Source organism: Uloborus diversus, chromosome 3 (assembly GCF_026930045.1).
Source record: "Uloborus diversus isolate 005 chromosome 3, Udiv.v.3.1, whole genome shotgun sequence".
Classification (NCBI taxonomy): Eukaryota; Metazoa; Arthropoda; class Arachnida; order Araneae; family Uloboridae; genus Uloborus; species Uloborus diversus.
Window position 1 is genome coordinate 58,684,689 of NC_072733.1, and position 72,089 is coordinate 58,756,777.

Consider the following 72,089-nt stretch of genomic DNA (forward strand, 5'->3'; position numbering starts at 1 on the left):
CTAACCAGAAAATCCACCGCAATCACATCGATTTGTCGAAAATGTCAGCCAGTATTTTCTGCGTATTCTTTTAAAAACGTGCAGTCTGAACTATTTAGAATAGTATATTCTAAGTGAACGTTGTTGTATAATGAAGCGAGCAAAACCGATAACAAGCTTTTTAACCCCCCCCCCCCAAAAAAAAAAATGTAAATGACGAATATGGTTGCTCTAAAAAGAGAAAGATAACGTCCTCTGAAGAAAACAAAGTACAGTCTGCTGAAGCAGCATTAATTCCATCGAACCCTTCTGAAGGAAATTTTATTTTAATTAAAAAGAAAAACTGCATAGCATTACATGAATAAAATGTTTAAAAACGAAATGAATCTAGACTGTTCTGTACTATTTCTGTTAGTTTGGTTCGCATTAAAAATTAGAAAATAAACAAGACTTCTGTTTATAACACTCGAAAATTGTTGTTGCTCTCTCAAATAGATATTTATGTAAATTCTAAAGCAGGTAATAAAATTAAAAATAAAAACTTGAAAGGAGAACAGATGGTATGCAGTTTTGTGCAAATAACTTTCTACCGCCTATATTTCTTCCCTCTTTTTTAATTCAAATTTTATTAACTGCTTTAGAACTAGCATAAATGTAAATACATATAAAAAGCAACATATAAATATAACGATATGAAAAAGTCATTTCATTTTTTGCAGGTTATAATCAAGAAGTCTTTTTTTATTTTATTTCATGCTTTTAGTGCGAACCAAGTTAGTAAAAATAGTCTGACCACCGATGAGATTGAAAGTCAAGCATCCAGTTCACAGGCGGAAATGGATCCATCTATTAGCTTTCAGGGATGCCAGCTTTTGTAGATGTGTGTTAAACTCTAAATTAAGCAGTCACACTGAAATGAACGGAACACGCTCATCAGATATTTGATTTTCCCCCTGATTTGGATAGACTGGTTTTGACTAGACCTGTTGCTAGAAAGTTTCACTTTAAATTAAATGGAGGAAAAGGAAAAAAAATTAAATTTTCCAAAACATTACAAAAAATAAATAAATAAAAAAAATTCTTTGATTTTGTTTTGTTTGACACAAGTATCGTACTTGGGGCACCCCATTCCAAAGTATGTAAAAGTTCACACACACACACACACACACACACATATATATATATATATATATATATATATATATATAAAATAAAAGAAGTAACCCCCCCCCCCCCCCGCCCCGAAAGTCGAGTCTAGCTACGCCTCTGGCCAGAGCCATTGATTTTAAAGCGCATTACTATTCCTAGGAAGAGATAACAAGTATAGTATTATATACATGTAGGGATGTTTGTGACCCCTCCCCTATCTCCCCAAATTCCGGCTGCACTAGTGGATAGAATGTTGTTTTACAGCTTCTTCAGAAACAAGCCTTTTTATCTGTTAACTACACTGCATATTGCAAAAGGTATTAAAAATTTCGCACAAATATTTTTTTTTACATGCTGTGTACCAAAAAATATTCCCATTGGATGTTTTGTATTGTCAGTCTATTCAGTGGTTCTTTTGCAACTGGTTTTCTAAAATATAATTTCAGTTGGTGAAGAGTGGGCACTCGTAAATTGCTGAAAAAAAATCAAAGAAAATGACTTAAAAAAGGAGCACTGACATAAACATTAACACTATAACTAAGTTAAATATCATTTTCTTCATATTGCTTTTATCATTATTCTCCCCCAATGGGAGGGGTTTAACCCCTAAAACCCTCCCCTTGGACACGGCCCTGGTTAGGGCCTGTTTTGTTCATTGTTTTTATGAACGATATTCACAATAATATGTCTGGGAACATGAATTATTTTGCTGATGATGTCAAAGTTATGGGGACTGTAGAAAATGAAGAACAAGCAAAACAGCTGCAAGAGGATCTAGATCATATTACAGAGTGGTCTGATAAATAGGGTATGGCTGTTAATGTTGGGAAATGTCAAGTGCTATATTTAGGGCATGGAAATAAGTGTACAAGTTATTATTTGCAAGGTTCAGTCATTAGTCAGGCAGACAAAGTTACTGATCTGGGGATCTTAATAAGTCAGGATGTAAAGTTTAGCCAACAGTGCAGCATTGCAAGTAACAAGGCCAATAAGATGCTTGGGTTTATCAATAGATCTATTTCAAACAAATCTAAAGAAGTTCTTCTGCCCTTATATAGAAGTTTGGTAAGACCTCATTTGGAATATGCTGTTCAGTTTTGGTCTCCTTATCTCAAGAAAGACATTAATGTATTGGAAAGGGTTCAAAGGCGAGCTACAAGGCTAATAAATGGACTTTCTCACTTGGGCAGTTCTCAAAAGGTGGGAACAAAAAAGTTAACTTTGAGCAATTTCAAAAATTTTCGAATTTGACATCAATTTTGATTTTATTCTATAGTATGCATACCTAGAACACAATATATGAACATGAAAAGACAGCAGGTATTTGTAAAAATTGTTAATTAGCAAATTAAATCAGCAATCTGTAGGTAACAGATTTTGGACATTGCTTTCCTGTAGGTAACGGATTTTGGACATCATCATAACGTAAGTTTCATCATTTTTGACAATTGTTAATCTGATTTTTAACTTTTCCAATGAAAATTTTATTTATTACTTTTTAAATTTTGCAATTTAATAATAAAGAGGATATTAATGAAATACTTGAATGGCTATACATGCTGCTCCTTACATTTAATAAAGTTTTGGAATGATTTTGAAGAAATTGATGCAAAGTTTAAAAAAAGCTTCAAATTAAAAATAATACAATTGTAAAAAGTGACATCAGTTTTAATAATGAATATTTTTTCTAATGTCATAAGAATTAAAATGATGTCTAAAAAAATTATTGAAGAAAGAAATTCGTATTTCTATTTGGAGATCATTAAATTATGTTTCCAAAAGAAAGAAGAGAAAAAGAATTCTAAAATAATAAAAGCGGAAAAAAAAAAAAAAATTGCTAGCGCAGGTGATAAAGTCGCCAAAAGTGGTACAGCTGACGATAAACTACATTTGTCAGACTGGAATTCCCCTCTGGTAACCTTTAGCGTATCGTATACTGTGTTGTCGCCAATGTCGCCAGCGGAAGTTTGCTTGGCGATGTTAGCGCAAAATGGCTTTTGTTCGATCATAGAAAGCCATGTTACTACTGTAATTTATGCATTGTTCAATGTGTAACGTATTAATTATGCAAAATACCAATGGATTAAAAAAGATAACATTATAATAACCTTTTTTATTGAGGTTAGAAGACAGTGGATCATCAAAAATTATGAATAAACGGACAGAATTATCGGCATCAAGATCGTAACGCCATTTGGACATCTCGCATGTATGTTTAAGAAAAATCATTTTTCTTCTAAGATACTGCATAAAAGCTTATGAAAACACTTTTAAACAATTAAAATTGATTCTGAGGATCGATAAATACCTTTAAAACAAAAACATCATATACTTAGTTCTCAAATAATAGCATTTTAAAGATCGCAACTTTTGGACATACATCAAATTTCAAAGTTACGTTTTTTTTAAATCGTTTACAAAGTAAATAATCTATCTTTATTTTTGTTATCTGTGTAAAATATTAACAAAAAGTTATTCAGTGTAAGATTCATACCTTTAATTTTTTTTTGAAACGTATGGAAATAATTAAAAAAAAAATTTTTTTTAATGGTACATTTGCTCAGTTAACGTTTTGGTATGTCCAAAATTGTGCCTTTTAGCAAAGAAAATATTTTTTTAAGGGCATTTGAAGAGCATTTTTTCCATAATTTATGTCAATTCTTGTCTCTATACAGTATTATAGTTTAACTCAAAAATTTTTGAGTTAATTAAAATGAAAGTTATTTGGTGTTGAAGCTTCAAAGTTGAGGTCTGTGTTTGTTCCCACCTTTTGAGAACTGCCCACTTAGACTATGATTCCAGGCTTAGAAGGCTAAAAATGTACAGTCTTGAGCAAAGAAGAGACCGAGGGGCCATGATTCAGTTGTTTAAATTTATTAAAATGAAAGATGTTACAGGGCTGAAGTTTAGCACTGAAAACAGGACAAGGGGTCATTGTTTTAAGCTATTTAAATCTCAGGCTAACATGGATATAAGGAAAAATTATTATTTTAGCAGGGTAGTGGAACCTTGGAACAGTTTACCGGAAGAGGTGGTAATGAGCAAAGGAGTAGATAGTTTTAAGAGGGCCATTGATCTTCACTGGGGATTGTAAATTGACTAGGACCAGTCTAGTTGGGCCCAGAGCCTGTTGCTGGTCGTCACTTTTGTATTTGTATTTGTAATGTACTGATTTATTTTCCTAAGAACAGGCACATGATTGCAGTTGCAATAATTTTGGAGACAATGTTTTCAAAAAGTATCTGGTTAAGCTAAGGAGTTCTTGGAAAAAGATTTCTTTTCATGAAGTGTCCAAGAAGTTTCAGAAGCTGGTATAAATCCAGAGTTTCTCTCAGCTGTTTAAAATTGAACAATTACAGCTATTCAAATTAAAAATAAAGCATCAGAATAAGGTGTCACAGTGCAGATCTTTTGTGCAAAGGATCTTTGAATTTGATTATTCTTTGGAAATTTGTTAGGAGAATCACATGCAAACTGCAAATATTTCTCATGTCATATGTCTATTTTTAAAATTTTTAAGTAATTTGGTTCGATAAATTTATTTTTTCGTCAAATGTTCTCATTCAGCTATAAAGCTGTTCCTGAAACTCTGTATAACTTGCTAGTGCATTATTGGAACCAAATAATGCATCAATCTCACTTCTGATAGCTGACTTCAGATCCTCAAGTGAATCAGAGGTTTGCCAATAGATTCTTTCATTGATGTAATCCCATAAGAAGAAGTCGCACGGATTTAGGTGCTGACTGTATGAGGTAGTTGCGTACTTAGCACTCACGTGGTGCGGGGGGGGGGGGGGGGGGGGGGGGGGGGGGGGGGGGCAAAAGGTGAACAATAGGATTCAGTCTGTAGACAGTTCAAGCATCTTAGCAAATGTTGAACATCACCATAGTTGGAAGTCAGACTTTAAATGTGATGGAATTAGCACAAGTGGCAAAAAAATCTCATATTTTTTTGTGGATGAGGGCGGTAAAATAAATCAAAAAGTGTAACAGAGGGACATTTTAGAAGCTATTGTACTTCTGTGGGCCTAAGAGCACTTTGACAATGTAGACTGGACCTTTCATCATGCAGAATCACCAGTTCATACGGCCAAAAAAAAGACGTACAGCAAGGCGCAATTTCCTGACATGAAATCATCTGTAGAGTGGAAGCTCTGCTCGATAGACCTCAATCCCATGGATTATACTGTGTGGCCTATTTTAGTGGCTAAAATCTACCCCAAACTAAAAAAAAGTTTGGACTCACTAAAGCAATTGCTTTAGAAAGAATAAGATTGATTAAAGTTAAGAGACCTGCTGCAGTTGGCTAAAACTTTCAATATGCCATTGCACCTCTGTATCACTGCAAAAGGTGGCCAATTTGAAACTAATTAAATTTATTCATTGCTAAAGGTCTACTCATATCATTATGTTTCGTATTTCGCTAATTTATTTTTGATAAAGTAACATGGAAAATTGTTTCTCTGATTTTTTTTTTGCCATGCCCTGTATGTAAACAGTATTTTCAAATACAAAAGAGATTTTCCCCAAAAGCAAGTAGTTATTGACAAATAAGAAATAACAAGAAAGAACTGCTACAGTAATTGTTTTCTTTTAAAAATGGGCACGTAGGAAAACTAAGTACATTTCTATTAGCTGTTTACTCTTTGCTATCCCAAATGGTTGGGGAAAGCTATCGATTGATTGAATTCATTTAATGCAGAAAGAATGCAAGGAATGAATTGTATTTGTACATTTTAAAAAAAAAATATGAAAAAGGTTTGTACAATGCTTTTTTAGGCCCTCTCAAAGCACCATCCTAGAACTTAATGTTCTTAAAGGGCCTCTCATCTTTTACAGGAGAAAATGTCCAAGTAAAAACAAAAAACTGTTGTGGATTATTGAGGTGTTATTGAAAATTAGTAGCTTAAGCATTTCAATGCTACAAATACTTTCAATAAGAAAGTCAAAACAGCTGAAGTAATTAAAGAAAATTATTTGTTACTCCTTCAAGTGTATTCTTTAAACTTAAAGTAATCGACTAAATTTAGTTATAAAGAACTGTCTAACTTTGTGTTAAAAACCAACATCAAATTTTTTGGGCAGCTTCATCAATCTCCGATTGCCAGTGCCAGACTTTCAATTTTCCCGAGCTGGTGCAAATCTTGAAACTGCCGCCCGTAGCCTTGAAGTTTTTATAATGAGTTCAAATGAAAAAACCCCACAAATTAATGGTGGATTTGCCACCTTAGGCGCCTTCAAAGTGCTTTGGCTTGCTCTCCCTAGATTCTTCACTGTTGGTTTTACCCCTGCTTGTCCTGTAAAATAATCTGAATACCAATCTACTTGTATAAATCTGAGTTTTTCACGAAAAGAGTTTTAACTCCTAACCCGCACTCCCTGTTTCTACAACACTAGTCTGATGTTGAACACTAATAAAAAAAATTTGTAACTGGCAATTAAATTCAAAAATTTATTGACTACTATTATATGATTAAATATCACTGGAGTTTTACTCAAATTAACTGTTTTGTTACTTTCAATGAACAAAGAAAAGCAAAACTAATTTCAAAGTTGTTTTTACATTAACACATACTGTTCATTAAAAAATGTAGAGAAGGTTATATATATTACCTTAAAAAAGAATATATATTATTTTCTTCACCCCTCAAAAATAAAGAGATAAATAAATTAGGATGTGACATCAAACAAAATTTCTTACATTGGTTGATAAAAATGAATAAGGAAGGTATTTTATTAAAAAAAGGAAAATTTCGAAGTCAGAAAAATGGAGATTCGACCTATAATTTCAATCCAAGATTACGATAAAGAAATTCATATAAAATCCAACATTTTGCATTTTGATTCAAAAAAATTTAGCATATTCAATAAACCAAGATTCTTACAAAAATAAGAGTCGTGTTCTGGTCAAAATCATTAACAACTATCAATAATATTAAGTACTCATTCAAATGTCAAATTGAAACATTCGTTCACTTACCCATATTGAAATTAATAAATCCAAAATCTTTACAAGTAGGTTTCAAGAATGTATTAAAGGTAAACTTCTTGATCACAAGTTATCTCTTTCTGGAAATCAAGCAAAAGTGTTAAAATTAGTTCGATTTCTTACACCTGAAATAAAGCACCGGGTTACATTCACCGCTTATTTTGCAACTCACGAACTCCTTCTCCTACTCTCTCACAAACTACCAAACAAAATCCGTCGGGAAACAGACGATAAATTTCTGAATTCACTTCACACAAAGGTTGCGTTCGACGAGCTCGACCGAGAGCGACCGGTTAGTTAATCACGTGACAGCTAATGATCACGTGCTCCAATCAACCAATCAACTGCTTAGAATGGTAACCGCCGTGGTGATCGGTTGATCATAGAACGATTCGGTTAGTAACCAGTTACTTATCGGTCGACCGGTGAGTTTCGTCAAACACAACCATTATGTCAAACGGAGAGAGAGCCCATGGGCTTTGTTAGAAGAGAGCAACCGGTTCCAGCTGATTGAATGACGTCAGTAGTTAGTACGTTTCCATACGTTCGGTTAGGGACCGAAAAATTCTGAAAGCGTCAGGGTGAAATAGTGCAATATCTTCGCTTTTCTACTTGGTTGCAAAGCCCTCTTAATAAAGGTTGTCTTCTTTTTTTTTCGTATTCATTTATTCTTTATAATTAGCCAAAATATAAATATTTTAAGAATTAAAAAGGTTACATTTAGCGTTTATGGTGGAAAAAAATGAAAAATAGACTTTTTCATTTACATACATAATTATTTACTTTAGTGCAATCTTATAAAGAAAAGAGAAGAAGAATGTATTATTTTTGGTTACACTTGGTGTAAATGGGTGAATAAATAGATTTTCAAATTTAGTAATATATAAACATGATAAAATTCAAATTGCCTATTCGGAACTCCAGCGCTCGAATACGCTACCTTGCGGTGATTTACAAAACTGCCGATGAAACTAAGACATTGCCACGTTGCGTTCCACGTGTGTCTGTTGACGTAAACACAGGCAGTTTGTTCTGAGTATTTATTAACGCAATCGGTGAGTCTTAGTTTGCTTTCAGCTACAGAAATTAATTCGTCCTTTAGTAGTATTCTCGAGCTTCTCAAAATAATGTTAGTTTTCCTTATTTCCTTCTAAAATATGAGTTGATTGAAAATGGTGAAAGCGAAAACTGGATTAACAAACTTGGATAACGTTATACAAGGTAAAAAATTTTATTGTTTTGTATGAATTTGTAAGAATATGAGTTTTTTTAATCTTAAATTAATTTAACTAACCATCTTTTACAGCAGCATTTAGTTGGAATGGACGGTATGCAAAATATTTTCTTGAATATATTATCGTAGAACAAAATGAAAAATGTTTCACCGAGAAAGAATTTACTTTATTCCTTTTATTCTCAGCTGAAAGGTTTCGCCAAATTTGTTTAGGGTTATAGTTTTAGTATTGTGCGAGCAAAGTAGCCTTGGTGAAATTTCGCGTTTTTAGTTAAACCATTTTTAATTTTTATCATGGGTGGAATAAAATGGTAGTAAGATTACAGAATTCGATAAGTAAAAAGAAATAATGGTCAATCAACTGAAAAGAAAACTACCACCATATATCCGTAAGAATTCTGTAGATGATTTGCATAACTTGACATAATTAAATCGTAACTCAGAAATTAGAAAAATCGAAACAGAAAAATTTTAAATTAACCGATTCGGGAATTCGAGAGAAATAAATCAGCAACAAATGCAAAACAATAAGCGCTAGTCAAGCAAGGCAAAGAAGTATCATCTTTCGATAATAATTTGTAATGTCATATTGAATTTTCTAGCATTAATTGTTGTTCTTGTCAGGCCACAATTATTATTTAGTTTTATCAAGAATTGATAAATATCGAATTCAACATCGTGGAAATAGCTGCTTAGAACTACGAACTACGTATATTCAGTAAATTACCGCCCTTTAGCCAGGGCTAAAGCAGAAATACATGAAATACACCGCCAGCTCAGTCATTTCCAGCCGAGGACTGCATTTTCGTGATTATTAGCACTCATCAGCCCGGCATAGGAAAGTGACTGAGCTGGAGAGGCTGGAAATGACTGAGCTGGCGGTGTATTTCATGTACGAACTACGTAGTTTGCATTAATCTTTGACGTTTAGAAATTCTTCTTGAATTCTCATTTCTTTCTACATGGGCCAGAATATCCACAGGACTTTGAAAATTAATTTAAAAAGAATAAAGCGGAAAATATCATACATATGAACAAAAATCACAAGACTTTTAACATTTTCTTCGTTACCACATGCGTTTGTTTTAGTTTTTAAGTCGGCCATTAGACAGTGACTGCAGTGCCCCCTATAGTTCGTTGGAGTTGCGAATAATTGTTAGTAATAATAAAATTATTCAAAGAGACTGGAATAAAGTAGCATTATTAAACGTTTTTTCATTTGGGTTATTCTGAATAAATACATTGCGCATTTGCATGAAATAGACGTAGGATATGTAAGAGCTACGATTCATAAAAAGAGTAATTAAAAATTGGACGACAAACCTTGGACGTTCTTGGGAATTGGCATTTGTTGCATTTGGAGGATGTAAAATTAATTCTCTGAACAAAAAAAATAATGTAACCTCAACTCATGAAAGTACTCAATAAACTTCGGTAAAAAATATTTTAGAACTGAATAAAAAAAAAGTTTTGATGGAATTATTTTCTTCCTATTCATTTACTTTTTACAATTAGTATTCATCATTAATTAATGCCAGGTGAAAAATAATTATCTACAATAGAATAAAAGTTATTAAACTAGTTTGTTGATAATCATATCTTTAAAAAGTGAAAAAGGTGCTGAAAAAATGTCAGTTAATTAAAAGTGAGCAACGAAAATTTTTAATTGGAAAAAAAATCAAATTCGTTTACAACAAATTTCATATGATGAACATATCAGTTAAAAATATGAGTTTCAGTTTTACATCAAATACAAAAAAAAAAAGCAATCAAACATTTTAGTCTGCAAGACGCTCATATGTGAAACACATTTTAAACGTTAAAATTATATATGAAAATAGTTTTATTGTAATAATGACAAAGGTTATTAGAAATGACTACGTGACATCATTTAACATTTTTTAATTTTCTTTTTGAATCAAAAAACTCGGATTTTTTCATTCAGATTTTTTTAAACCTTGAAACATTCGTATATTAGGGTTGGTTGGGGGTAGTGGGTCACCCCCCTAAAACTGAAATAGGGATGAACAACTCTCTTCAAACTCTCTTCAACTCTTTCAAACTCTTTTCCACAGATCATGTTAAATTTCATCACAGTAATTGGTTTAACATATATTTGGGATTCGTGAAATTAGTCATAGCACAGTAAAGCATAGTAAAAAAAAAAAAAAAAAAAATCTGATTTTTTTTTTTTTTTTTTTGAGTTTAAGCAACATTTTTCAAAGAAGTGTTTCCAGGTTAGTTTTTATTATTTTTTATGATAATTAATTTTTCACCTATGGTAGAACTTAAAGTTCATACAGCAACAAGAATTTTTGAATAAAATATTATTAATAAGTGTTTAAGAGGAGGGGTCCCACTTACCCCGTACATTTTTGCTATACGTGGTAAGTGGGTATTATACCCATCTACTAAGTAAGTGGGTATTATACCTACCCCCTCACAATGGAGTAATTGGGCTCCCCTATAATAATTAGGATTTCAAAATAAAGAGCAACTCTGATTAAGTATTTGTATTGGCGAAATACAAGACAACTCTGACGAGTTAGTATAGGAATTGATAGTAAAGCTAAAAACTGCTAAAGCTGGTGATTATGTATTTGTGAAACGGACATGACAGAAAATCCTTTCGATTTAAGTAGGTCTAATGTCCGAAAGTTGATGATACAAATTTATAAAAAAGTGTTGTATTTTCAAGAACGAATAGAAATAGTGACACTTTTTATTGGCATTGTGCAGATGATGTTGGGATAATTACTGAGGATGAAACGATGATGGTTCTTTTTTTTCTTAGCCAACTTTACAAAGACGCAGTCACTTAGTGTTTCCAATTTTTTTATTTAACATATAGTTTTGGCAAATTTACTCAAATTGATCTTAATCAACTGTATTCCGTTCATAAACACACTTTTATTTGTAAAAGTAAAATGTATGTCCCTATAGACTTTCAATAGAATTCACAAATGAAATTGCTTTGTTTTTCGTTTTAAAATTTTCCGTGATACAGATTTAAAAGACAGTAAATATCTTATATAAATGGAGGCATTAAAAAAAAGATTCACACTAAAAATGTACATACTTTATCATGTAAGACCGCATTACCGCATTTTTAGATATGCTTTATTTAAATTTAAATTAAAGGGGGGGACCCATTTACCCCATACTCACGCCCGGCTCCTGGGGTAGGCGGCCGCCTAGGGTGGCAGATTTTAGGGGCAGCAAATTTCGAAGTATGAAAATCTGTTTCAGCGCCATAAGATTCACTGCTTCAAGGCTAAAAGTACAAATAATTTAGAGTGTGTATCAGTGATTGGACATGCAAAGCATAGTTCGGAATATAACTAAAAATTCAATTTAGTTTTAGGGGCGGCAAATTGCGTGGTTTAAAAGTCTTTTGAAAATATTAACATCCGTTTCAATGATATAAGATGCACTACTTTATTAATGAAAAAGACAACTTAAAAAGTGTACCACAGCTTGTATAGGTAAAACTCATGTTATTATTTTATATTATGATTATTATTATTCAATGGGGGTGATTGGGGTGCGGCACTAGTCAATATCGCCTAGGGCGGCAGAACTACTAGAGCCGGCCCTGCCCTTACTATGGGGTAAGTGGGAGCCCCATCCGATTTTTTAAAATATATAATCGTTAAAAATATTTAAAGCATTATTTTAGAAAATAATGAAGAATTTTTGTTTATTAATAATATGTAAGATAAAATAAGACAATAAGTTTAAAATTTTTTGCTTCAAAACTTTATGCATAAGATTTCAAAAACGAACTATTCTCAAAAGGAATCCCACTTACCCCAACCAACCATACTTTACATTTAAAAACATAATATATTTCCCACATAATGGGTGAAACAGCAACTTTTTAGCTATTTTCATTTCGAGGCAGTAGCTATGTTTGAATAATAGGTATAAGTAGACTAGTTTTAACACAAATAATGTATGATTCAAAATAAATTTAGCGTTTAAAATTTTAAAAAAAGGTTCATAGAATTTTAATTTTGATCTTTTGGTGCAAGTCCAGAGGCATAGACCATAATAAATTTTGATCATAAAATGTCTGTACATGTACATTGTGCATAGTAATCTACAATTTTTCCACCAGTCTCTTCTCCCCTTTTTTCAAGCAGTTTTCAAGAAAAAATTTCTCTTTTTTTTAAACTGAAAACTGTCACACATGATGATAGCAGTTTTACAATGACAATTAGAAATCCTTCAGAACAAATTTTGATTATCAACCACTAGGTTTCAACTCTAGCTGCTCTGCCCCCCCCCCCTTCCCCCAGCTACTACCACCAATTCTACAACTATACTTCTAGGAAACAGTGGTGCCACTATTTCCTATTATTATATGTTTCATACCTTTTAGAAGATAAAAATCTTAAAATTTGGCAGTTTTCTATGTTTATCAGCTTAGAGTCGACAAAAGTTCTGAAATAGATTTAATTGGGATGAGTAAGGCTATTTTTAAAACTTGATTATAAAGCAGTCTGAACAGATGAACCTTTCAGCTTACTCTTAACATTAGCATTAGTTCTCAAAATATTCAATGAATTCTGAAGATTCATAAAAACGTTATAACGTTTAGACAAGATGCGATTTTGTTTTACGCTTTGCTTAATCAGGGGTGCCCCTCATCCTAAAGGGAAAGAGCACACACACCCTAAATGTCACGAAGTCCCCCCCCCTGATTAGGAGCTCCCCGAAATTGAGAAAAATACTCCTAAAAACACCCCCCCCCCCCTAAAATTTTCAATGGATCAGTCTGTGGCATGACCCCTTCCCCTCCCTTGGTGGGCACCCCTGGCTAAATGATAAGGTTTTCATCATTTTGTACATTTTTAGTGTAAAATAATGTGTTAAACAATTACTTTACTTAATAAGTTTACGTAATTACTTTACTTAAAGTCATGGTGTTATAAGAAAAAAAGCAATTTTTTATATATACTTTTTTCCGAAGTGTAATTTTGGAATAAAAGCAATATTGCAAGAGTAATCTATGTAGTTTAGCAAGCTGAAGTTAATATTGTATAATGCATGCACATTGAGAGCAATACATTCTAAAAATTCAAATTTAATTAATAAACATAAAATCAACTGATTTTAATCAATGATTTTGTTAAAAAAAAATTTTTCTTGATTTAAATCAACGGGTTTTTTTTTTCTAAATTACTTAATTTAAATCATGATTTTAATCATAACTTAAATCAAACTGATTTAAATCAACGAACACTGCTCAACATTAAGTAAGATTGTCAAGCAGTTAACAATAAGTATTAACAAAATTGAAAGCGTGTACGATTCCAAATTATGAACACATTGAGTATTAAAAAATGATAACATTAGGATTAAAAAAAATGGTGCTCATATTTTAATATCTTGTTGTCAGTCAAGAACTTTTTTTTAAAACGTTTTCTTAAATTAGTCAAGTGCATGCTTGCCAAAGTGACATAGTTCAATTCGCTTACTTATTCAATCATTTTAAGTATTAATTTATTAATTAATTAACAATTGCCTTATTCACCCCCAATTGATTTTATTTCAGAACTTGAGTTAACTCTGAGCCGATAAACATAGAAAATTGTCAAATTTTAGGAATTTATCTTAAAAAAAGTACAAAAGTTATCATTCTAGGAAATATAGTAGTACCAATGTTTCCTAGAAGTACAGTTGAATGATTGGTGGTAGTAGCTGGGGAAAGGGGGGGGGGGGATCCAGCTAGAGTTGAAACCCAGTGGCGACGAAATTTGTTCGCAAGGATTTCTAATTGTCATTGTAAAACTTCTATTACCATGTGTGACAGTTTTCTTTTAATAAAAAGAGAAAATTCTGTTTGAAAACTGCGTGGAAAAGGGGAGAGAAGGGACGGGGGGGAAAATTCTAGATTGCTATGCACAATGTACAAACATTTTATGATAAAAGTTTGCTATGAACTATGCCTCTGAACTTGCACTGAAAGTTCAATAATGATAATAGATATCTACAAATGTTTCAAGACTTAAAAAAAAATTGAATAAAAAAATTCGAATTTTTTGACTAAAAAAAATTAAAAAATCACATTCTCTGATGTTAAGTAGTCATTTCTAACCTTTATCATTTTTCAATAAAACTATTTTCATATAGAATCTTAACATAGGAAATGTGTTTATCATATGAGAGTCTTGCAGAGTAAAATATTTGAGGGTTTTTGTCTGTAGTTGATGTAAAACTCAAACTCATATTTTTAACTGATATGATCATCATTAAATTTGTTGTAAACGAATTTGAGTTTTTTTTTTTTTTTTTTTTTGAGCAATCACGATTGCTTATTGCTTTTATTTGACTGTTTTTTTGGCGTTCCTGTGATTTTATTTTCCCACCAGCACCCTCTGCAGCACCACCGTCGACCGGCCGCCTCACAATGCTGCTCCTATAGCGAAAACCGTCTCCAGGTTGCGTCAATATCCTGCACTTACACGCATGCATACACGCACGTACACACACAAACATATACACACAACACACACACATACACCTACACACACATACACACACTCAAGCACATACACACATGCTTACACACACATACCCCCCCCCCCACATACACATAAACATACACGCCTACATACACACACACACTCGTCATTGCAAAAAACATAATTTGAATTCAAGAGGTCAAAATTCAAATTAATTTTATTTTTATTTATTTTTTTTTTCATTCAAAAATTTTCGTTGTTCACTTTTAAATAACAGACATTTTTCAGCACCATTTTCATTTTTTTTAAATATGATTATCAACAAACTAGTTTAATAACTTTTATTGTATTGTAAGTAGTTATTTTTCACCTGGCATTAATTCGTATGAATGCTAATTGTAAAAAGTAAATGAATAGAAAGAAAATAATTCTATTTTAATGCTTTTTTTTTCCATTTCTAAAATACTTTTTTGCGAAGTTGACTGAATACTTTCATCAGTTTAGGTTACATGAACTTTTTTGTTCAGAGGATTAATTTTACATCCTCCAAATGTAACAAATACCGTAATTCCCAAGAACGTTCAATGTTTGTAATTTTTTCGTCCAACTTTAAATTACTGTTTTCATGAATCGTAGCTGTTAAATATATTAAGTTTCATGTGAATGCGCAATGTACTTATTCAGAATAACACAAATGAAAAAAACCTTTAGTAATGCTACCTTATTCTTGTCTATTTGAATATTTTTACTATTACTAACAATTACAGGCAATTTGAATTTTATCATGTTAAAATATTACTGAATTTGAAAATTTATTTATTCAACCATTCATACCAAGAGTAGCCAAAAATAATGCATTCTTCTTCTCTTTCCTTTATAAGATTGCAGTATCTAATTTAAATAATCATGCACGTAAATGAAAAAGTATTTTTTCATTTTTTTAAACCGTAAACAAAATTATTAGCCATTTTAATTATTCGAATATTTATTTTTTTGCTAATTATGAAGAACAAATGAATACTAAAAAAAAGAAAGAAGGAGAACCTCCATTAATAGGGCTTTACAACCTTATTCATATTATAATAATTTTTTATCGATACTCGTACATTTATTCACTAGATGGCAGCATAGTGGGTTAAGCGAAATCGTTGCCAAAGATAACTCACTAAACTTCTTAACCTGGGTTAACTTGTCAGTGCGAACAGGGTTTACGGTTTTAAACCGCCACTCCCTTGAATGGACTAAAATCCGCCCCTGCGTAGCACGGCAGTATTTATAAAATAACACACAATTATAAGCAACATTGCAGACAAAACTAACAACAAACAAACTTCCCGCAAATTTTAAAACATTTATTGATTTCCTATTTCTATTCCTATTCAGAGTCACAACTGACTACAACTGTATTTATGTCGGGGACTGCATACTAAGTGCCTTGCCTCCATTATTTTATATACCGATAGATGGCAGCACCATCACCGGTGGCCGCCATATGTGTACACCGCCCCCCCCCCCCCCTAGATTTTTGACCTATACCCAAACAGCACAAATCGTCCAAAAATCGTAGAAGTAATGTAACATCAACGTGATCACATGTACCGAAATCCTCTTAAATTCGTAGAGAACTGGTTGATAAAACAGCAAAATGTCGGCCCAGCACAGCGATTTTACGTGAAATCGGTGTAGATATGATATGACTTTCAACATTTTTGAGAGCAATTATCAACGTTTTTTGGATGCTTACAAAATATCAACGATATTTCTATTTTGGTTATATTGCACTCTGGAGGAGTTTTCAACGGATTTTAGACTTTAAATGGATTTATCTACTGATATTAGATGAACTATCAACCTGTTTCAGAGGATTTATCAATGATTTTCTCATGTGTTTGTGTGACGAAATATCTGCATAAATTGCATCTTGGTAACGGCCGTATTCTCAATACCGTCACAGAACGGAGATGAAACTCGGCTCCCCAAAACCGAGAAGTAAGGGAAAACTAGTTTCGAACGCGGTGCGTATTCTTCAAGTCATTTCAAGCACGATTTAGGGGAGCCGAGTTTTAACTGAAGGAGAAATGAAACGGCTGTTACCATTGGGTAGAGTGACTCACGTGACATTTTCTACATGACTGCATTCCACGTGGTAGTAAATTCGCGCGCAGAAGAATGATTAACATATAATAAGAATTGGGAGTAGCAAAATGGATCTAGTTCATGCAATTTTTTTTTATTAGACTCAATTTGCAATTTAAAGACATCAATGCATTTTTTTAATGTTTCTGTATAGAAACTTAAAAAGTTTTTTATCTTGTTATTAATTAAATGTTTTTTTTTCATCTTGTTATTAATCAAGATAAAATAAAAACTAATTCAATAATATAGTCACATTCTTGGCAAGCGTTTCATCTGGGCCGGGCTGTAATTTACGAATCCCCCCCCCCCCCATCTTTCCAAAAGATGTTTTATGTAAATATTAAGTTCGTGCTATTTTTTAGAAACAACTTATTTTTATTTTGGCGTTGTAACTATTAAGAAAACGAGTTTAATAATTACGAATAAATTTTATGTAAAATTTGCCCTAGACGCATATGTAACGAGCTCCGTCCAAGCGCAATATTGTGCTTTGTTTTCGTTGACATTTAATGAATTAAATATGATTTAAGAAAAAAAGGGAAAACTTCAGAGAATTAATTAAAATTTATTTATTTTACTAACTTTGAAATCCACTTTGGATGCAATTCCGGGGCAGACTGTTGTTCCCCCCAATCTAGATACGCTACTGATTAATATATTAATCTCTTTCTAATATTGAAAATCTGTCAGTCATAAATGTTTTTTTTTCTTGTGTGTGAAGTAAACATTTTTGAATAATATAGAAGCTTAATATTTTCTACTATGTTGTAAATGCATTTGAAAGAAAGAAAGAAAAGAATTAAAAACATAGAAAAGAAAAATAATCTATAATATTATTAAAAACTTGTTACAACGCTTTAGAACCCGATCCCTCCCCCCTCCATCTGTTCCATTTCATGAAACATTTGTTAACATTTATTGTCTTTAAAATCCATAAACTTATTGATATAAACGACACAGGGCAAATTCATAAACTGAATTTTGCCCTGCATTCGTTTTCCATGTGAAGAACTTATTTTTCCCAACAATATAGTCCTTTCTAAAATTTGAAAAAATAATTTTATATTTTTATCATCCAAAAATTCAAGGGCACCCATATGGGGAGGGGGGCAAGTGGGGACTCAAGCCCCCCCCCACCTCTTTAGAAATTACAACTTCCTTGCTTTAGTATTTTTTTCTTTGCTAAAATGTAAAAACATTTCTTTTCCAGCCATTATTGAATAAGTAAAAATGTCAAATTTTATTCGCTCTAAAATCTGTACTGAAATCGGTTTCCGCGGGAAAATATCCTGCTAAAACATATGGAAAATACCTGAGTCCCTCCCCCCCCCCCTCCTCTTAAAATTTTGCATATGGACGCCCATGTAAAAATTCCTTGTTATCATTCACACCTTAATTTTTACAATCACTTGTTTTTCAAAGCTCTTTCTCATCCCCTGTCTTGTAATTACATGCGTGTTTGTATGCAAAAATAAAGTCACATTCTAATTGCTTCTATATTTACATTCCCTAGCATAAAATCAAATGTTATTTCATCCATTGAGAATATTTTTCCACATTAATGTGTTCATGAAGCTAGTAATAGTAATTTCTTCTGCAGTTAAAAATCTCCTGAACCGTTTTATTTATAATTATTTGAAACAAAGAGAATTTTAAATTCGTTCAGGTATTATTGTGTTGCGCATTGAAATTTTGTGGAACATTCAACTTCATTCTGTCATTTTCTGTCTTGGAATGATTTATGTAATTCAGAGTCTCTCAATTGGACAAGATACCTTGTTAGAGTAAAAAAGTTGCAACAGGTACTACTGTTTAAGAAAGTAATTGATTTTTCCAGGGGTGCCCCCGCCCTCCCTAAGAGCAAGGGCACCCCCCTCCCTCCCGAACACTTCAAAGACCCCTCAAATTGGATGACCCCTCTAAAAAAAGAAGAAATTATTCCTTGAACAGCCCCCCCCCCCCCGAAAAATTTCATGGCATATTCTGCGCCATGACGCCTCCCCCCTCCTCCCACAGTCGAGGTGAGCACTCCTGATTATTTTGCTTCAGACCATTTTTTCATTTTCCCCAAACTCATAAAAATAATGGCAAGTGCTATTCTGCCACATTTTTCACAAATTTAAAACAAAACTTTAGCAATCATAAAAGCTCCGTTGTGACGTTATATGACTGTAATTCAGGGAAGAATTTGTTTAAAAAACTATTAGCGGTTTAAAAATTGTTTGACCTGCATTTTAAAATTGGAGCAATGCTGCATTAAAAAAAATAATAAGTTTTCGTGTTCCAGAAATTATTTGATAAAGGATAGTTTGTAAGGGACGAAAGTGTTCTAAGATATTCTCTCAGAAGTGGCATCTAATCCCTCCCCCCCCCCCCCAAATAGTTATTTTTTCATGCAGTATTCTTTTGTAACGTTTTTGTTGTTAATTGAGGCGAAAGTTTAAAATACGAAGAAACGGTGCGGCAGAAATAAATCAGATTTCCAAAAAAAAAAAAAAAAAATGCTTACCAATCGCAACTTTTCCGCACTACAGTGGCGTGGAAATAAAAAAAAAAAATGATTTTTTTCGCACCATTCTGTTGATTATTGCATTAATGTTTTCGGCCGTACTTTTTGATAACACCTATAACGAATGTTAATTCTGATTAAATTTTGTAATTAATCTTTGTTTCTCTGACGTCAAGTTAGCGAATGTTTATCAATAGTTTCTAGCATTTGCAAATCACTCAAAATAATCCAAACAGCCGTCGTCCATTTTGTTTGCTCACAAAGGAATGATGGGAAGGAAATCTAGTTTTAAACCGTCGAAGTAGCGGTTACAAGCCGAGCTCTGGAAGTGGGCGTTCCGTGACCGAGTTTAACGCCAAACCGGGATGGAGAATAGAGTAGTTTTTCAACTTCGAGGTTTAAGCCTCGGTCCGAGTTTTAACCGGAGTGGAGAATACCGGTGTAAATTAATTACCAATAATTTATAGACTGTTTCACTGTTTCACACTTTTTGAAAGTCTTAAAAACTTTTTTACCCTCAAACTTTTTAAAACAGTAATATATACTTAAGATTTTTTAAAATATCATTTGAATAAAATTCAAATTTGGAATATAACTCAATAAAATAATTAAGAAAGACAAGAAAAATGAAATAATTTTTAAATTAATTTCAAATATAAATAAATATGTATATTTTATTAAAATAATTTAAGAAAAAATGGCTGATGTTGACTATTTTTAGCGTTTTAAAAAAGTAATTTTAAAGATTTAAGACTTCCAAGAAACATGGCAGTAATCTATGAATCATTGATAACCTATTTTGTGTTCATATTTAAGTAGACAATAAACCATTTCTTTTGTATGCACAATTCGAAAATTTTATTCCAGCAATAATCTGAACAAACAAACAAAATAATAATAATAATAATAATAATAATAATAATAATAATAATATGAGAATTTTTAATTCAAAGCTATCTCTACGTAGTTCTTGACGATCAGAACATTGTTTCTTGAATTTAGAAAACATAATTTTAAAAAAACTTAAAAAGCAGGAAATTACTTACTTCACGTTAATACAAGAAGTCGCTAATTCATTTACACATCACGCTCGCAACAATACACAACCCGACAACTGACAACGTGGAAACATAGTAAATAGCCATTTTTCTAAACTGAAATTGTTGCGCATGAGCAGATTAAACAGTTTTCAGACACGTAAAAACTCGTCAAAATGATTACAAAATTAGAGATACGTTATATACCATAAATGTAAACTTTCAAACATATTTTGGATTTATTTTGAAGCCTGTGCCAATTTCGTACTTTTGTCAACCATATTTAGAAAAGCGCAACTACGTGAGGAAATCTACATCGCGTCGATATCCGTTTGTGATATGTCATGAGTTTTGCACAAGTTCAACGATATAACAACGAATATTAGAAGATCTGTGCTGTCTGGGGTAGCGACTTTGAAATGCTGGGCCTGATCATACACAAATTTGGATTAAAAACTATCTATTTCTCAAGGAGGAGTAGATATTAGATCACACATTCAGGGACGCCTGAAACTAAAATTGTCGGAAGCGGGAACTTCTCATTTTGCTACATGAAATTTCAATTTTATCGAATGATAAAATACGTGTACGCATACGTAATATACATACATAACATCTAATGATTGAAGAATCTCGATGCTGTAATGTTGTCCCCAAATTTATTGAATCGTCAGAAAAAAATTCCGAAAATGATTGTTGGGCTCCCTCTTCCTTTAAAGTTTTATGAGCCTACTTAAAACATGGGATCAGTTTTGATGTTTTTTTTTTTAATTTTACTGTCATGTTTTTTAGAGGACTGAGCTAGTGGATGACTCAAAAGAATTTATTCGGGGGGGGGGGTCTCCGCTTGCCGCTCATTGATCTCCGTGTCAGCCAAGAACATTATTCTTTTCAACTGATGGCAACCGTAAAAAATTGCTGCATGTTATGAAAATGAAAGTCGGGTAGCACGTTCGATACGTTCGGTTAGAGACCGAAAGATTCTGAGAGCGTCAGGGTGAAATAGTGCTATATCTTCGCCAGGGAGGCTATCTTCGCTTTTCTGTATGATTTTCTTATCGTTTATGCTGCCATCTAGTGAATAAATATACGAGTATCGATAAAAAATTATTATAATATGAATAAGGTTGCAAAGCCCTATTTAATGGAGGTTCTCCTTCTTTCTTTTTTTTAGTATTCATTTGTTCTTCATAATTAGCAAAAACATAAATATTCGAATAATTAAAATGGCTAATAATTTTGTTTACGGTGGAAAAAAAATGAAAAAATACTTTTTCATTTACGTGCATGATTATTTAAATCATGTTTTTTTGGCCACTAGAGGGCGCCTGTGATGCAGGGAGTGTTATTGCTGCTAATTTGATAAGTGTTTTCTTACTATAATTTTTCATTATTACTGTCTAGTTTTTAGTTTTTCTACTTCACTTTATCATGTAATTTAGTTTTATTGTGTTTTTGGGGCTCATTTTTGCTGTTATTGTATTCTTGAAGTGTTTTTGCAATTTTTGGAGCTAAGCCTAACATGTGGTGATCTCCTGGTTTTTGATCTTGTATGCTTTATTGGGTGTAGCAACTCTGTTTATTTACTGCTGTTTTTAGTATTTATTCTGTATTTTTTTTTTTTTTTTTGCATCTTTATCTTTCTGTTTTGCCTTTTGGAACATATTCACTGAGTAGAAATGGGTGTCATATGCATTATGAAAGAGGTAAAGAGTGGGAAGGGGGACAGGTGGATCTCTTGTGATTTATGTCATATGTTCTGCCTGTATAAGGGGGAAAATGAGTCTGTTTTTGAGGAGGATTATATTTGCACTAAATGTGCTAAACTCTCAGACTTAAGACTTAAGATGATAGTTTTGGAAGCCCAGTTAGCATTAGGGTGTAGGCCAGTTGTAGAGGGTATAAATGTTACAGAGATTCAGGGGGAAGTTTAAATGAGGAGTTAGATTGGGAAACTAAGGGTGTAATTTTGGGGGACTCTATGGTAAGGAAGGTAGGTAACACAGTTGGGAGAGTAAAGCGTAAGGTGGCTAGGTGTTGTTTACCAGGGGCTCGGATAAAAGACTTTAATATGGTTGCTGAAAAGAAGGGAGTATTGAATAAGGAAGGCATGGTTACTTTGTGGGTTGGAACAAATGATGTAGGCCACAGTAAAAATGAGGAGTTTTCTAGGGAATGGGAATCCCTGTTGGATAAAGCAACCAGCTTTTCGACGAATGTCCAAGTGGTTGGTTTGCTTCCCAGGTATGGAGTGCATAGGAGCTGGCTAAATCAACGTGCGAGGTGTATGAACTTGCTACTCAAGTCAATTTGCGAAAAGCGCAGTATCAGGTTCATTGATGTATGGAGTCATTGTAAACGGGATTGGATTGCTAGGGATGGCCTGCATCTGAGCTCTACAGGGGTCAAAATGGTTAGTGGATTAATTTTAGGGGCTTCGGAGTCAAAAAACTAAGTTGGAATGGGGGGGGGGGGCATGGTTCAAGCATCAGGTATCGAGAGAATGAAATTTTTTTGGGTATTGCTAGAAATGGAAATAAAGTGACGAACAAGAGTAGTAATGTTAACAATTGTAATTTAGGAAATTTCAGGGTGTTAAATAAAAGCAACTTAGGCATGCTTAAAGTTTTCTATACCAATGCTCGCAGTATTAGGAACAAGATGGATGAACTAAAAAGCATAGTTATGGAAGAGAAGTTGGATGTTATTGGAATTACAGAGACATGGGCTACCGAATCTGATGCAGAGGTATTACATATTGCTGGGTATAATTTGTTCAGACAGGATAGAGTAGGCAAAAGAGGTGGTGGGGTTTTATTTTATGTTAGAGACAATTTTATTTGCAATGAATTGGTCATAAATGATAAGCCTACTGATACTGATATGGTTTGGCTGGAGTTGATGAGCAGTAAGGGCAAAAAGCTACGCTTTGGAAACATTTATAGGCCACCTAATTCAAACCAGGGATAAGATGAACAGATGTACTGTATTATTAGTGACATGTCCAGTAAGGGATCTGTTATCATAATGGGGGATTTCAATTTTCCGGGTATTGATTGGAATAATTTTTATCCTGGAAATGGCAAAGAAGAGGAATTTTTAAAAGTAATTGGTGACTGTTTCTTAGATCAAGTTGTAACTCAGGGAACTCGAGAGGAGGCGATTTTGGATCTAGTTTTTTGTGACATAGGTAGTTTTGTTCTGGGGTTGTGTGTAGGGGAGCATATTGGAGATAGTGATCATAACAGCATTAGGTTCCGGGTTAAATTTGAAGTGTGCAAAGATGATAATTTTAGGTTTGTGCCCAATTTCAGAAACACTGATTTTGTTGCACTTAGGCAGAGCTTGAAAGAGGTTTTTTTCGTCAGGATTGGAAAATAGCGACGTAGATCAGCAGTGGGCGGGAATTTAAGGATAAACTTGCTAAAACGGTTGGGGACTATGTTCCATTTAGGAGAAAAGGTGTTAGTACCAAAATTTGGCCCATGTGGTTCTCCATGGAGACTAAAGAAGCTCTTAATTATAAGCAAGCCACTTTTCGTCAGTTTAAAGAAACTGGTCAGAGTGCGGAGAGGCTCCAGTATGGTAAGGCAAGGCGAAATTTTAAGTATTTGGTACGGATTCAGAAAAGGAAATTGGAGCAAAGGCTGGCAGATGACATTGATGGGAACCCTAAGAGGTTTTTTGCTTACGCTAATTCTGGGAAAGCACGAAACAGTCAAATTGGGCCTTTGGTTGATGAGTATGGAAATTTAATCCAAAACGATAGGGATATTGCAAATGTTCTAGATAACTTTTTTTCCAGTGTGTTTAACGATAACTGTATCTCAACAGTTGACACTAACAAGACACAAGCTATTATACAGCTTGAGGATTTTGTATTTTCCAGGGAGGAGGTTTTATTTCATTTGAAAAAGATTAAAGCAACTAAAGCTCTGGGATCAGATAATATTTATCCAAAAATTTTAGTTGAATGTGCAGAGGAATTAGTGGATGTTATTTTGAATATTTTCAATGCTTCTTATAACTCGGGGACGGTGCCAGAGGACTGGAAGCTGGCTAACATAACGCCACTCTTCAAGAAGGGGTCTAAAGGTATTGCTGGGAATTATAGACCTGTAAGTTTGACTTCGGTGATTTGTAAGATTTTCGAAACTTTGATCAAAATTAAGATCATGAAGTTCTTAGAGACTAATAGTCTGTTGACTAGTTTGCAGTATGGTTTCAGGAAAGGTAAATCCTGTACTACTAATTTATTGCATTTCTACGACAAGGTTACCTCAGATTTAGATAACAAAAAATGTGTGGATGTTGTTTATATTGATTTTCAAAAAGCTTTTGACAAGGTACCGCATGTTGCTCTTCTCAGCAAGTTAGCTGACATAGGAATTGGAAGAAAAACCTTACTTTGGGTTAGAAATTGGCTTACTGGTAGGAAGCAAAGAGTAGTTGTGAAAGGAAATCATTCTAATTTTAGTGATGGTTTAAGTGATGTTCCTCAGGGATCAGTGTTAGGGCCAGGGGCGGATCTAGAGGGGACCATGGGGGCCATGGCCCCTCCCAAAACCTTGTAATTGTAAGAATTTTTTTAAGAAAAAAAAAAAGAAAAATATTATGAGAAGATAACAAAATTTAACACTTGTATTTTACTGAAAAAGAAGTTTAGGCCTTAATTGGGAGAGAAATTATATCCCTATCCTCAAACCAAAACTTTTTCCAAAATTTTTCTCCATCTTTTACATCATTTCTTGATTCCAACTACAGACACTTGGACGATCTCTAAATGCTGCGGTTCTCAGAGTATACCTTTTGTTCACAAGACCAAAGAGAGCCTAAATGTTCGTTTTTATGGCTTTAATTTCGAAACTAGGAAGAGAACCTCCTTTTCCCATGCCCTTTCACGAATGCCTTGATATGTAGCAAAAAACTGCATTTTAAGTCTTTTATTTGGAAAAAGTGTCAACGGAAACTAGCTTATCCAGCCCTTATCCCTTAACTTGCTTAAAAGCAACTTAAATGAATTTTTTTTGGACTTCAATTACAAACGAGTTTTGATAGGACCTCCTCCTTCCCTAGTTTATATCGTGATGCTAGCTTTAAAGGGAGGTTTTTCGGAGGAGCTCACGAATCTTCCATCCCTTTCTAAAATCCCACACAGCACACTCGTCTATAAAACGACTATTTCTCGTCGAAACTCATCTAAAACTCATCTATACTCATCTACATCTAAAGGTGATATCTATTCTACGACTAATAAACGTCATTTCTAGATGTTCTATTAAACGTCTATAATTGGACGTCTATTAGTCATCCTTTACAGACGTAAATTAGATCATCCACAAGGGTCGTCTACTAAACGTCGAATAGAAGTGTCCAGTAGAATCAACACAAACAGTGATGGGTGAAAGCGGATTGCGGTGGTGCTAAATGCTGCAAAAAGTGAATTAAAAATAGTTCATTAGTTCATGTAACAAAGGTTAAAGGGCTAGAACTTTATTTTTAAAAAATATTAATGACAATGATGATGTTTATAATTTATTGACATAATTGGCAACACTTGTTGCTATGTTATTAGTGTTGAAGCACGTGCTTCAACGTACGTTGAGCAGCACCGCCGCTTTTTATTTCTGATATTTTAGCGTCTGTTTTATAGCGCCTTATTGATTTCGGTAAGCTTATTCATCTTGTTAATGATTTCTGTTTCAAAATGATATATGGAAATAAGACTGTTGGATAAAAATAATAAGCTTACACACATGAAAAATTGAAAATAAGGTTTTAAGTTTAATTGTGTAATTGCAATAAGTACTAAAAAATTGAACTGGCAGATTAGACAAAAATGTATGAATGTTAAAAGGTTAAGGAAAATGTAATGTGTCGTATAAACATTACAATTAAGAGTCCAGAATTGAAAAAAGGTGTGCTGCGTTAATAAGCGCACCTAGAAGACGTTTTTTAGATCATCTATAACTGTTCTTGGTAACGTTATCTAGCGCTATGGATATCGTCTATTATTGATCTAATTCCACCATTTTTCATCCATTGTAGTCGTCTTTTCGACGTGTACAAGACGACTTTCGACTGTGCTGAGGGGACATTTCGACGAGTTACAGACGGTTTTTAGATCAGTTATAGACGAGTGTTTAGACCAGATTCGACAACTTTTTAACGTCTATTCCACCAGTTTGTGTTGTGTGCAGGGCCGATCCTAGCAGGTGTGCAGAGTGTGCACCGCACTAGGGCAGCCAAAGCAAGGGGCGGCCGCGGGCCGCATCATATTGTTCTTATAATCAAACGAAATTCCTCAAGAATTTCTCACAAGATAACTTATAATAAATCGAATAAATCTGCTGAATTTTAAATGTTCAATTATCAAAGCAAGTGTCGATTTACCAACAGCAAAGCATAGTTTAAGAAAAATACATTAAACAGTGTTAGGGAACATTTTGTCGGTTGATTGTCCATTAATATCTACTCTTTACATGCATGCTTCATTTGGTTGCAAAATTTGTGACAGAACCGGTAATCAGGCATGGATACAGGGGAGGATAAATGAGGGAAATGGTTCCCCCCCCCCCTCCTAAAGCATGAAAGGATGCCTTCTAAAAGGAGCCCCGAGGGCGGCCAATAATGTTCCCCCCCAAACTTTTATAGACCTAAGCCATGAAGACATTTTATTTATAAAAAAAAAAAAATAGAAGCTATACCTATTAGATACTCTCGCAAGCATTTCAAACAACAAATTCTGTGTTCAACAATCGTGGATGCGGGGAGAGAAAGTGGAAGACTGCGACTCCCCTGAGAGTGAAACATATTTGAATGACGAACTAAATTTTTTAATTTTCCCCCTTTACGGTAATTTTTTCTAATTAAAATCCCGAATGGAGGACAGGGCTCTTGCACCGGGAAACAAATTTAAATGTAATTCCAAAACGAAGATCCAAAAGCATGCCATGACCTCCTTGACGAGACTAAAGACGACTTAAAATTGCGTTTCTAGGACTTAAATTTTGGAAAATTTCGCTGGTTGAACCACCGATCTTAAAGACCCAATTGAGTCTCTGATTCACCCCTTCCACCTTAACTTAATCCAACATAGGCAAAAAATGTTCAGAGGACAGCTTTTCCTAATGTCATCAAAAATTGCTTAACGACATTTTTTGGATTTCTTTTTCGAAATTTTTGTGGTGGAGGGCCCCGAAATCCATTCCTACCAAAGACAGTCTCAATTAAGCGTCTTTAGAGAGGCCTCTAATCCCACCACCTCTCACTTAACGTATTTAAAAACAAACTAAAATTGCGTTTTTCAAACATCAGTTTCAAGAACTTTCGGAGAAGCACCCCGGATCCCCCTTTTCTCCAACTCAATCACTATACACCACAAAATTTCGTTTTTAGACGGTTCCGTGGAGCCACAAAACCCTCCCTGCCAAAACTAGACTGAAAATGAATTCAGTTTAAAAAAACAGTTTGTGAGGGCACACTGAACCCCCGCCCCTCTTAGTCTCATTGTTCTCAAACAATACCTAAAATACGATTTTGGGACTCCAATTTCTAAGAAATTTCGGATTAGAACTTCCTGGCTTACGTAACTTTTCACGGCGCTAGGACATACCCATCAATGGTCGAGGTGAGGTGGACAAAAGTTCAATAGTTGTATTTTTTAGGTATTAATATCGAAAAATATCCGAAAGAGCCACCGAAGTTTCCTTTTTTCTTTAACGTCAAAGATAGTATATATAATTGCGCTTTTAGAAATATCCGCTTGGGATCCCCCAAACCCTTCCTTACCAAAAATAGCCCATAATGGATTTTAGTTTCGAAAAATATTTCGGTTCAGAACATTTTCACGTTACCCCTATCGTTTTCAAATATAGCCAAAAATGGGTTTTTGAAACAATAGTGCCGAGAAGCTCCCGGAGGAAGACTGCCAGATCCCCTACCGTAAGCAAAGACAACTTGAATTTGCGTTTTAAACTTCAATTTCGAAAACTTTCGATGGGAGACGATTGAATCTCCCTCCCTCTAGCAATGTCAAGAAAGGTTACTCAAAATTGCGTGTTTAAAATTTCAGTTTCGGAAAATTTTCGGGAAGAACGCCGATCCCTCCTAAGCTACTCTCAAAAAAATAGCTTCAAATTGATTTCAATTTTGAAAGAATTTTAGGAAAGAACTCCAACATTACTTTCCCCTGCAGTCTCGAAAAAGTTCTTAAAATTACTATATTTGACTTCAATTTTGAAAATTTCTCCATGCACCTTGAATATACCCGACTCTTTTGTCCTTGCAACCGAACACAACCAATGATAAACTAAAACTATTTTTCATACGCCAATTTCGATAATCTTCTCGGAGCAATCCCCCCTCCTCCGTCCTTCTGATGTCACCGAAGACAGACTATAAAATGCGTTTTTACGACTACTAAATTTTGGCATCTATTAATTTCTTCATAGATGAAAATTGTACCTAAGAAGTTTCTTACTATAAAACTTTTCTTCCTTCTTATAAGTTCATCATTCTTCTGTTTTTTTTTTTTTAAATTTTTTTTTTTCTAAATTAGAACTTAGTATAGAAATTTGACGAAAGTTTTATATGGACGTTAAAGATTAGTCAAAATATGCAAATTACTCTTGAGGGGCGGCATATTAGGTCTTTGCACACGGGCGGTCGACACCCTAGGATCGGCCCTGGTTGTGTGGGATATGTATAAATATAGTTAAAAATCGAATTTTTAGAGCCTCAAAGGCAAAATATTTCCAGGAAGGAAGGATTCTAAGCACCTTCACACTTCCTTTAATGTAAGCAAACATTACCTAAAGGTGCATTTTTAGGCTGGACAGCTGAAGAGCTAGAAGAGCACCCCTCCTCTTCTAACTTCTCAATGTATAATGACAGAATATTTTGGTTTCTAAGCTTTATTTTCAAAAAGTATTTTGGGTCCAGCGGCCGAAACCTGGCCTTTCTCCGTGCATCATCAAAAATAGACAAAATGCGTTTTTAGTTTCCTAATTTTGAAAAATTACTCGAAAATTTAAATTTTGAAACATTTTCGAGGGAGATTCTTAAACCCACCCCCTCACCTAATAATATCTCGATACCCCGAAAATTGAGTTTTTAAAACTTCATTTTAATAAAATTTCTGGGGAGTTATCAGGGCCCAATTTCCCAATAGGCAGAGTAGGCAGCTGCCTAGGGTGGCAAACCTTTCAGGGGCGGCAAATTTGCTATTATAATACACATTTTTTGAATTAAATTGTTATTCTTGAACGTAAAATATTAACATTCTTTCATTTTCTACAGAGACCACTTTTTCTGGTAATTTAATAATGATTACTTTCACACATCTTATGAAATTCAAATGTTTTTCAATCATGATATTTGTCGAATCGTCAGCAAAATTTGCCGAATAAAAATTTTTGTGGGAGATCACTGTGATCGGAGCGCCTCAGAATGTGAAACGATATCATTTCTTCATAAGTTTGACAGTTTGAATCTGGGAAACACCTTTTTTACGTTTTTTTGAGTCAAGGATATTTTGCTTCTTTTAGGGGGGGGGGGGGGCAGATTTCAAATTTGCCTAGGGGCGGCATGGAACTAAATTCAGTCCTGGGGAGTTTGTTCAAAAATTTCGGATGGTCCCTCCCAAAACAATCGGCTGGATCCGCCACTGGTTAGAGCCTCTTGTTTATTATATTTATGAATGACATCAATGAAAATATCTCTGGAAGCATGAATTGTTTTGCTGACGATGTAAAAGTTATGGGGATTGTCGAAAATGAAGAACAGGTAAAACAGCTGCAAGAGGATCTAGATCATATTACTAAGTGGGCAGATAAATGGGGTATGGCAGTTAATGTAGGGAAATGTCAAGTGCTACACTTAGGTCATGGAAATAAGCGTATGAGATATCGTTTACAGGGTTCAGTCATAAATCAGGCAGAAAATGTTATGGATCTGGGTGTCTTTATAAATCAGGACTTCAAGTTTAGTCAACAGTGCAGTATTGCTAGTAACAAAGCCAACAAAATGCTTGGGTTCATCAATAGATCTATTTCAAACAAATCTAAGAAAGTGCTTCTGCCTTTATATGGGAGTTTAGTAAGACCTCATTTGGAGTATGCTGTTCAGTTTTGGTCGCCTTATCTGAAGAAAGATATTTTTGTATTGGAAAGGGTTCAAAGAAAGGTAACTAAATTAGTAAGGAGACTTACTAAAGTCAGTAAATTAGTCAGATTTAGATCATCATACCAGACTTAATAGGCTTAACATGTATAGCCTGGAGCAAAGGAGAGTCAGAGGGGACATGATTCAGTTATTTAAATTTATCAAAATGAAAGATGTAAATGGATTAAATTTTTGCGGGGAAAGCAGGACAAGGGGTCATTGTTTTAAGCTATTTAAATCTCAGGCTAACTTGGAAATCAGGAAAAACTACTACTTTAGCAGGGTCGTGGGCACTTGGAATAACTTACCGGAAGAGGCGGTAATGAGCAAGGGAGTGGATAGCTTTAAGAGGGCCATTGACCTTCATTGGGGACTAATTAATTGACTAGGATCAGCCTAGCTGGACCCAGAGCCTGTTGCTGGTCGTCACATTTGTATTTGTATTTGTATATAAATTAGATAGTGCAATCTTATAAAGGAAAGAGAAGAAGAATGCATTATTTTTGGTTACTCTTGGTATGAATGGGTGAATAAATAAATTTTCAAATTCAGTAATATTTTAACATGATAAAATTCAAATTGCCTGCAATTGTTAGTAATAGTAAAAATATTCAAATAGACAAGAATAAGGTAGTATTACTATAGGATTTTTTCATTTGTGTTATTCTGAATAAGTACATTGCGCATTCACATGTAATAGACTTAATATATTTAACAGCTACGATTCATGAAAACAGTAATTTAAAGTTGGACAAAAAAATTACAAACATTGAACGTTCTTGGGAATTATGGTATTTGTTACATTTGGAGGATGTAAAATAAATCCTCTGAGCAAAAAAGTTCATGTAACCTCAACCAGGGCCGGACTGGGTGATCGACAGGGCGCGGGAAAGCTGAGTTGAAGGGCGCCGACTGAGCCTCCATAATATCTAAGAAATTAAGATTTAGTGCGACCATTTTAAAAGGATAAAAAATCATTGAGAAACAAATAAAGCCCTTTTTTGTTGCTGAAAATGTCTAAACGAGAAGTCATATTTTTTCAAGTTCAAAAATAGTAGAAGAGACCTCCCCCCTCCCCCCAAAGAGTGTTAGTACATCCCCTTAAATATTAATGATTACCCCCTAGAAAGAGACTCCCCTAAAAAAAGAGAGGAAAGACCACCAAAATACACCCTGAAAATTTGAATAACGTCGCGGGGGCGGTTGGGGGGAATAATTTTTAATTTCGAAGAATGAGAAGTTTTGCTAAATGTTTCTCAACAGAAACTTTTTCCGAAAATTCATTGCTTGTTCGTCTTTCTTCTGAAATGCATCATTCACTAGTTCAATAGCATTAAGTAACAACACCTCTTGCAGTGATACTTTTTTTTTTTTTGTGTTGTCGATTGAATTTTTTTCACTGGTATCTGCTGTTGTTTTAAAACATGACGCTATCATTTTATTACATGAATTTGTCGGTTCTTTAAGCTGACGAGATTTTCTCCGTGCGATCAATATTCATGCTCAGGGTTTTTTTTTCGTTTTGTCCCTGCATATGCTAGTTTGTCATTTTCGACAAAATGCTTCTGCAATTTAAAATTAAAAAGAGATATATGTACATGACAATTCAAATTGTTGTCCGTTTTCAAAGACTGTTTTAAAATATTTTTTTTCCACTTTATTGTGTTAAAGTTCAAAACTCAAAAAGAATAAATTAAAAATATCATTTCATAAGTAAATTTTTTTCTTTGGATTGTTAAAAATCTTTGCATCTCTGCATGGTGCTCTTTTAAAGCATTTTAGTTATGCAATTATTTTGAGAGTAGCAGCGAGTGGTAATGAATATCAGGCCATTGCTAGTTTCTATAAATGTACTTTTAAAAAAAAAGGTATGTTTTTGGATGAATAGCAATACAAAAAAGGAATTCTGTCATGAAGGGGAAACTTGATTTTACAAATTGGGTAAATCAAGAAATATTATAATTTATCAAAAATGAAAATTAATAAAGAGTAATTAAGATGGAGAATTTAGTGCGGATATAACATGAGACATGACATTAGTGATTAATTGATTTCAGTCCTCAAAATCAAAAGATTATTCGAATTATGTTTACGCATTTGTTTTGTACTTATAGTGTTGCTTGTTTTTTCTTTTTCTTTTTTTTTTTTTTTGCATCTCACATCTCAAATGTCAAATTTTATACGAATTATGCATTTGTAATGAAATTGACTTATGTATGCTATAAACTGCTGCTATGAAAATGAGTTAAAATATCATGATTTTTTTCTTAATGTTTGCAAGACATATTTTTTATAAATAAAACATAAGTAATATCTAGAGTCCTTAAAATCTATTTTTAAAGTCTGATTTTTTTTTTTCAAATCCTATATTTATTCATTTATTTATTAGTAACATGATCATGTCATAGCAAATATCTTGAGGGGAAATACAACCAATCGAACTCTAACTCATCCAGTGCACCTGATCGCCTTTTTGCAATACGTAATAAATAATATCATTTTAATAACACTGAAACTATTGGGAAAAGCTTGAAATTAAATTATTTGAGAAATCATTTTTTATGTATGGATATACATTTAAAATTACTATTATTGTTTGCGACCATTATAAGGAATAAATGAATTGATTTGATTAATCAATAAAACTTTTGCAAGAAAACTCAAAGATTTCAGTTTAAAAGGAGAACAAATAAATTTCTTGACCATGTCCAATTTCCCCTTGCCTCCTTTTTTCATTTAAGAATTCCTTATTTTTTTAAAGTAAAATTAAAATTACAAGTTTTTTTGTTAGCATAAGAAAACAAGAGGGTTCTTCGTAATGATATTTTTTCCTCCACATTCTTAAATCAGGATCTAATTTCTGAAAATTCATTTCAGAAATTCTCGCTGTCCAAAGTGTTATATTTTTAAAGTATATATATAGCAAAAACGAACATTTTAAACGTTTCTATTCATTTTCATGGCATTGTTGTCTTAAAGTTTCGAGAACTTTTTGAGTGTCAGATTTTGTTTTTGAAAACTGACGCGACCGACCTAGACAGAGCCGTCATAAAAACTACCAATCATATTAAAAACAGAGGGACGATGAAAAAAAAAATAGTTCAAGGACAGTCTTGATATTAGTAGTTTTTACTTTTTAAAATAATAGTTTTCAATTGATAACACAAGACCTTTCAATTTATCTGAGTACGTTGTTTTTTTAACCATATGTATTGTCGAAAATTTTGCAATATCATTTCATTTCGCAGCACATAGATCATAATGCCATTAATTATGAATCATAGATTGTAATTCTATAATTTAAGATTATACATGAAGGAAAATATTTTCGCAATAAAAAGAAAATGAAAACTGAAACGAGTAACCTACTGTTGAAAAGATCCTTGATTTAATATATCCAATTTTGCTGCCGCTTCAAAATTACTTGTTCACTAATGCAAAAATCTGATCCAAATGACTCTTCGATTCATGTAAGTAACGGCAATTGGACCTCTGTAGTCTAACTGCATAAAATTTATGATAGTTTTCCTCCCTTGTCCAACAGAAATCCACTGCTACGAATCCCCCAGGACCCAAGCATCGCAGATCCTTATCGATATAAAGCATCTTAAAAGGCGTTATTTAAAGCCATAAAACAAATGTGTGGTCTACATGTATGCTCCCTTTTTTCTGCTTACCAAAAGATAGTTAGTCTGTAACGAAGCATTCTTGTACTGTGCTCTTGCACAGTACAAGAATGCTTCGAAAGACCCTCATAAAATGCTTTAATGATTAGAATCTTTAGCTATTATTCTGTGAAAAAAAAAGTGTTGTTTATTTTTTAGGCTTTATACTGTCCTGATATGTAAAAATTAACTGCAGATAGAAAACGAATAAGGTTACTTCGATATTTCTCACATTACATTTCTAATATAGTCTTTCTTGACTCTTTTTAATATTTGTAATACCAGTAGCGTACCTAGCATGGGTGACACTCGGAGCGGTAATTAGTGATGTGTCACCCCTCTCCCTCTAAACGCAAAAAAAAAAAAGTTTTTCAATTCTATGTAAACATGAAAATATTACAATTTTCAGAAACAACTGTATTTGTGAAAAACAAAATTTTATGCGGGATAATATACATAAGGCAAATAAAAACTATAAATGCTTTTTATGTAACTTACCCAAGACGCATGTGTGCGTCGAGAGATCAAAAAAGTAAGGGGTCTGTGAAATTGTTCGCCTCGTAATTACTTTGAACTTATTTTACACACATGGAAAGCTAATGGGTTTTCAGTTTTTTGTTATAAGAGGTCACTACTAGGTCTAAGTATTGACAATATGAACCTAATTCTGAGTATAGTAGTACGTATTGATTCCATGGTGTGGGGTGGGAAATATTGGAGTACGGGGGGGCCTATCCCTGTAAAATTTTCAAATTAGAAGTCTTAAAAATGCATTTCAGCTTCATTTTTATCAAAAACTTGTAATTCCACTTTAGGTATCACCCCCCCCCCCTTCGCGACGTCACAAGTATTAGCTTTGCGTTTTACTTATTAACAACATCGTTATACATTCCTTCTTCAAACTCAAACTTCGTTTCGCTCATAATGAATTGCATTGTTTCATTGATGCAAAGTTTATCAATAATAACCTTCACAAGTCAACAGGATAGCGAGGGGTGGGGGGCGCGGTATCGAGCTTCATCTGAGGGAAAACACAGATTAAAAAACTTCCCAAAATGATATAAAGGCAGCATAAAATGTAATAATATTATGATTTTATGCAGAATTCAAATATTAATATTTTTAAGGTAGTATTGTAGCTTTTACATAAGGGCGACAACCCCCCACCGCCAGGGCAATGACGAACCTCCTCCAAATGCTACGCAGCGCTCCCCCTCCCGAGAACTTGACCCCCAAAATGAGATTTAAAAAATCTCTTAAGTTAACTCCTAACAATTTCAATGCCGAAGGTTATGCCATGACCCCCTTCCTTTGTACACACATCTGGCTAAAAAGACAGTGAAAGAATTAAATCCAACTAAAAAAACTGGAATATGTTTTGAACACAAAGATCTTGAACTGAACTTATAATGATTTTAATTGACAAAACTTAGTTTAAAATCGAAAAATATTTTATCTTTAAAATTTTTCGGCATCTTTATTGTGTTTAGTCCAGTAATTCCTCAAATGTGGCCAGGGGAGCCCTGCAGTCCTCCTAGGACCACATCGAAAATTAACTATTTTTTCTCAATTAATTTAGACTTATTATTTGTGAAACTTTTTTTTAAACTGCCTCTGCAGGATAAATAAGGGCTAGTCAATGCAGATACACGACTCGTATTTATTTTTGACTGCAAGTTACAAGTCATACTTTTATTTTGAGAAGGGCGCCATGCGAATATCTTAGTTCCAAAAAAGGCGCCATGACTCCAAAATCTAGGAATCACCGTGCAGTCTTGTCCTAAAAGTTATTTTGTGATGTGACAAAAAATACGACATCTGACTTCAGTCATCGTGTTCATCCATCCACTAAATTATTGCTTTTATGCGGCTTATTTCGACATTACACTATTTTTAATACGCAGATTTCAAAAAATTAACATTATTTGTCTTCTTGCTTCTATTGCACTCATGATCGTTAGCAGAACAGGGAGTCATGCTAACCGCTCTTTTACAGCTACTTAAGTACAGTCAATAAATCAAACCATTCTCGTATTCTTGACCATAGATATGTGCTGTCACTTTCACCCTCACATCCCTTTTTTATTGGAGAAACACCATGGGTCCGCTTTTGTCCTCAGAATTGAAACTTGGAGCAAAAGATAAGCCACAAACGATGCCCTGGGAGCAGACCGTTTACGAAACGAATGTGAAAATATTCACATGCAAAATTACTTCTTTGTTCCACATAATTTATTTCCATTTTGCTAAAACATTGTTTCGAAAAATAAGAAAAGAACAGAAGGGCGCCTTTCGAGAGGGCGCACCGGGAAAAGTCCCGGCCAACTCTATGGCCAGTCCGGGCCTGATCTCAACTGATGAAAGTATTCAGTCAACTTTGCAAAAAAGTATTTTAGAAATGGAAAAAAAAAGCATTAAAATAGAATTATTTTCTTTCTATTCATTTACTTTTTACAATTAGCATTCATACGAATTAATGCCAGGTGAAAAATAACTACTTACAATACAATAAAAGTTATTAAACTAGTTTGTTGATACTCATATTTAAAAAAAATGAAAATGGTGCTGAAAAATGTCTGTTATTTAAAAGTGAACAACGAAAATTTTTGAATGAAAAAAAAAAAAATTAAATGAAAATTAATTTGAATTTTGACCTCTTGAATTCAAATTATGTTTTTTGCAATGACGAGTGTGTGTGTGTGTATGTAGGCGTGTGTGTTTATGTGTATGTGGGGGGGGGGGTATGTGTGTTTGTGTGTAGGGGGTATGTGTATGTGTATGTGTGTGTAAGCATGTGTGTATGTGCTTGAGTGTGTGTATGTGTGTGTTGTGTGTATATGTTTGTGTGTGTACGTGCGTGTATGCATGCGTGTAAGTGTAGGATATTGACGCAACCTGGAGACTGTTTTCGCTATAGGAGCAGCATCGTGAGGCGGCCGGTCGACGGTGGTGCTGCAGAGAGTGCTGGTGGGAAAATAAAATCACAGGAACGCCAAAAAACAGTCAAATAAAAGCAATAAACAATCGTGATTGCTCAAAAAAAAAAAAAAATTCAAATTCGTTTACAACAAATTTAATGATGATCATATCAGTTAAAAATATGAGTTTCTGTCTTACATCAACTACAGACAAAAACCCTCAAATATTTTACTCTTGTACTGACGAAACGTACAGTACGCGAAACACCAAAACACATACCCAAGATCACATTAATTACAATTCTTTAAAGAAAGAAACAGCTTTATTCTTACTAGGTGGCATGGTTAAGATGCAGCATTGTAACACAAATACAATTGCAAGAATAGTGCTTTTAAAAGAATTTAAAACTACTCCTTGATCAAATACTAACTCTAAAATTAACCCCTAATAAAAGTTAAAATACATTAGTTATTACACGGCCAGAGTTTCCGCCTATACATATTTACAAAAGCACCAAGCCCAAATAACTCTCTGCTTAAAATTAACTAATATGAAATTTGCATTTTACACACATTATAAAAACTTTTTAACAAAAAAATTGAACCGCCGAAAAAACTGAAAAGCAAAAAATAATAAACCATTTTAATTAAACCTTAATAACTAAGTTCTTAAACTGATGTAAGTATACCTAAGTAGTTTTGAGTCGGTGCCAAACAAGCAAATTAATTATTTTTGTAAAGCGTGAGGCGCAGCGGTGGCGTATGGCGACACGCCCCTTCGCCGGAAAAGGCCGAGCGTTCACGAAGTTAAACCCGAACGTCGTCGAGAGGTCTCGAAGAAGCACGTGTCGAGTATTTGGCTGCTACTGAGCTTTTGCCTCATATACAACAGTCAAAATGTTTATATCATTGTTCATCATACTGAAGAAGGATTTCTCATCTTGTTAAAAGCTCAAATAAATGGTTTTGTGGATCATAGTATTATTCAGCGTAAGTATGGCATAACAACTGTAGCCGTTAATTGCATACATGATCCTAAAGATTTTTCTCACTGGTTGTTTGCCTCTCTCGTGCGAGGTCCCAAAAGTTTCAAAGCTCCAACGAGAGGTACTTTTCGTTGTATACGATCTACTAGTATTCATGATTTAATGATGGCGTGTGGAGGGAGCATTTTTTGAAACATTTATGTTTATCGCCGGACATTTCACATTACATTGCTAATTTTATTTGGTTATTTCTTTAAATTTAGGTAATTTAGGGATCTTTGTTTATTTATTGTTTGGCACCGACTCAAAACTACTTAGGTATACTTACATTAATTTAAGAACTGAGTTATTAAGGTTAATTAAAAACTCTAAATTATTACAAAAATATATACTTAGGTATACTTACATCAGTTTAAGAACTTAGTTATTAAGGTTTAATTAAAATGGTTTATTATTTTTTGCTTTTCAGTTTTTTCGGCGGTTCAATTTTTTTGTTAAAAAGTTTTTATTTTATAATTTTTTGTGGCTATAAGCTACTAATGTGGCTATAATCTGTATGCTTATATTTTTGATTACTTTTAAAATAGCTACCTACCTTACTTTAGCTATTAACATTATATATATATATATATATATATATATATATATATATATATATATATATATATATATATATATATATATATCGTATTTTAACGTATTTTAACAATTATCTGTTGCGTTACATAAATAATTTTAAAAAAGCAGGCTTTGTATACTAACGTGGGTAGGCCTACAAAAAATGCTGCTCGGATGAGGAAAAGATGTTTAGAAGAATCTATTAATGAGAAAGAAAAAAGGTTGGAAGCAAACAGAAAGAGAATTACATTAACACGTTCACAGGAGAGTTTAGGTCAGCGCGAGGAAAGACTGTCGAGAATGAGAAGCTACAATAACGATAGTTTATTGCAAGAAGGTGATAAGCAGCGCGCTCGTCGTTTAGAGATAAGAGAGCGACTTTCAAATGAGAGTGAAGAGCAACACGCTCATCGTTTAGATCTGATAAGAGAGCGACTTTCAAATGAGAGTGAAGAGCAACGCGCTCATCGTTTAGATCTGATAAGAGAGCGAGTTTCAAATGAAATTGAGGACGTCGTGTCTATACAATCCGTTCCATAGATGAGTCTCGTGAAATTGCTACCTATAGAAAGAAACCTCCAGATAATGTTGTCCCGAAAGATGTGAACAATTGTGGTGGACTTTTATCAGAGGTAAAACTTGCTGCCGAATCTCGTGTGATGTTGAGACGTAACATATCAGTATCTGACGGAATCGTCAATGGTGCAATGGGTATTTTAAAAAAAATAAAATGGCCATCAATACGTAGGGATCAACTAGAGGAAGGAGAATTACCGGACTGCATATTAGTTAAGTTTGACGATGAAAGCATAGGAAGCAGACTAAAAGATAGCGATGGTTGTGTCGCCATACCTCCAGTGGTTGCAACTTTTCAAGGAACGAAAGGTTATGGTGACATTGAGCACAGGATGTTGCCAATAATTCTATGCTGGGCCGTCACGGTACACAAATTGCAAGGTACGAACCTTGATAAAGCTGTAATAGACCTCGGAAAGAAAGTGTTTGCTAAAGGACAGGCATATGTGACACTGAGTAGAGTAAAAACACTTGAGGGTATTGCTTTATCTGATCTAGAGCCAAATAAGTTACTACACAAACCTCACGATGAACGAGCTTTAGCAGAAATGCAGAGACTGAGAGCTCTAAATCAAGAGACTGACAAATCTAAAGCTCATTCATCGTGAGTTTTTTTGTTTTTTTTTTTGTAATACACAACTCAGTAATAAAAAATCTGTGAGCGAACAATAAATCACTCCTAATATCTCACCTTTAGATAAGGAATTTTTCCAAATTTACATGGGACCAAATTCTAGGTATACTCTTTCCAATAAAAAAACAACTATCGAAATCAGACTATTCTGTAAAAGTTATGCGTCGTCTTACACGAAAAAAAGTAAAAAACCTTTGAGTGAACAATAACTCACCCCTGTTTTCCATCCTTTAGGATAGGAAATTTTTTTCCAAATTTATGTGGGAACAATTTCTGGGAAAATTCTTTCCAATGAAAAAATAACTATCAAAATCGGACGAACCTGTGAAAAGTAATGCCTGGTCATACATGAAAAAAAAAGAACTTATATATACGGGTCGACTTGAGAACCTCCTCCGTTTTTTTCGTCGGTTAAAAAACTAATCCTAATTACAAATACCAGAGATTGAGAGGTCTACACTGCCGTGGGCAGGTCAAAGGCAGTAACTGCATTTTTTTTTCATTTCTTTTTTTTTTTTTTTTTTTTTGCATTTTGTCATCTATTGTACGTTAGCTTTGTTGTACAAACTAACTTATTTGGTTTCCGCTGAAAAAAATATATAACTCCAACATTTTCTTATTGTTAACACTACTGAATCCAACACACATTTCTTCAAATATATCGAAAACTCATTTTTGCAGATACTGCCGCTTACCTGCCCACGGCAGTACACACGAGAGACATACAGGTCTGAAGCTCATTCATTGTGAGCTTTTTTTTTTTTTTGTAATACCCAACTCAGAATCAAAAAATCTTGGAGTGAACAACTAATCACCCCCTCTCCCCCCCCCTTAGGGTAGGAATTTTTCCCTCAAACTTATAGGGGAATTACTTCAGGCTATACCCTTTCTAATAAAAAAAGAATATCCAAAATCGGACTATTCGGTAAAAAGTTATGTGTGGTCATACATTAAAAAAATATATATATATACGTGTCGACTTGAGAACCTCCTCCGTTTTTTCGTCGGTTAAAAATAGTATGTCACCATCACTAAACTTCGCCCTATTTTTTCATACAAATCCTGAATATAAAAAATGTTTGACGACTGGCACTGAAAACTAACCCTAATCACAAGTACCAGAGATTGAGAGGTCTACACTGTCGTGTGCAGGTAAAGGGCTATAACTGCAATTTTATCTTTTTTTTTTTTTTTTTTTGCATTTTGTCATCATTGTTTGTACGTTAGCTTTGTTGTACAAACTAACTTATTTGGTTTCCGCTAAAAGAAATATAATTCCAACATTTCCCAGTTGATAGTACTGAATCCAGCGCACAATTCTTCAAATATCTCGAAAACTCATTTCTGCAGATACTGTCGTTTACCTGCTCAAGACAGTACACACGAGAGACATACAAGTCTGCATCTCATTCATCGTGAGTTTTTTTTTTTTTTTGTTATACCCAATTCAGCATCAAAAAATCTTAGAGTGAACTACTAATCGCCCCCCTTTCCCCACCCTTAGGGTAGGATTTTTTCCCTCAAATTTATATAGGAACAACTTCAGGCTATACCCTTTCCAATAAAAAAAAAGAATATTCTAAATCGGACTATTCTGTAAAAAGTTATGTGTGGTCATATATAAAAAAATTTGTGAGTGAACAACAAATCTCTCCCTTTTCTCGCCCTTAGGGTAGGAATTTTTTCTTCAAATTTATATGAGACCAACTTCAGGGTATAACCTTTCCAATAAAAAAAGAATTATCAAAATCGGACTATTTTGTAAAAAGTTATGTGTGGTCATACATTAAAAATCTGTGAGTGAACAACAAATCAACCCCCTTTTCCCACCCTTAGGGTAGGATTTTTTTTTCAAAATTTTTATGGGACCACCTTCGGGGTATACCCTTTCCAATAAAAAAAGAATTATCAAAATCAGACTGTTCTGTAAAAAGTTATGCGTGGTCATACATTAAAAAAAAAATATATACGTGTCGAATTGAGAACCTCCTCCGTTTTTTCGTCGGTTAAAAATAACATTAGCCTGTAACAACATAATACCACAATTTGCACAGATTAAAAAGTTCTCATGTAATACATTAAAACATTACTTCACAGGGGTTGAATTCTACGACGAGGCATCAAACACTAAAAATCTCACCCGCTGTACAAAAGGCACCAATTCGACCTTGCTTCAAAGATCTAGCGTAGGCTGAATGATTTGAGGATTCGCCCGCTGCCGGTAGCTCCGAACTCCAATTCCTGCTATTCATTTTCACGGGCCACAAGACTTATAATTTCCAACCATCCGATGCGTTCATTAGCTCCCAGGTCTGGTCCATGGGGCCTCCACTTCCGACACAGCGATGAATTTAGTCTGGCAGAAGACTCCGATAGATTCTTGGTTCACTTATGTGATGCCGAGACTTCACATCTTAGCGAGGAACATTTATCTGCACTTAACCTTGCAAAGGGCCATCCCCACATTCACCATTTTAACGAAACTCGAGAGGCTGTTTCAGCCACGCACGCAAGGCGAGATGATATGCGTAAAAAAGGAAACTTTAGCTCTTTCGTACTGCCTTATATCCATTGCGTCATTTCCAACTGTTGCCACTACGCTTTTGGGCAGTACAAATGCCCTCCCCCTTAAAAAAAATATACACAAGTATATTTTTATTGAACAACTCTTCCATTCACTCTAGGCCGCAAATTATAAGGATGCATAACATGTGGGACAAAACGACCTAAGAGACCAGGCATCATTTGAACATCAAGAGGCAAACTCCCAGTTGAATTTCCCTCCTCTTTTGTATTTTCTTGTTGTGTTTGACAACCTTGTTGTGACTTGTTTGACCCATATCTGTGGTAGCAGTATCCGGGTCAACTAAGGGAAATCTGGGAGTGGCCAAAGCAATATTCTCTATATGTACCACCCTGACGTAATTTGATTTCTTTGCGTGCCTAATTTTTACCACTACTGGAGAGATAATTTCAGAAATTAGAAAAGGACCTTCATTATGTTTACTCAATTTTTTTGAGCGCCCTGGCTTCACAGCTGGATTATACCAAAATATTTCATCCCCTACTTTAAATTGCCGTATTTTACTTTGCCTTTCTCGTCTGTTTTCATTTGTCTCAGCCGCATTTTCCAAATTGTGTCTCACTGTGGCGTATGATTCATGCAATTTCTTCAGTAGCTCATTAGCATAATGCATATTATCCGCATAAGAAAAGGGGGTCGCCTTTTCCAGAAACTCATGAGGCAGATTTAAATTTCTTCCATACATCAACCATGCCGGTGCAAAACCGGTCGACTCGTGTGCAGACGTTCTATACGCCAGGAGAGCAAAGGGCAATTTTATATCCCAGTTATCATGTTCGGAATTTACTATATGCGAAAGCGCATTACCTAACGTTTTGTGATATCTTTCCACGCACCCATTACTCTGTGGTCTCCACGCCAGGGTATCTAATTTTTTTATATTCAAACTCCTTCCTTATATGGGAATATAATTATATACTTCCTTCATTGCATTGCTTAGCAAATTCAACCCCCGGTCTGAAAAAAATTTTTTTGGTGTCCCATAACGACTAATGAATTGCATCACTACATCCGCGATGACATCACTGCCTATCGTAGACACAGAAAGCATCCACCCACCTTGTAAAATAGTCAGTAAAGGTAATGATATATCTATTACCCCTTTCAGTGACAGGCAAGGGACCTACTATGTCGAAAGCGACTTTTTCGAATGGACCTGCCGGAATAGGAGCTCTCTGCAATGGAGCCAAACACCCTGGCAGATGTGCCCTTCGTTCCATACAACTCTGACACGACTTCACCCAGTTTATGATTTGAGCCCCCATTCTCGGCCAATAAAACATACTTTTGATTTTGTTAGAAGTTTTCTTAATCCCGGGATGACACGCTTGCGGACTATCATGATAAATCTCACATATTTTTCGCACCAACGATTGTGGCACAACGTACCTAATATCTTTTTCCCCCTTGGAATTTCTGTTTCTGCATACCAAAATTTTATCCTTCAAGAAAAATTCCAGTTTATCCGGATTTATCCGGCTATTTTTTAACAGGTTGTTCTTTATCCTAATACATGCTCTATCTTTTTCCTGTTCCTCCCGCAATTTTTCAACCGAAATTTCAGCCTTAACCGGGCCCGTCTCACTCAATTCATTGAATTGAACCTCCCTATTTTGTGTCTCATATTCAGAAACATTTCTGGACAAAAAATCCGCCACCGTGTTAATTTTCCCTGGCAAATATTTTATTTCAAATTCGAACTGGGAAAGCGATAAAACCCACCGGGCTATTCTGCAGAATGAATCCTTAAGCTTAAAGCAGCTAGTCAGAGGCGCATGATCCGTGTACAAATAAAATAGTTTTCCCAGCAGATATTGTTTAAAATAATTGGCAAAATACACAATGGCTAAGGCCTCTCTTTCAGTCGTCGAATATCGAGTTTCCGCAGAATTCAATTTCCTACTTCCAAAGGCCACGGGTTGTGGAAATCCTTCTGTATCCAACTGCGCCAGGACGCAACCTATCGCAATCTTACTTGCATCTGTATACAAGTGAAAGTCTTTCTTCATATCCGGCAGATACAAAAAGGTGTCATTCATCAGAGCCAGTCTTAAATCCTCAAACTCCTCCTCCGCCTGTTCATTCCATTTAAACCCCTGTTTCTCTTTCGTTAAATTTGTTAAACTAACTGACCGCCTAGCAATATTTGGTATAAATTTTCTATAATAGTTTATACATCCCAAGAAAGATCTCACTTGTTTCCTATTCTTTGGAATTTGAAAATTCTTTATAATATCAATATTTTTTTGATCCGGAAAAACTCTACCTTTGCTAATTTTAAAACCCAGGTATTTAACAGTTTCAGTCAGAAAAATGCATTTATTTGGCTTTAATTTTAACTTATATTTTTTCAATCTGTCAAATACTGCCTGAAGTTTCGGAAAATGACTTTCAATTGAATTACTGCTAACTATGATATCATCAATGTAAACTCCGATATTCATGGGATCCAAACCAGAAAGTATAACACTCATAAGTCTCTGAAAGGAATTCGCACTTGTCCTTAGACCGAAAGGGGTGCGAGTAAACTGGAAAAGCCCTTTCTGTGTTGTAATTGCCAATTTCGGTCTATCTTCGGGCACCACTATTTGTTGAAAAAATCCACTCGTCAAATCTAAAGTTGTAAAAAATTTTCCGTATTCTAACTTATCAATTGCTTCATTAATATTTGGTATGGGATAGGAATCGGGCACCACTTTCATGTTGAGGCCGCGAAAATCGACCACCAATCTAAATTCCCCTGAGGTTTTTCTTACAAGTAGAACGGGTGCGGCATAAGGTGATTCGGATGGTTCCAAAATTCCTGCCTCTAACAAGATATTTAACTGCCTATCCATTTCATCCCTTAAGTTATAAGGGACCCTGTATGGTTTCTTCTTTACCGGATTTTCATCCGAAAGTGGAATCTTGTGTAGTACAGCATCGCATCCCTGCAGGTCCCGTACTGAGCTTGCAAACACCTCTTTATTTTTATTCAGAAATTCTATCATTTTATTTTTTATATCAGGCTGCAAATGATCTAACCTAAATATATTACTCCACTCTAAATCGGCCTCGTCGCATTCCCCAAACCGCTCCTCGTTTTCCACAAAATACATGTCATTCATTATACTCTCAGCTTTAACTACTTCTTCGCATCTGACCAACTTTGTTTGTTTGTTAATATGAATAAATTTATCTGTTGGGTTCATTATCAGGACCGGAATTCCATCTTTTTGCGCTCCCTTACTTATAGATCGGGCAATTAAGAAGTTCTTTTCCTGTTGATTATATGGTTCTATCATTATAACCTCCGAACCTAATGTATTTTTCAAGTTAACCTTTGCGACAGACTGTGAAAAAGGGGGCAAGGTGATTTTTCTGCATATATGACCTATTTGGCCCTGACTCCCATTTCCAATATTAAACATAGCGTCTGTTTGCTCCGAATTTTCCCATGAAATCATTTCATTGTTTATTTTTACCGTTTTTTTCTTATAATTGATGATACATCCGTTTTCAACCAAGAACGGCTGACCCAAAATAACTTTAAAATTTTTTGAAATATCTTTTGAAATTACATAAAAATCCGAATTTATAACTATCATTTATGGTCACGTAAAGATGGACTTTTTTAAGGATTTTTATAGCCTCTTTCGCAACGGTATTTATCCACAACGAGCATGGTTGACAGTCTGACTCCAATGGTATACAGCCCTCCTCAATTAAATTCAACGTCGCCCCCGAGTCGCATAAAGCCCCCATCTTGTTCTGGCCAATCTTAACCTTTATAACAGGAAGCTTTCCCTTTTGCCCATTATTTATACGCACCCCAGGGATTAATGTTTGCGTTTGTGCCGACCAGACCCCCTGGTCTAGTTTTCCGGAAGTTGATTTTTTTGTGTGCTCGTATCCTGGATTCGTTCTACAATATCGAGCTATATGTCCTATTCGCCCACATTTAAAACAAGTTGCACTTACTTTTATTTCATTACCCCGGCATCTATGCCCCTCCAACAGCTCAACCCTTTTTGTTAGATAATCCATTTTCTCTAACAAGGTATTAAACCCGTCGCTTACTTTATTATTTTCTGTATTCGTTTGATTTATCCCAAACACTGACTCAGAATTTGCCTCGAAATGTTCAGATTGATTTAAAAATGGATTATCGGCGGATTGTGCTGCCCTCCAGGCAATTTCTTCACGACCTGCATAATCTTTGAGTTCTTCCAAATTTTTTGGATTTCTGACAATTACTCCCCTCAAGATTTCAGGTCGCAAATTTGCAAGAAGCATGTTCATTAACATGTGTTTACGCTGACTTTCCACTATTTCTTTAGATTCATTTCCGAAATCTAGCATTTTGCTTTTCGCATTAGCCCTTGCGATAAACCTCTCCACTGGCATATTTGGTGGCTGCCGGAATGCCATAAACTCGAAAAGGGCCACGCTTGGGGGCGGCTTGCTAACAAATTCTCTGAAAAGGACCAGTTTCAATGTTTTAAAATCACTAATTTCGTCGCGAAACTCATTGAAACATTCCCTAGCGTTTCCAAACAGTCTATCTCGCGCCACGAAATATTTCTCCGAATCAGACCAATTCCACTACAAAGCCGAATCCTCTATCCTTTCAAAAAACTCAGGAAGAGGAGTTTCACTATTAATACCTTTAAACACAGGTATCATTGATAGATTCATTACAGATAAGCCGTGAGGTACAAAAACTCCTGATGCCTGGTCCTTGGCCATCCCTTCCTTATACAATACGCAAAAACACACAAAATTACAAATTTAAAACTTGTAAAAACCACCACATATTATACACCGCTAATATGTTTTTTTTTATAAAGCTGCAAGAAAAGAAAGCCACGGCACCATTTTTGTACTGACGAAACGTACAGTACGCGAAACACCAAAACACATAACCAAGATCACATTAATTACAATTCTTTAAAGAAAGAAACAGCTTTATTCTTACTAGGTGGCATGGTTAAGATGCAGCATTATAACACAAATACAATTGCAAGAATAGTGCTTTTAAAAGAATTTAAAACTACTCCTTGATCAAATACTAACTCTAAAATTAACCCCCAATAAAAGTTAAAATACATTAGTTATTACACGGCCAGAGTTTCCGCCTATACATATTTACAAAAGCACCAAGCCCAAATAACTCTCTGCTTAAAATTAACTAATATGAAATTTGCATTTTACACACATTAAAATAACTTTAGCCTGTAACAACATAATACCACAATTTGCACAGATTAAAAAGTTCTCATGTAATACATTAAAACATTACTTCACATTGGGGTTGACTAAGTTGACAGGGGTTGAATTCTACGACGAGGCATCAAACACTAAAAATCTCACCCGCTGTACAAAAGGCACCAATTCGACCTTGCTTCAAAGATCTAGCGTAGGCTGAATGATTTGAGGATTCGCCCGCTGCCGGTAGCTCCGAACTCCAATTCCTGCTATTCATTTTCACGGGCCACAAGACTTACAATTTCCAACCATCCGATGCGTTCATTAGCTCCCAGGTCTGGTCCATGGGGCCTCCACTTCCGACACAGCGATGAATTTAGTCTGGCAGAAGACTCTGATAGATTCTTGGTTCACTTATGTGATGCCGAGACTTCACATCTTAGCGAGGAACATTTATCTGCACTTAACCTTGCAAAGGGCCATCCCCACATTCACCATTTTAACGAAACTCGAGAGGCTGTTTCAGCCACGCACGCAAGGCGAGATGATATGCGTAAAAAAGGAAACTTTAACTCTTTCGTACTGCCTTATATCCATTGCGTCATTTCCAACTGTTGCCACTACGCTTTTGGGCAGTACACTCTGCAAGACTCTCATATGAAAAACACATTTCCTATGTTAAGATTCTATATGAAAATAGTTTTATTGAAAAATGATAAAGGTTATAAATGACTACTTAACATCAGGGAATGTGATTTTTTAATTTTTTTTTAGTCAAAAAATTCGAATTTTTTTATTGAATTTTTTTTAAAGTCTTGAAACATTTGTAGATATCAATTATCATTATTGATCTTTCAGTGCAAGTTCAGAGGCATTGTTCATAGCAAACTTTTATCATAAAATGTTTGTACATTGTGCATAGCAATCTAGAATTTTTCCCCCAGTCCCTTCTCTCCCCCTTTTTCACGCAGTTTTCAAACAGAATTTTCTCTTTTTATTAAAAGAAAACTGTCACACATGATGATAGAAGTTTTACAATGACAATTAGAAATCCTTGCGAACAAATTTCGTCACCACTGGGTTTCAACTCTAGCTGGATCCCCCCCCCCCCCCCTTTTCCCAGCTACTACCACCAATCATTCAACTGTACTTCTAGGAAACATTGGTACTACTGCATTTCCTAGAATGATAACTTTTATACTTTTTCAAGATAAATTCTTAAAATTTGACAATTTTCTATGTTTATCAGCTCAGAGTTGACTCAAGTTCATAACTAAAATCAATTGGGGGTGAATAAGGCAATTGTTAATTAATTAATAAATTAATACTTAAAATGATTGAATAAGTAAGCGAATTGAACTATGTCACTTTGCCCAGAATGCACTTGACTAATTTAAGAAAACGTTTAAAAAAAAAGTTCTTGACTGACAACAAGATATTAAAATATGAGCACCATTTTTTTTATTCCTAATGTTATCATTTTTTAATACTCAATGTGTTCATAATTTGGAACCTTACACGCTTTCAATTTTGTTAATACTTATTGTTAACTGCTTGACAATCTTACTTAATGTTGAGCAGTGTTCGTTGATTTAAATCAGTTTTATTTAAGTTATGATTAAAATCATGATTTAAATTAAGTAATTTAGAAAAAAAAAAAACCCGTTGATTTAAATCAAGAAATTTTTTTTAACAAAATCATTGATTAAAATCAGTTGATTTTATTTTTATTAATTAAATTTGAATTTTTAGAATGTATTGCTCTCAATGTGCATGCATTATACAATATTAACTTCAACTTGCTAAACTACATAAATTACTCTTGCAATATTGCTTTTATTCCAAAATTACATTTCGGAAAAAAGTATGTACAAAAAATTGCATTTTTTCTTATAACACCATGACTTTAAGTAAAGTAATTAAGTAAACTTATTAAGTAAAGTAATTGTTTAACACATTATTTTACACTAAAAATGTACAAAATGATGGAAACCTTATCATTTAGCCAGGGGTGCCCACCAAGGGAGGGGAAGGGGTCATGCCGCAGACTGATCCATTGAAATTTTTAGGGGGGGGGTGTTTTTAGGAGTATTTTTCTCAATTTTGGGGAGCTCTTGATCAGGGGGGGGGACTTCGTGACATTTAGGGGGTGTGTGCTCTTTTCCTTTAGGATGAGGGTCACCCCTGATTAAGCAAAGCGTAAAACAAAATCGCATCTTGTCTAAACGTTATAACGTTTTTATGAATCTTCAGAATTTATTGAATATTTAGAGAACTAATGCTAATTTTAAGAGTAATCTGAAAGGATCATCAATTCAGACTGCTTTATAATCAAGTTTTAAAAATAGCCTTACTCACCCCAATTAAATCTATTTCAGAACTTTTGTCGACTCTAAGCTGATAAACATAGAAAACTGCCAAATTTTAAGATTTTTATCTTCTAAAAGGTATGAAACATATAATAACAGGAAATAGTGGTACCACTGTTTCCTAGAAGTATAGTTGCAGGATTGGTGGTAGTAGCTGGGGGAAGGGGGGGGGGCAGAGCAGCTAGAGTTGAAACCTAGTGGTTGATAATAAAAATTTGTTTTGAAGGATTTCTAATTGTCATTGTAAAACTGCTATCATCATGTGTGACAGTTTTCAGTTTAAAAAAAGAGAAATTTTTTCTTGAAAACTGCTTGAAAAAAGGGGAGAAGAGACTGGTGGAAAAATTGTAGATTACTATGCACAATGTACATGTACAGACATTTTATGATAAAAATTTATTATGGACTATGCCTCTGGACTTGCACCAAAAGATCAAAATTAAAATTCTATGAACCTTTTTTTTAAATTTTAAACGCTAAATTTATTTTGAATCATACATTATTTGTGTTAAAACTAATCTACTTATACCTATTATTCAAACATAGCTACTGCCATGAAATGAAAATAGCTAAAAAGTTGCTGTTTCACCCATTATGTGGGAAATATATTATGTTTTTAAATGTAAAGTATGGTTGGTTGGGGTAAGTGAGATTCTTTTTGAGAATAGTTCGTTTTTGAAATCTTATGCATAAAGCTTTGAAGCAAAAAATTTTAAACTTATTGTCTTATTTTATCTTACATATTATTAATAAACAAAAATTCTTCATTATTTTCTAAAATAATGCTTTAAATATTCTTAACGATTATATATTTTAAAAAATCGGATGGGGCTCCCACTTACCCCATAGTAAGGGCGGGGCCGGCTCTAGTAGTTCTGCCGCCCTAGGCGATATTGACTAGTGCCGCACCCCAATCACCCCCATTGAATAATAATAATCGTAATATAAAATAATAACATGGGTTTTACATATCCAAGCTGTGGTACACACTTTAAGTTGTCTTTTTCATTAATAAAGTACTGCATCTTATATCATTGAAACGGATGTTAATATTTTCAAAAGACTTTTAAACCACGCAATTTGCCGCCCCTAAAACTAAATTGAATTCTTAGTTATATTCCGAACTATGCTTTGCATGTTCAAGCACTGATACACACTCTAAATTATTTGTACTTTTAGCCTTGAAGCAGTGAATCTTATGGCGCTGAAACAGATTTTCATACTTCGAAATTTGCCGCCCCTAAAATCTGCCACCCTAGGCGGCCGCCTACCCCAGGAGCCGGGCGTGAGTAAGGGGTAAATGGGTCAACCCCTTTAATTTAAATTTAAATAAAGCATATCTAAAAATGCGGTAATGCGGTCTTACATGATAAAGTATGTACATTTTTAGTGTGAATCTTTTTTTTTTAATGCATCCATTTAAATCTGTATCACGGAAAATTTTAAAACGAAAAACAAAGCAATTTCATTTGTGAATTCTATTGAAAGTCTATAGGGACATACATTTTACTTTTACAAATAAAAGTGTGTTTATGAACTTAATACAGTTGATTAAGATCAATTTGAGTAAATTTGCCAAAACTATAAGTTAAATAAAAAAATTGGAAACACTAAGTGACTGCGTCTTTGTAAAGTTGGCTAAGAAAAAAAAAAGAACCATCATCGTTTCATCCTCAGTAATTATCCCAACATCATCTGCACAATGCCAATAAAAAGTGCCACTATTTCTATTCGTTCTTGAAAATACAACACCTTTTTTTAAATTTGTATCATCAACTTTCCAACATTAGACCTACTTAAATCGAAATGATTTTCTGTCATATCCGTTTCACAAATACATAATCACCAGCTTTAGCAGTTTTTAGCTTAACTATCAATTCCTATACTAACTCGTCAGAGTTGTCTTGTATTTCGCCAATACAAATACTTAATCAGAGTTGCTTTTTATTTTGAAATCCTAATTATTATAGGGGAGCCCAATTACCCCATTGTGAGGGGGTAGGTATAATACCCACTTACTTAGTAGATGGGTATAATACCCACTTACCACGTATAGCAAAAATGTACGGGGTAAGTGGGACCCCTCCTCTAAAACACTTATTAATAATATCTTATTCAAAAATTCTTGTTGCTGTATGAACTTTAAGTTATACTATAGGTGAAAAATTAATTATCATAAAAAATAATAAAAACTAACCTGAAAACACTTCTTTGAAAAATGTTGCTTAAACTCGCAAAAAAAAAAAAAAAAAAAAAAAAAAAAAAAAGAAAAAAGAAATCAGAATTTTTTTTTTTTTTTTTTTGACGAAGTGCTATGACTTAGAAAAATTTCACGAATCCCAAATATATGTTAAACCAATTACTGTGATGAAATTTAACATGATCTGTGGAAAAAAGTTTGAAAGAGTTTGAAGAGAGTTGTTTATCCCTATTTCAGTTTTAGGGGGGTGACCCACTACCCCCAACCAACCCTAATATACGAATGTTTGAAGGTTTAAAAAAATCTGAATGAAAAAATCCGACTTTTTTGATTCAAAAAGAAAATTAAAAAATGTTAAATGATGTCACGTAGTCATTTCTAATAACCTTTATCATTATTACAATAAAACTATTTTCATATAGAATTTTAACGTTTAAAATGTGTTTCACATATGAGCGTCTTGCAGACTAAAATGTTTGATTGCTTTTTTTTTTTGTATTTGATGTAAAACTGAAACTCATATTTTTAACTGATATGTTCATCATATTAAATTTGTTGTAAACGAATTTGATTTTTTTTCCAATTAAAAATTTTCGTTGCTCACTTTTAATTAACTGACATTTTTTCAGCACCTTTTTCACTTTTTAACGCTATGATTATCAACAAACTAGTTTAATAACTTTTATTCTATTGTACATAATTATTTTTCACCTGGCATTAATTAATAATGAATACTAATTGTAAAAAGTAAATGAATAGGAAGAAAATAATTCCATCAAAACTTTTTTTTTTATTCAGTTCTAAAATATTTTTTTAGCGAAATTTATTGAGTACTTTCATGAGTTGAGGTTACATTATTTTTTTTTGTTCAGAGAATTAATTTTACATCCTCCAAATGCAACAAATGCCAATTCCCAAGAACGTCCAATGTTTGTCGTCCAATTTTAAATTACTCTTTTTATGAATCGTAGCTCTTACATATCCTACGTCTATTTCATGCAAATGCGCAATGTATTTATTCAGAATAACCCAAATGAAAAAACGTTTAATAATGCTACTTTATTCCTGTTTCTTTGAATACTTTTATTATTACTAACAATTATAGGCAATTTGAATTTTATCATGTTTATATATTACTAAATTTGAAAATCTATTTATTCACCCATTTACACCAAGTGGAACCAAAAATAATACATTCTTCTTCTCTTTTCTTTATAAGATTGCACTAAAGTAAATAATTATGTATATAAATGAAAAAGTCTATTTTTCATTTTTTTCCACCATAAACGCTAAATGTAACCTTTTCAATTCTTCAAATATTTATATTTTGGCTAATTATAAAGAATAAATGAATACGGAAAAAAAGAAGAAGACAACCTTCATTAAGAGGGCTTTGCAACCTTATTTTATAATTAATATTGATTAATAGTCATACATCTGTTCGCTAGATGGCAGCATGAACGATAAGAAAATCAAGTAAAAACACAAAAAACCAAAATAAAACATGATGATAAAAGTTTCTTGTGCTTGAGAGTGACTATTGAACCGACAGTAATGTAACCAGTGAGCTCTATAAAATGGAGAAAACCTACAATAGTGGAAACTTGAGCTCGCTTGGCGGGAGAACGGGGTAGAGCGGAAGACTAGATTTGTAAGATTATCGCTGTTTCGCTGGCGTTACGATTTTTGCTGATGCACTGGAGGGCGTGTTAACGAGGATGCGATCGCTGATCTCATTGGATGCAACCAGTTATGTAATAGCTCCGCTTTTTGGGAAGACTGGCAGTTTTGCTTTTCTCTTGAAAGGAAATAATTGATGCAAATGAAACTTAAATGAAGTATTGTTGTGTTGTGTACCGTATCCTGTTGTAAAACCATAAAAGGTGGACTTGACACTTATATTTTACGTGGAATATATTACAGTAGTTAGTAGTACAAGAACTTATATTAAATTAAAAAATTAAAATAATCGCGACCTCGATTGCCTTAGCTCATTTTCAGATGAATCTCGCGGGAAAAAGCGCGCAATAAATTCAAATTTTTTTATAAGAAATGAAAAAACAAGCAAAAAAGAAAGATAATCACAGCTACTGAGTTTTGCTAGTCGTAAAAGCAGAATCATGAGAGAAAATTGAAAATCCCTTACTAAAACCAATTACAAGTGTTTTGTTTGTTAACTCAAAAGAATTGACAGTAGATGAGAATTTTAAATGATTAAGCTTTCTACTATTGTGTGCCAATAATGAAATCGTTACCAATTGCGTAAATAAAGGTTTAGAATTGTTCTTGAAACTTACTTGAGAAAGGTTATTTATAATTTCAGTTCAATATGAATCTAAAGTCCCAAACGAATGCTTTCATAAGCAGGAAAAATGTGTTCTTTCGATTGCTATCAACGGGTCAGTCCAAACACATAAAATAAAATACTTTTTTTTTTTGAGCAATCACGAATTGCGTACTATTCTCACTTTCCCAAGTTTGATGTTGCTCTGATTTTTCAGATTTCCATGACAATGGTTGTTTTTAGTACTTATTTAGGAGGGAAAATTTCGCCTTCATAGTTACAAACCATGTGCGGTTTGATTTTATTTATATTTTTTTCAGGGTTGTTTTTTTTTAGCAATAACGAATTATATACTATCCTCGCTCCACCAAAAAGGATGTTACTCTCCTTTAACAGACTACCATGACGATGGTTGTTTTTAGTATTTATTTAGAGAGCGAAATTTTCGTCATCATAGTTACAAATCGTCGGCGGATTGGTTTTATCAATAGAATTATTATTTTTTTTTTCAGGGCCTAACTCAAGCAGACTTAACATTTAAAAAAGAAGGTTTTCTGGGTAAAAATTGCGTTTTTTCAGGCGAAAACACCTGTATGGATGAATTTAAACAATAAAACTATCTAAATTCAAAATTTCCCGATTACTCATTCCCATCAGTTAACACTGATAAGAAATAAAAATACATAACGTAATACGCTGTAAATAATCTTTATGATAAATGTACTGGTGAATATCGGCCATAAAATCACAATCTTAATTACTGCATCCATATCACTATTTTATTTTTCATGGATATGCCTCGTATTATCTATTCTGGAAAATCATGAGTCATAATAGGACGGGTGTAGATTTCTTTACCATTTCCATTCCATCTGTAGAAATATGAACTTCAACGAGTAGGATCCTATCGCAATTCGTGTTTGCGGAAACGTCAAGATGTCAAAATTTAAATGATTTTTTTTCTCTCTAAATAACAGAGGACAGCACGAAAAAGAAAACGTAACTAAACTTTCACGTGTTGCTACCCCCAAAAGTAGGATCAAGGGAAAATTTTAAATCTTTTTCAAAGCTTTTCTTGCTGAAATAAGAAGTATTTTGTTTATTTAACAGAAACTGGCAACCGATAAAATTTTTAAATCAGTGATCTTTCCCTCGTCACTAATCGCATGCATGAATAAAAGCTTAGGATTAAAATGGATGATAATGCTTATGGATGAAAAGATATCCGACAAAAGCTTTTGTCGGATGTCTTTTCATCCACAAGCTCATTTCTTTTGCATTGATGAAGGCTTTCTTTGTAACGCTGAAACACGTGCCTGCAATATTCTGCAATTTGTGCTTTCTGACGTTGTTACTTCTTACTTTACCTTTCAGCACAAAGATATTCATTTATCTTATGTCATGGTTTTGAAAAACTGTTAGATTTATCAATGTGGTATATTTTCGTGCTATAATAAGTCACCTTTTACTATGTTTTAAAAAAATGGTTTCTCCCCAAAAGTTCAGCTAAATTATAAAATGGAAAATTCTATAAAAATTAGAGAACATACGGGAGTGTTCAATCATTCAATTTCTCAAAGCTAGTTTTAAAAAATAATTACTTTAAGAATATAAACTATGCGTTTGTTAAGGGAAACGGAAGAACAGTAACGGAAGAACAAGGAGACCAAAGCAATTAAACTTGGTCAATTTCAACTTAAAAACATTTATTCAGCTGATACAGCAGTCTGAAAATATAATATCTAATGCCTAAGCCTGAGTCATCTGTCACAATTCTGAATTCTTTAAATACTCAATAATTTTATCAGAATCCATAGAACATTTATATTCTTTCTCAAGAAACACAAAGATCATTCCAATACTATTATGCATTCTCAAACAAGCTATTTGTATTACTTTATCTTCTATATGAAGTACCTGTCCAAAATATTGCTCTTTGTTAATTTCTTTCCTTTCCATCCAGCTAACAAAACTTGTCCAAACGTTAATGAATCATTTGGCATATTCTTTTATGATTTGGTGTCTTAGATTCAGCTGTATCTTCATCAGAGCCCGATCATTCTAATATTGGACATGGGGAACATTTCTGTTTCACCCCCCCCCCCCCTTCCCCCGCGGAAGGGCCCAAAATATTTGAAGACACTGGCACACAAAATTAATTCTGTGCCCCCCCCCCCCCAATATATTCCCCCTTATGCTATTAAAGAAGCAATAAAATATTTCGATACTTGCGTATTAACACAGTTGTGCTAAATTTGGAGGTACCTCATATCACAATATAGTATAAAGGTACATTTAAAAAGTAGAAGAGATAATACGTTATAATTATATAAGATGTGGTTAAAATTTGCCCTTAACCGTAAACCGTAAACATAAAAATTATCTATGATATAACTTTTAATAGTAAATACAGAATAAACTGGGAGTGGGTTTTAGGATTTGCAAAAGATATCAAATTTTTAAGGGGATATTTTATTAACAAATAAGAGGTTTTTTTTCCTTGTCTTGGCATTTGCAAAAATATCAATGATATCATTGTGCTCTAGATTCTGAGTGAAATTATCATTTATTTTTAATTACTTTGATAAATTAGGAGGATTTTGGGCCCCCTGGAAACAAAGAGGGGGGGTCTGTGCCCCACGTGCCCCTGAGGTAATCAGGATCTGATCTTCATTTTTAACATTATTTAAACTATCCTCAATCTGTTGACTTTGAAGTGAAATCTCCTCCGATTTCTTGAAGTACTTACTATATTCAATAACATAACTTGTTACAGGGTTCAAATAGTGCGTATTTTGTGATGAGAATGGATATTTCTCCATCTTTTTGAAAGTTGATCTTTGAATTTACTGATCCCTTCATAGTACGTTTAACAGTTAAATCAATGCTGTCAACAGTCCTTTCTTGTGACTTGTGACAACAAATCTGAAAGCGATTTCAATATTGTATCGTTAAAATATAAATTTCAAGTTTGCAAGCAAATGTTTCTGCTGGAATTGGCTCGTCATATTACAAACATGTCATACCAAAATGATTTTCACATGCTTAGGAATTTTTAACTGTAGTTTTCATGATTTTCATTTCATGCAATAGAAGAAATAAAATCACGAAACATTAAAAAATTTTAATAAAAGTTTATTCCTTAAATAAAAGCACTTATAATTTTTGCACAAATATCACTTATATAGGTTTTACTTTAAAAAATAGTTTGTTTTCTACTAACATTCTTAAACATTACCCTGCATCAGCTTATAGATAAATGCCCTTCCGTTACCGTATTTTTTTGTCCTTCCGTTACCATTAAAAACCATATAAATTAAATATTTATTAAAATTTTAACTATGCCTCCTTGACAAGGATCAAAATTCTGCTTTGCATAGAAAAACATTAGCTTCTATATCCCATAGGCTCTTCGTGAACTAATTGAGACGTAGTATTTCGGTAAAGGAAGGACATCAAATTGTCACTTAAGTTATGGACCTATATCATGGTTGAAATAAAGAAATTTGAATAAACTTACCAAAAAGTTTAACTAGACTTCAAAGGATAAAAGTTACCCTAAATATTATATGCTGATAATAAGTTTATTTAAATTACAGTATGTAACAAAGCAGAGATTTTTTGCTGCGTAAAAACCTAAACAGAAAACTTGATTTTGCACTTGGTTTTCTGAAAGTCATCAAACTATTTGGGGAAAACAGGTTAAGATTCAAGAATTTCAATTATTTCTGAAGAGAATGGTGTATGGCAAGTGGCAGATTATTAATTTTTAAAACTCAAGTGTCATGTTTCCTTTTTCTTGGAATTCACCTTTAGTATAGTTAACAGCTGAAAAAAGTAGAGATCCGAGTTCACCAAATCAGGTAACGTTTTTTTAACATTTGTCATTCCCCCACGCTGTTTTCATAAGAAAAGTAATAAAACAATGCATGAAAAGTGAATAATCATCGTTACTTCCTTGTTTAAGATTATTTGTGTGCTTAAAGTCAGAAATTTATTACGCCTGGGTCCTGGCTATTGAAATCAAATTGCAGCAAGTCCCTCATTGTCATCCCTTCACTAATGTATACAATGGGGGAATGATTCTGAAATATTAATTCTGAAACATCACTCTGAATTTCAAATACATTTCTTTTATCACGTATTTTCCAATTCTAAGCGAATTCTTTTTATGTTTTGTTTCGTTTTCATAATTATTTTACGATTGCCACAACTTGCTGATTTGCAGTAACTATTTTTTTGTGGAAAAATGAGCCCCTGAATCTAAATATGACCACTGTCCCCCTCCCCTCACTTAAAACTTTTTCGAAGTCGCATCCCCCATAATTAGTTTCCAGTATTTAGACAGTTAAATATTCATTATTTTATTTGGAGGGGAAGAGAACATTCATCTGAGGTGCAGGAGAGGTAAAACGTTCAAAAGCATGAACATTTGTGGCAAGGACCCCTCTTTATCCCTCCCCCATGGGGGAGTACCCCCCTTCCCCCATTCCGTACTCACTCATGGGGGGTACTACAGCAAAATTTGATAAACTATGAGGGCGATGCATTACCCCAGAAATATAACAATACATTAATTATAATACAGGAAGGTTCCTTACTGAGGATCTCGCTACTGATATTTATTTTTTACTTCTTAGTTCATACAGCTACAAAAGTGCATTTTTTATTTCATTTTGTATTTTTCATTTTACGTTTACGTACACATTTTCATTAACTTATTCTTTCAACTTTATATAATAAAATAAAGGATTGGGATATAGGCTCAAAAATGTGCCTTTAATTTTAACCATTTTCGTACTTTTCCCACGGAAATGGGCGGAAAACAATTCGTCAACGCAAGGAGGAAGAGGACAGTTTTATTACGGTTTTAGGGGAAAAGAGGACCTTTTAAGTGTTGTCTTCTTTGTACTACTATCTTCAAGCGGGGGAGGGGGGTTTCATTCAAAGAACACACACCCTCAGCAAAGTGATGCTTTCGATAAAAAGCAGAAGAAAAACAAGCATTGGTCATCGCAGAAAAACACTTTCTCACGATTGATTCAAAGCGTCCACTTTCTCACAACATATCCATATCCAGTCTATTCCAACGATCCATTCTCTATTGACGTTCAACTCATGCTTAGTTTCATTCAGATCAGTCTCCTTCAGCTCGTTTTATTGCTGTTATTTTTTGTATGTCGCTAGTAATTTTTTCTTAAGTTTTCAGTAAGGAAAAAAAAAAAAGTATGTATGCATAACTTGTACTTTAATGTCCGTATAATACACACACCGACTCTTGAATTTACATCATGCCTTGCTGTTGCGCTGTTAATTGCTCTTACAAACATGTGAACAAGGCACACATCACTTTGCATCAGGTTTGAAAGCAACCTTTTATTTAAATATTTTTCACAGACAGTAGCGTAACTAGGGGTTGGCAGGAGTGGCTCTCGCCAGGGGCGCAGCAGACAGAGGGGCGGCATGTCGGCTGATTAAACAAAAAATTTTTAAGAATTTTTTTTAATCATATAAATTGAAAAATGCTTTAAAAAATTGCAAAAAAATTCTCAACAAAAAGAGCTAGAGGGGGTTCATATATATTTACACACATACATAACATCTACTGAGTTGGAACATTGAGCATCGTTGAAAACAATTCTGAAAAAGAAAATAAGAAAAAAAAAAAACTTTTTTTTTTTGAGGACACAATGAGTTGCAATGTGGGCGACTGGGGTTTGGGGGGGGGGGCGTAATTTCTTTAGTTCGCCAGGGGAGCTAGACCCCATAGTTACGCTACTGTTCACAGAATGTCGAATTGATTTTTCAAAACTTTTACCAGGCATTAATTAGCCTAAACATAAAAGAAATTTTTGCTGTTTCACTCTTCTTCCTGCCTCACTTTGCCTAATTCTCTTTTATACTTTCTACGTCTCATGTTCTTTTTTCCCCCCTTTTTGCGGGGCAAATATATAGCTGCTTTTTTTTCTTCCCTTCACTCCTAAATTTAGCATTTCTCACTCCAAAATAATTTTTTGTTACTCCAATGCGGAAATTTTACTATTCAAACATTATTTTCTGCCCTACAAAATACATTTCTTTGCTTTAAAATCATATCTTCTTTGTTTCATTCTCCGCAGTTTTTAAAAATTCAAAAATTTATCTTTCTACATATTTTGCTCATGCAATCAAAGTCAACAAGAAGTGTATATTTGACTTGCTATAGAAAACCTGTATCATTTCATTATTATCATTTGTATTGTTTTGTGTATATAAGAAATGGTTTCATGAATTTTGTATTTCGATTTTTGAATTCGTTGATTTTTTACACTTGCTTTATTTATAGTACGAACAGGAACTGAAATACATATTTTTTTTACAAATGTATTGAGTTGAAATTTTATTCTTTCTTTCATCTTCATTTTTAGGAACAATTGGAAGTAATTGTACTATTATACATAGCAAACAAGAACATGGACTTGATTGAAATAATGAGTTGCAATTCAGTCACAAACCTATTTTAGAAATATAAAAAAATATTTCACAAACAAAAATCCCCCATACGTGCAAAGGGGGACACAGAAATAATTTTTGGGAGGGGCACCGAAAGGTAACCCCCCCCCCCCGATATAATTAAAAAATAAAATAAACAATATCATGAGTTTTTTAATAATGTTTTCAAAAAGCCCTTAAGCCAATAAATCTTCTTTAAAGAGCAGAAATATTGTACAGTAAATTATTTCTAACCTGGACACTTATGGAATGGAACAAAAATATTCTGATTGGGGGGGGGGGGGGTTGCACCATAAAGGGGGATTGGATAAAACATTGTCGCCGCAAAAGCAACAGCAGGATATCTTACTATATGGATTCGCCATCAAAATGTGTTCAGAATATCGGGGGTGTTCACAAGAGAAAGTCAATATTAATTTCTTCCAATGTGGTCGCAAAATCTTTTCTTTTTTTCTTTTTTTTTTTTTTGAAATTTTATACCTATAAACCTTATATAATTTCACCATAATTGTATTAAAATACACGGTATTACTTAGAAACATTTTCTTAATGATTAAACCAAGAGGATATTAATACATAATTTGTACTTTTTTCTATCAACGAAGAATGAATGAATAAACGATTTAAAATAATTAATAATAAAGTTGGGAATTTAGACATATTTTTTTTCCCAACTATTTCTTTACATTGCAAAAGAAATAGTTCTCAAAAAGATGAAAATATAATGCGATACGTCACAAATCTGTAAAAAAAACTGGGAATTGTGTAAAAGGAAAATTGATAAGTTCTTTTCTTCAATAAATTCTTTTCTAACGATCAAAAAAAAAAAAAAAAAAATCTGTGATTCAAAAATTAGTATGTACCTCATAATTATAGCTAAAAGCCAAATTAAGAGGGTTTTTTTTTTTAATGTTTTTGAAAAAAATATTTTTTTTTTAATAAATATTATGAAGACAACACAATACTTACAAAATATCTGCTGAATATTTGAGAAAGAAAACCTAAAACTTCCCTGCAGAAAAGAGATAAACATACAAAAACAATATTGTGAATGTGAAAACCCTTGTTTTCGTTTTACTTTAATTTTCGCTAGCTCATCATTATCGCGAAAATTTAAGCCACGCGAAATATTTAAACTTTCTGTTCTATTCACATACAATTCACTAAATTTTTTATCTCGCAAAGTCACCGATACGTTCATTTTCGCAAAAATTACGACTCGCGTAACTGTTTTTACAGAAGGTAAATGGTTAATAAATTGAAATAAATCTGCATTTGTTTAAAAAGTACCGTGTTACTGTGTTAAATAATATTACATTCTGGATGAAAAATACTAAAATTTTTAATTATACAATTAAAATTTGAATTAACAAATTATCTGTTAATTCTTACTCTTATTAAGCGAAACAAACAAAAAACGAAGGAAAAGAAAAACATATCTCCGAGCGCTCCGAGCGATGGAAGTTCCCTCCCTCTCCTTCTACGTCATCTCACGTCACCCCGAGTCTTGGCAATAATGGTTGCCGAAAAGGAGCCAAATTTTTATTCTTTTACTAAATAAAAGTAAAGAATTGTTTTGTTTAATGATGTATATACTCAGCAGACCGACAACGTGATGTGGTTAAAAACCGGTCATTTGATAACAAAAAGCAAATGGGTTATTTTTAAATATTTTTTAAAGCTTGCGAGCTTCCTCGTAGACTCCAATGCTAAGACCATCTCCTAAGCCTAACGAGGGGAACATTGGCGAGATTCGAAGGTTACACTCTACCCCAATCCGATTCGACCCCATCCGCTCTCCAGGGTTACTATACAGCTCAATGAATGTAACTCCTGGCAACGCCCCATAACTTTTTCCTCCATGCCCATGCCGACTTCTGGTACACTTTTCAACGCTACCTAGCGGCGATACAAGGATGGCGCATGGCGTTGCTGATATGGGGGGGAGGGGCGATATGGTGATGGAAGTTTGCCGCTATCAATTTCTAGAGCCTTCCGATAGATAGCAGTGGCAAGTATACCAAAACCCTTGTGGGTAGAGTCCCTATATGAAAACGTAGTTTTCAGAGTTGCGACAACGCGGCATCATTATCCTATTGGTCGAAGATCGCCAGAGGCCGGTCTTGGAAGATTGGGCGCCGCATATTGGGCGCCGGGAACTTTGGCCGCCGAGCATTTTGGGGGCCGGGAACTTTAGCCGCCGAGCATTTGGGGCGCCAGGAACTTTGGGCGCCAGGAACTTTGGGCGCCGAGCACTTTGGGCGCCGGGAACTTTGGGCGCCGAGCATTTTGGGCGCCGAGCACTTTGGTCACCGGGAACATTGGGCGCCGAGCATTTTGGGCGCCGGGAACTTTGGGCGCCGAGCATATTGTGCCCAGTATTCCCGGGGCCTAAAATGCTCGGCGCCCAATGTTTCCGGCGTCCAAAATACTCGGCGCCCAATGTTCCCGGCGGCGAATTTTGAAACGCTCTCAATGCTTACGTTACGGTAGCTACCGGTTAGTTAACCACGTAACAGCTAATGATCACGTGCTCCAATCAACTGCTTAGAATGGTAACCGGTTAATCATAGAACGTAGGAGTTAGTAACCGGTCGACCGGTGAGGTTTGTCGAACGCAAGGAATGCTTGCGTTCGCCAAGCTCAACTGGTAGCTACCGGTTAATCGATCACGTGACATCTAATGATCACTTGCTTCATATTAATACGGTAACCGGTTGATGATAGAGCGCAGCGGTTAGCCACCGGTTACTCAGTGGTCGACCGGTTAGGATCACCGAACAAAACCAATTACAGTACATTGGCGAAATGAGAAATAAAAACGAGCGCGTTCTATTAAACAGCATGGTGACCTGGATACATTAAAGCAACCCCGAATAAAATGTAAACAGAGCCGCCCCTTTAAATGAGGAACCTGCATGCATTTTTTTTATTTTTTAAAATGAAAATGTAAGCCATTTTATAACGATAGACACCGGTTTCAGTTCAGTCGGACTGCTAGTTATTTTTTAATTAATTTTTAAAGTCTCCCGATTAGTCCCGCCCCCTTAGTTTCCCCATCTCCGGTGATGACGTCAAGATTCATTCCCGCTCCTCGCTCCTCTAGCACTGGACGCACGTGCGTGTATAGAACATCGCTATCATTCTCAAGATGGCTCCACGCACAAACTGCCGAACTGCAAGTACTAGATTGTATCGCATTGACTAAACTGTGTTATTCACTCTTTCTGTTGCAAAAGTTACTTAACAGAAAATAACAGAATTGTATATTAATTATATAAAATTGTTCTACTTTTTACAAAAGCTATCCCTGATCACTTCTCCTTTTTTTTTTTTTTTTTTAATTCTTCGAATTGAAACGAGTTTATTTTCTTTGAGGATAGAATAGGTTTTTTCATGTATTGATTTATTTCATTTTGCTCTGCTTCAACTATTGCATTCAAAACAATTATTGAAATCAAAAGTCTCGATTTGAATTTTGAGTAATTTTAAAGATTTAAAAAAAATGAAGAGGCTTTTTGAATGATTTGCATCTCTAGTCTGCAAAATTCATGAATAAAAATAACAATGAATAAATAAAATACTTTAGGAGCAAACAATAAAAATGAGGAAGAAACGTATTGAAGAAATGATAAATTCTCAAAAATTTTAAATTTAAAATCATATTTCCTTTTTACTTAAAAACATATTGAAAGAAGTAGAAAATTCGAAAGAGTTACAATAAAGATTAATATAGTTTTCATTTATTAATTTGTATTACTTTCCTCTGCTCTAACTTCTGCGTCCAAAACCCGGGTCGTACGAAGAAGTGACGTTACACCCCCCCCCCCCCCGCCCCTCCATGCGACCAGAAAAATTAAGCTGTTTCGTTGTAACTTCAATGCACAATAGACGAACGTCTTCGTAATTTAATTGTTAATGAATAAAAATCTGAATTACATAGGTAGTTAATATTAAAAAAGCAGCAAATAAAACTTTTATTTATATGTATAAAGTGTTAGCTTTTCAAAAACAATTTTCGAAAAAAAGGAATACTGTTAAAAAACTAAATTATATTTATCTGTAAAATGTCACTACATCAGATAAAAAAAGAAGCAATCAAAAATTAATTCACTACGCATTTAAATCAATCTGAAAACATGTATAAGCATTTAAAAGCACAGAAATAATGAATATTAATTAACGTAACACATTACGTGTTAATTTTCAGATCAATAATATCAATTTGAACTGGCCAAAAAAAAAAAAAAAGATATAAAGAGAATGGAGTTGTTTCCGAAATTTATAAGAAATATTTTTTCCTGAAAGAGCATGCTTAAAAACATAGGCTTTGACCATTTTTTAAATAATTTGACAAAGTTTAATATTCTTAAAAATTATTTTAATCGGCGCGCAGATTCAATTTCCTTTTTTTACACTTCTGCACATGACATCACAAGTGATGAAATATCATTCACTGATGCCATTACCGCAGAGCACAATATTTAATTCGCTTCTGAATTTTCATAAACTGGAAACGTGCTAGACAGCAAGCGTAAACATTCAGCGCGCCAAAGTTCATCACTTTTGATGTCATAAAGACTACGCCTTGTTTTAAAAATCGGACGTTTTGAAATATTAATTAAAAATTTAACGTTTTAAAAATAAAAGATTTTCCCGGCTCCGTGTTATTTCTTTTTCGTTCTATAAACTTCAGTTATTAAAAGTAGTACTTTTGACTGATGGAAACAACCTCATTAGGAAAAAAATAAGCGCATAAATTTGACAAACAAAGATAGAAAACAATAAAGTTGATATCTGCTTAATGTTAAAAAGTATTAAATTAAGAAGGTTTATTCCCCCATATTCCATGCGGGGAAAGGTATCTGCCTAGCTTGACACTAGCAATTTGTTTGATATCTTCTTAATTTATTTTTTGAGTGTCATTATTTTTCATGGCTAAAATGGCAAGTAGTGTTAATTTGCTCTGCCTCATTAATGAACACAAATACTGTTTAATGAATGTCAGCATCTTCTGCAAGCTGTGACAGTCACTCAGGCCTGATTAAGGCACATGTCTACTAGGCCCTGGGCCTGGGGTCAGTCCTCCTAAGGGGCTTCGAATTTTTAAAAAACCAATGACAGCATTAAAAAATCATGTATTTTTGTGAAAAAAAAAATCATCAATCATGCTTTAAGTAAATGTTAAACATTATTTTGCGTTGACTTAATGTGATAGAATAGAGGGGGGGGGGGGGCTTCCAAAGCATTGTAGGCCGTGGCCTCAATTTTAGTTAATCAGGCCCTGCAGTCACTGGCACTGGTCTAGTTTGTAAAATTCTGAGTGGTATCCATAAATATGGAAATAAATCTTTCATTTTTGTTTTCTTTATTAATTTTTAAATTTTATTTTAAAGTGATTTTTTTTTGAATTAGTTAATGATGTACAGCTCAAAATGAATTTTTCAAAGGGGGGGGGGGGTTGTGAATAAACCGTAAGACCATGACATATAGAGGGTCAATAAATACTCTGTATTTAATTTATTGTGTAAACAATTTGAAGTAATTTACTTGTGAATAAAATATTGATGTTCAATTCAAAGTAAGTTTTCTTGCTGTCGGAATTTCGGGGGTTGAGGGTGGGTGACTCAGCGAGGATTTACACCTCTTCCTCTTCTGAAGATCAAAATAAGAGCACCTTTGTTTTCAACAAACAACGGCAAACCACGCTGCGCTCCTATCCCCTTCGTTTCGACTCCTTTGGAACCGGTTCTATTGTAACCCATGGACTGAATCTTGACGTTGTGCATGCTCCTCCTCTTTTTGGGTCACGTGAGCTTCGTTCCGTTTTTAGCTAATTTTAAGCTGTAATTTTGAAGAATCCAAGTCGATTTTTTAAAAACTGAGTTGATTTTTGGGAGTTTTAAGTAGAAGATTATTCAAATCAATCAACGTTCCGCGATTACCAGAACCATGCAGGTTCCTCATTGTGAGGTAGAAATTGCAATGCGAAATATTGCTGTTTAAAGTTTTAGTTCGTTTTAATTTCACGATTTACTGTTTTTTGTGTTGTGAAATATTTCCGTTTTCGTTGGGTTTCTTCTGAATCTTAATTTACGTCTGTATTGTTGTTATGTTTGGAAAATTCTGCTTGCTGTAAACATTTGCAATAAACTCACATTGAAAGAGACGCAGAACATGGTAGATAATACATGCTGTTTCAAAATGAGTTTCTTTGACTGTTGATTTTTTTTTAATATTCTTCAGAATAGTAACTGAAATACAATCTGAGTGCACTTCTCTTATGTTGTTGATGTTTTAATTTATTGGTTTTCTCTGAACAATGTGTTGAAGATTTTGGTTATTTCATAAAGTTTTTTAACAATAAAAATGTCGTGAGAAAATCTGTTAAAAATACTACCATTTAATGATCTAAGAAATACATTTTATCTCAGGAAAGAATATAATCCTTTTCATTTAATTTAATTTCACCTTCATCTACCTCAGTTTTTAGTTTTATAAAAAGAAAATAAAAAGGGGAAAGGATGGGTATGAAGATGTTGAGTCACTGCTCCTATGCTCTGTGGGGCTCGTGAGAATTGAGCGACCAGTGTCAGCCTTTGCACACTCCCCCCCCCCCCCCATTTCCTAGAAAAATTAAAATGACACGTTTGACTACCACCAACTACTCGCAATCAGTAGTCATTGGCCCCAGGAACTGTAAGCTTTTCCATTTCGATTGTTTTATGCTCCGAGCTTGTGTCACTCCTTAACTGTACTAAATCATTATAGTCTAATAGGTGTGAGTTCATTTGTATGCTAATGATAATAATATATTCAGAGCTCTAAAATTTTTATTTATTTTTTTTTTATTTTTTTATTTATTTATTAATTTTTTTTTTTTGGCCTTGTTAATTTTGCCTGAATGAACTGATAATTGATAACAATTTGCAGATTGCACCAAAACCTTAATTATATTAAAATGTTCCCTATCAAAGAAGTTTACAGCAAATACTGTATAGCTGACTTTGAATTCATAGCACCTGTGATAGTTAAGTAAGAGGGGGGAGGGGAGCCAAAGTGAGTGCCCTTGGCTAGTGCATTCTTGCACCCTTTGAACTTGTTCGTTTCGGTTTTTTTACCTTACATTCATGGCATGCGAAAAATCCGGACAACTTGCAGAAGGGATTGCTATTCATATTGTATTGTAATTAACTCTGAATTTGGAGCACTTCAGAAGTGATTGGTAGTTGGGGGAAAGGGTTCCAAACATAACAACAATACAGACGTAAATTAAGATTCAGAAGAAACCCTACGAAAACGGAAATATTTCACAACACAAAAAACAGTAAATCGTGAAATTAAAACAAACTAAAACTTTAAACAGCAATATTTCGCATTGCAATTTCTACCTCACAATTTAAAGGGGCGGCTCTGTTTACATTTTACTCGGGGTTGCTTTAATGTATCCAGGTCACCATGCTGTTTAATAGAACGCGTTCGTTTTTATTTCTCATTTCGCCAATGTACTGTAATTGGTTTTGTTCGGCGATCCTAACCGGTCGACCACTGAGTAACCAGTTGCTAATCGCTGCGTGATCATTAGATGTCACGTGATCGATTAACCGGTAGCTACCAGTTGAGCTCGGCGAACGCAAGCATTCCTTGCGTTCGGCGAACCTCACCGGTCGACCGGTTACTAACCCCAGCGTTCTATGATCAACCGGTTACCGTTCTAAGCAGTTGATTGGAGCACATGATCATTAGCTGTCACGTAGTTAACTAACCGGTAGCTACCGTAACGTAAGCATTGAGAGCGTTTCAAAATTCGCCGTCGGGAACATTGGGCGCCGAGCATTTTGGACGCCGGAAACATTGGGCGCCGAGCATTTTAGGCCCCGGGAATACTGGGCACAATATGCTCGGCGCCCAAAGTTCCCGGCGCCCAATATGCGGCGCCCAATCTTCCCATTTCGCCAGAGGCAGGGTTTCTTCTTCTCCCGTAGGATTAACATGAAGCGTATGACAGTGCTGTGGAAAAACCCAGAATCTGGAAAATTAAAGGTGAGTCCAGGATTTTAATGCTCATATTACTGTTCTACAATGTTCAAATTATACGTGTGTAGCTTTACTTGAGTGAGTCCATTCCTATTTCTTTAACTATCAAGTAATTATATCAAGAACATGTGTTCCGGTATGCCAAAACTCCCTTCTGACACTTTATTTGGGTCTTTTCTTCTTCTTCTTCTTCTTCGTGGGTTTAATACCCATAACATAAAATGATGAGGGCTGCGTACCTCCTTCAGGGCCGCTTTGCCTCCATTACATATAATAGTAAAATTTCATAACATTTAGTGATAAAAGGAAACACTTTTATATGTTAATGCATGTAAATATAATTTTTTTCCCTCTATTAGTAATATATAAAACCAAATAAGTTCATTTTGAAACAGGTTATGTAAAAATTCAGAACAGGAGGAAAGGAAAATATGTAAAATAGGAGCCTCTCTTCTGTCGTGGATAAAAGGAGCTCCCAGACAAGACAATCTCAGAACAAAGCCAGGATGCCCCTCCCATGGCTTGGGATTTTGAGGGCATCTTGGCAAAAATGTCAGAAAATTTAAATCCGTTAGTAGATAATTGATTTAGTATAACTGTTCTTTGGTCCTTGTTTTTATCACACTTCCAAATGATATGATCAGAATTTTCGATCTTTTGGCACGTATCACAAAGGGGGGAGTTTGATTTCCTTATTTTGAAAAGCTTCTCTTTTGTTAGATAGGAATCAGTTAATATTCTATTTAGTTTTGTTTCTTCTTTTCGGTTTTTTATCCATTTGTAATTTTGGTTTATTGACTTTTCAACATCTTTGAATCTTTTGTAATATTTTGAGCTCTCCCAAATTCTCAATATTTCTTTGATCCTCTCTTTTTTAATATAGTTAAGAACATCTTTCCAGGTACTGATGGGTATCGTAGGTGTTTCGGGACATGATTCAGCTTGTTTTGCTAAGTTATCGGCTATTTCGTTATCCGGGATCCCTTTGTGCCCGGGTACCCAGATTATTTTAATCTCTGTCTTCTTTGATATTTCCAATAAATGGTATCTTGTATTGTAAATTAGTATTTCTTCGTTTCTATTTTTTTCTTTTAGTGCCGTTATTGCACTTAGTGAGTCAGGTAAAATTATCACTGGGGACTCATGCTTGATAAGGAATTTAGCTGCATACCAAATTGCAGTAAGCTCCGCAGTATATACTGAGCAATAAGATGGAATTTTTAATTTTCTTTCAATCCCTTCACTTTTGTTTAGTACCGAAAAGGCTGTGTTATTTAATTTTGAGCCATCCGTAGCCCAGATTTGATAATTTGGGTATTGTCTTATAAATTCTTCAAAGGATTGTTTTATGATGAAGTCTAGTGTAGAGGCTTGGAATTCTTCTTCGTTCAGAACGAAATCAATATTATTCGTATCGTTATACGTTTTTATATTTTCCCTGCATGCCCAATTTTCAAGAATTTTCGTTTCTTCTTGAATTCTTTCTAGGTCTGTGATAATTTCTGTCATATACGACTGATTCTTTAGGATTATTTTGGTTGAGGAGGAGTAATTTTTGTTCTTTTTGAATTTTTGTTTACAGATGAATTTTATGTAGTTCCATTTAATTCTGTTTTTGATATTTTCCGTTTTAGTAATATATCTTATTAATTTATTTGGTGCAAAGGTGTTCACTCCAAGAGCTTTGCGAATAGCTTTATTTTCGATTACTTCAATCTGATTCTGATTTAATTTCGTATCTTTAACTCTTATGCTTCCGTAATCAGCCTTGGCTATCAAGGTTTGTTTGAGAACTCTGAGTGTGTTAATATAGCTAGTGCCGGATTGGAAGCTTCCTAGCCAATTTATAACATTTAACATTTTCCTCATTTTACCACTTAGGTATCTTGTATGTTCGTTCCATTTTAGATTATTTTGGAATATAACGCCCAGAATTTTATGGTTTGTGGACCATTTGATGTTCGATCCCTGTAAGTGAAAGTTATTAGTATTTTTTCTTTTTTGGGGGAAAAGTCTATCAACACTGTTTTCTCTGCTGATAGTATCACTTTATTTTCTCTGCTCCACTGTTCTAGGGCCAACAGATTTTCATTTAGATTCTCCTCTGCTTCTTCTTTATTTTTCCCTGATATGATGATTGTTACATCGTCCGCATAGCAGAAGATTCTTCCGTTTCTGATGTAATCACCAATGTCTGACATAAAGCAGTTAAATAAGAAAGGTGAAAGGATAGCTCCTTGTGTTATTCCGTGATTAATGGTCATGCTTTCAGAGGTTTTTTTGTTCCAATGTACAATAATTTTTCGGTTAAACAGAAAATTTTGAACCCACCTGATGATTTTGTGATCGATTTTAGCGCGAATTAGTTTTTGGATTAGTTTTGGAGTCCAGACGTTGTCGTAGGCACCTTTGATATCAATAGCAATGGCGTAAATAAATCTTTTTTTCATTCTGAGAAAATTAATTAAGTTGTATAGGTCGAAGAGATAGTCTTTTGTACCCCTTTCTTTTACGAAACCATAGATGTAGTTGGGGAATAGGTTGGTTGATGTACTTTTATTGATTCTGTTTAAGATGATTTTTTCTATTAGTTTGCTCAGATTCTGGGTTAGGGCTATTGGTCTGTAGCTGGAAACCTGGTTTGGATTTTTCCCCGGTTTTTTGATTGGAATTATCTTTGTTAGTTTCCAGTCTTCTGGAATCTTAGCGCTTTGTATGCTTTGATTGAATATATCTCTTATCTGTTCTATGCCCCTGTCTGGCAAGTGTTTTAGCATTTTATTGGTTATTTGGTCTGAGCCCGGGGCTTTATCTTTTGTCGTTTTTAATGCACATTTTATTTCTTCAACTGTTATCTCATTTGATATAATGT